The 72,089-nt window shown below is 50.0% G+C and overlaps 1 protein-coding gene across 1 annotated transcript; it reads left to right on the top strand.

The window, feature by feature from the left end:
- Positions 1-12,406: 12,406 nt before the first annotated feature.
- Positions 12,407-62,454, top strand: LOC119374788 (neurexin-2). The gene is made up of 22 exons (XM_037644972.2): positions 12,407-12,664; positions 31,300-31,380; positions 33,819-34,027; positions 36,783-36,902; positions 38,722-38,972; positions 39,906-40,049; positions 41,059-41,387; positions 42,336-42,485; positions 42,578-42,730; positions 43,327-43,618; positions 45,429-45,773; positions 46,729-46,955; positions 47,833-47,941; positions 49,867-50,048; positions 51,292-51,546; positions 53,461-53,785; positions 54,714-54,836; positions 55,769-55,944; positions 57,318-57,492; positions 57,992-58,248; positions 59,265-59,376; positions 61,199-62,454. The coding sequence occupies exons 2-22, from the start codon at positions 31,324-31,326 to the stop codon at positions 61,924-61,926; spliced, it is 4,719 nt and encodes a 1,572-aa protein (XP_037500900.1). The 5' UTR covers positions 12,407-12,664; positions 31,300-31,323; the 3' UTR covers positions 61,927-62,454.
- Positions 62,455-72,089: the final 9,635 nt, after the last annotated feature.

The raw sequence follows: 72,089 nt of genomic DNA, 5'->3' as shown, positions 1-72,089 counted from the left end.
AGTACACCGAGTGAAGGGCTCCCGTCACAAACCATGGAAGGCCTCATGAGGCGGGAGCTCACAGAAAAAGAGTATGGAAAGAGCAGCCGATGCGTTTTTGTCAACGATCTAGAGGCGGAAAGAGATGTTACCGGCATGCCAAAGCTCGAAGTTTCTACCGAAATGCTCTACGGCGCCACGCGCCCAGCGCTTTCCATTATCGATGAAGAAGAGAGTACTACAGATGTCGATGTCGACGGAGTTGTTCTGCGAAGAAGCGCTGTGCAGGCGCTTAAGGTTACTCCTTCCAAAGAGCTCTTCAGCTTCATCGAAGGCTCGAGCGCATTCGAAAATTCTAATCCCGCCACGTACAACAGTTCTAACCAACCTGGTCAACAGATAGGAAGCTTTTACGAGGAAAGACATTTAGACGTACAGAATTCGGTCGGCGCCTCATTCGAGCCACCGCGAGGCCAAGCAGGCTTAGTCCGCTTCGTAGATGATATTTCAGTGTCCCACTGGGTTCCAGACGCTGCTGAAAACCTTCCTTTCGAAGACTTACAGAGACACCGAGGACAAGTGCCACGACGTTCCCGTCTGGCCGCTCAATGATGGACTTTCGAACTGCCTATGAGACAGCACACAACTCCAGCGAAGCTCAGTCGCCATTGCCCGTGCTTGGTGTGTCGAGGCTTGGTGCCGTCAGTATTTCGTCCAGCAGCTCGTTGGAGACAAACGGTCTTCAGGTTAACCAAGAGGCCCAGTTCAGCGTGATGCCTGATACACCCGCAGAACGTGAAAGTGTTCTCGGAATCCCAGCTGCCAATATGATGTTACGAGACACTGGGGATGCTTTTGGCCCTGGCTTCGGAAGTAAGCAGTGCGCTCCTACGGCTGTAACGGGTAACCAAATGAATTTCAACGAAGAGGATCGCAATTTCCTTCCAGATCAACAATACCCATTCGGTTTACACAGCTCGATGACTGCAAGACGTACCGGAAGCGCCGAGCTGACCATGAGGCCACCTTACTTCGGGCAGTTTGGTCAACAGGCTGGTGCCGAGGACTGCCTTCCTTACGGCCGGTATTGTGAGCCTCCCGTGTACCGAGAACTCGGTGCATTTCAAGCTCCATTAAAACCCGTAAAGCCTTTGCTACGTGTGCCTTACCCGAGGACTCCGGTTGCACAAGCCATCGTCGCACCAGCAACTGGTGGGATTCCTTGGATGGCCCCGTTGGGTCGCGTCAGGTCGCCCGAATTCGCACGCGGACAGGTTCCGTACGCCAGAATGAGGCTCTCTACAGCGGGTGCGACAAGAAAGGGACGCCGCACGGACAGCGTCTATCCACAACAGGACGTTCCGTACGTAGGTGGGCCGAGAGCCACCATCTCGATGCAACAGGAAATCGGAATGGGCCAAGCTTACGGACCACGCTCGAGTCCACGTCCAAGGCGAAGCGTGTCTCCTGGTCGTCGGGCGGCGCGTGCGATGCTACAACGGTCTTACTCCCCACCAGTTCCACAAGGTCAGTATTGGGGGAACACGTACGCTCCCGGAATGGTTAACTCGTGGCACGGCGGCTGCTACGAGAATCCGGCGTTCGAGCCATTGGAGCCCATGCCATTCGCGAGCGCCGTGCCTGCGCCTCCTCCAACCATCGATGGACAAGGCTGGTGGACGCCAGATCAGGAGTACCGAGTTAAGAGGAAGAAGGCGGTGTTTCTCGTAGATAGCGTGAGCACGTTCGAGAGTCACGAGAACCTCAACGAATCGCGCGCAACCACAGTACGGTCTCCGGAAGTTCTCAAGAAGCCACCACCGGAGGAAAAGATCACGTCTTCAAAGACGGTGCAGACTGAGGAGCGCGATGGTAGTAGCCGCGCCGAGCCAACGACGTCCAACGCTGTTCGACCAAAGATCATTACACCGAGGGTGAAAACGCATGTGGACGTAGACGACAGCAACACCGAAACGAGAAACGCCAGCTACACGCGCGTAAGGACGCAGACTGAAACGGTTCAGCAAGCCTTGGCTCCGGGAGGCGGCGGACAACCGCCAGACTTCGTACGAAACGAGGAACCTTCTTTCTTTGGCAGTCCGCCTTCTCCGCATCCTGGCTACATTAATCAAAACTTTGTCTGTCCACCTTATATGACGAACTTCCGTCCGGACGTGGGAGCAACACCACCAGTGCCACTTCCCCTCGCCGCTCCTTTTCTGGGGCAACAAATGGCCCAGATGGCACCTCCGGCTGCTGCTCAGATGGCGTATTACGGACAGTTACCGGTAAACCCGTCTCCGCCGGTAGCTGCGCCGCCGGCTGCCCAACCAGCTGCTCCCGCGCGAAGTTCCTCAGATCGTGTCGCCTCTTGCCCTCTGTCTTCCTGCTTGAGAGGGGCTTTCTCTCGACCTGAGGAGAAGAGCTCTGAGGAGCAGTCTAAGGAGCGAGACCCTCACTGCTGTCGCCGCGAGCGAAGACGCAGGCGCGGTGGCCGTTCTCCACTTCCACCACCATCGGTGGGCAGCACCTTCACAGTGGGGTACATGATGAACTCTGACAACGAGCTCAGCCCCGTATTCATGCCCTTAAATGACAAGCAGCCTCCGGCGAGCGCTTCGTCACCGGGATCACCCATCGAGGAGGATCCCGTGGCGAAGTTGGAAAAGCGAGTTCAGGAGCAGATGGTAGAAATTGAGAAGGCTATTCAAGAACAAGACGCAAGGTGGGAAGAGAACGAGATCAAAAAGAGAAAGGAAAAGGAAAGAAAGGAGGAAAAGATGAAGGAAAAGAAGGCGCCGAAAGATAAGACGGACAGAAGGGCGAAACGCGGAGACCCAAGACTGCGCAAGATCTTCGTCGCGAAAGCGGAAGACGAGTCCAGTGCCGAAGAATACGAGAGCGAGCCTCAGAGTTGGTTCTCGTGGTCGCGAACGAGCAAGTCTAGAAAGGGTGTCCAGCTGAAGGTGCCGCGCGGAGCGCGCCCGGTTCGCTCCACGGACTCGCACACAGGAGGGAGCTCAGCTAGTTACGCTTCGGCTAAGGGGCAATCGTCAGAAGGAAGCGAGAAGATTGCGATCCCAGGAGTGTCCAGTAGCGAGGCCCCTTCGCCTTCCGGATTCGCGTGGGCCACGCACCGCAAGAAATCCGCGAAGAGTAGTTCACGAGGTAGTCCTGACAGTGCAGCCGGGCCTTCAGGCTTCACGTGGGCTACGCGACGGAAAAGACAGCTAGACCTAGTCCGCGCGGCAGTCCCGGTAGCGACACCAATCGCGCCGGCTTCACGTGGTCTACGCGCCAGAGGAAGTCTTCTAAATCCAGCAAGCGCGGCAGTCCCAGCCGCGAAGCTGTGCTTCATGAATTCTCGTTGGAGGCTTATCGAAGGAAATCTAGTCCGCGAGGCAGCCCCAGCAATGAAGCCGTGCCTCGTGAATTCTCGTTGGAGGCTCCTCGAACAAAGTCTAGTCCGCGCGGTAGTCCTAGCCGTGAAGCCGTGCGTCACGAATTCTCGTTGGAGGCTTATCAAAGGAAGTCTAGCCCGCGCGGCAGCCCCAGCCGAGAAGGCGTGCCTCGTGGATTCTCGTCGGAGAATTGTCGAAGGAAGTCTAGTCCGCGCGGAAGTCCTGTCAAGGAGCCCCTGTGTCGCAGTTTCTCGTCCGAGACGCATCGAAAGAAGTCTTCTCCCGAGCGTAGTCCGTGCGGCAGTCCCGAAAAGGAACCGACGCATCCTGCTCTCATGTGGGAGCTGCGCCGAAACAAGTCTGCCGAGTCTAGTCCGCGCGGAAGTCCCACCCGAAAGGTATATTACGCGGACGATGACAGCGGCACGAACGAAAGTCACAACCGCGGTGGGTCCCCACAACGGACAGCCGGAAAGGGTGCGCCCAGTCCACGTTCAAGTCCCAAATGCAGCGGCAGGTCGAGTCCCACGACAGACAAAAGACGACAGAGACGCCACTCTGAGGAGCGCAGCACACCGGAAGTTGTGGTGCGCAGCGGCGCCGAAACAGACACGGACAGAGACAGCCCTCTCTTGGCAAAGATACGGGTAGGTTTCCCGGAGGGAGCCCGCAGAACGCAGAGGCGTTGGTCTCGGACCGAGATGCACCGTTCCACTTCGTACGACACGGCTACGTCGTCCCTGGCTCCTTCGTCAACCACGGAGAAGCGCGCCCATTCCGCCGGACAGTTCCCCAGCGCGAAGTCTTCCAGAGCCCGGAAGAAACGGTCCCTCGAGACCGTCAGCGAAGACCCTCCGCCCTCGTGGTGGCAGTCAATGTGCAACATTTTTGGAGGGGCCGAACCCCAACCCTCTATCGAGAAAGCGGCTGGCGGAAAGAAAAGCTGCTGCACTTCCGTGTGCGACCTGTGCAGATCCTGGTGTGGCGATGAGCCCAAACCTCGCAAGAAGTCGTCACCTAGGAGGAGGTCGTCCGCCGGTTTTCCGTCTCCGCCAATGTTTCCACCGCCACCGGTTCCACCGGCCACCGCCGGTACTACCGCCACCTCCCGTGCAACCACTTTCGCGTTCCGGATACCCTCCGATGCCACCGAAGCCAGAATTCAGGCGGCATCAGCGTAGCACAGAAGACGTGGAAACCGAGAAAAACGAAACGGTGGAGACAAAGCCTTCCTCCGGAGGGAGCATACTGTCCAATATTTTCAACTGGTTTTCCTCACGGAGCGGTGAGAAGCAGGACGAAACTAAACTCAAGGAGACCGGGCACGACAGCCATGGCACCAGTTTTCAACAATGGATAGCGGAAAAAGAGCGCGCCCTCAAGCGAGATCAATACAAGCTCAGTTCCGGATCACTAGAACATGCCGGCGGCAAAAGATCGCGGGAACGTCTCAGTGCCGGACCACACAATCGCTCCCCTAAGCGATCGCGGGAGCGCCTCTCGTCGCAAGAAGCTTCGCCGGTTCCCCGTGAGCTGTACTTCGAGGAAGAAGGCGGCCCGCGGTGGGTAATCAAGTACTCTCCGTCTTTATCCGTCTCTCGTGGGCAACCAGCGATGGACGGACCTCGCCCGCACAGGTCCACCAGCTCACGGCAGAGGACGCCTCCGGTCATGGGAGCGCAGCGCCCGCCGGGAGGCGCGGAAACAGACTGTTCAGTTCAGTACTTGTACGGTCCCGGCGGTTCCAAACAAGGACCGCCCGCTCCGTCGGGCTCGCGGTCGCCGATGCGAATGCCCGCGCCACCTATGGCCATGGGGTTCCAAGGAATGTACGGGCAACAAGGTACGGGACAAGCGATGGCAACGGCAGGTTTCAGCGGGCTCTCACCCCATGGATTTGACAATACACCGGATTTCTCCATACGCATTACGCAAGGCCGTGAGCGGTCTTCGTCGTCGCGTGCCTCAATGCGCTTGAAAGGTCCTGGGAAAACAGACTCCTCCGGCAGGCTCTAAAGAAGCTGAGATGGAACCGTCGTTCACCTTACGGATCGTCGAACCACGTCCGAGAAGCCGCGGGAGTTCGATCCGGTCGCTGGAACACTCGGACAGCCCGGAGAAGAAGAAGAGCGAGGTGACCTTCAAGGATAAGGTCGAGACGAAGGACATCGTCTCACAGCCGACAGAGCCGCCAGCCGTGAAACCTGGGAAGACAGAACCTCCTCCACCTCCTCCGCCAGCACTCGAGATGGCGACAGCGCCGCCTGCAGTCGCACCGCGTGTTCTCAGGACGGAAGAGTCGTTCAAGCACGAATTCTTCGAGGAGATGGACGAACGCGGTAGGGCTGCGACCATGGCGCCAGTGGTCAGCCACGCCGGCGGAGGATCTACGGAGGCGGCCGCGCAGTCAGCCGCCAAGCAGATGGACGCCATCAACGCGCTCCTTGCTCACGACGCCGAACAGAACAAAGCACCCGAGACCTTGGCTATGACTTCGGCTGCGACTTCGGTCCCGAAGAAGCCCAGCCCCGCGAGTGCGCCGCACACCGAAGAGAGGAAAGCACTCCCATCCGGGATCTTCGAAGGAGAGGCTGGCGGAGATGCCGCCGAGTCATGCAGTCGCCGCCCCGACGCCCGCCCTGCTGACGTCAGCACTCCGACCCGGCGGGCAACAAGGCGCACAAGTCTCACAAGCCGTCCGAGTCTCCCAAGCACGGCGTCGCCGGCGGCAAGAAAGCGTCGCTGTCGCCTGGCGAACCGGCGCACACGAACTACGTGCTGGAGATGAAGAAGCAGCAGAAGCGCGAGCCTTACTGGAGCGACCCGCTGTCGTACAAGTGTCCCACGGTGCAGGAGGTGGCCGGCTACGCCATCATCACGGCCGTGCTCCTGCTTGGCCTCGTACTGCTCGTGTCGGTGCCCAGGTTACGCTCGCAAGGTATGCGTATTCGTATAGACGGCGCTAGTTTGTTCGCAACTCATCTCCATTCAACAACAACAAAAAAATATGGCCGAGGTTTAACTCTTCGAAACCTAGTTATCACGAGCGAAAAGTATGTCCGGCTTGGTTTTGCAAAGGCAATGCACACAGTGTTTCAAAAAGCCCAGTCATGTGGTACTGCAGCGGCGAGGCTCCGAGCGAGACCAGTGGCGACGCCTCTCCGCAGCGGATCACGTGGCATGACGTCACGCCTGCAACGCTTGGGCTCCGGACGCTCAATGTCATTACGACGCGATGAATGACCTTGGAAGACAGCGTAGCAGAGCTTTCGCTCTAAAAATAGCGTATGCCCATTACACCCTAAAAATAGCGTATGCCCAATACACCCTATGTCCATAATATCGCAGGACATTGTACGAAAACCTCTATGTTGCCGGGTAAACTCATAGAATCACACGAGTTCTCATGAGAGCTGCGCGAGCTTTTGCCTATTTAAACTAATAATTGCCCAGCTCACTCGCTTGACTAGCAAATATAAAATCATTGCAATTTATATCCTTCTTATATTTAAATGTAGTAAAAACATACACACTACTAGTACATAATGGATTAAATTAAAACTGAGCAGGACGCACATGTGTTAACTGCGTACTATACGTGTCGTTTACTGTCAGCTAGGTTTGCGCGCTAGTTACATCCTAAACGAAATTGTGAGAAGTAGTCGCATTTCGTCAATGCATTTAGCTGGTCTGGTTGGTACTGACTTGATGAATTCATAATATTGCGAACAAACACTACAGACTACACAGAACGAACGGTCGTCCTTTGTCGTTATGTGTATATAGTCTGTAGCGTGTGGTGGCTGGTATTATGGATTCATCAGGTCGCATTTCCCAGTGCCCAGATGCACGTTAATTCAACACCAGTCAGCACTGCCTTCTCTTTTTCTGTCACATAACTTATTCTCCCTCTCTCCTGTTTTATTATTTGTTTTTTTAAGACTAACGCTTGTGTTTCAAGTTGCTGAAAACGCGCTTCTTGATTTGTTTTGCAGCTATGAATTCCGAAGAGTGACGTTCCTCCGTGACTCCAATTATCTATATATCCGCTGTTACGCATACTCGTTCACCACTTCTTGCAATAAAGCATTCTTCCAGAACTTCCTCCACAACTTCTTCCAGAACTTCTTCCTCCTTATTAAAGAAGTACGCCGAGCGAAGCACCGCGTCGGTGCGTGTGGCACGTATAGTCTTTATATCGAGGAACTATTAAAGTCTGATTTTGCAGAATTTGCGGCTGATTTCTGTGACATAAACTGTGGTCGAGTACAAAATAACTATAATGAACTCGGGCAGAGACATGGTATTGCGCATGCATTACTTTATTACATTGTTATAACAGCCCGCATAAGAGTGAGCTAACACGACCCAATGCGGACATTAGTATGCGAGCAAACATAGTATAGCTCCACACATGCTGCTTATCTTTTCAAAGTTAATTAATATTGACGTGTAAATTTTGTCGTGATTATAGTTTGATATGATAGTGTGTACATCCAGCTTTGCATCACTAGATGACCCCTTTTCCCCCTAAATTTTAACACTGGAAGTGGCCTTTTTTTGATGCCGACTATAAAAGCAGTTTCTGAAACTCCAGTTTAAATTCCATAGGACGCCTTGTATTGAATGGGATTCTCGGTTCAAAGGTACCGAGTCCTCACAGACACCAAAATATCGCGACGACTAACGCCCACGATCATGATTAAACCGTTGTGGTAGCTGAAGTTGTGAACAGATACTTGGACACAGCAAATCGTGAATCCCGCGTAAAGATGACATCAACAAGCTCATAATCAACACTGGTACCCGACATGCACTTCTTCAAAACGTCGTCAATTAAGGAGAGAAACGGCACGGTGTGCGCTTTCTAGTAATGGGTAACCGACAACCGTGCTCATGCATACGCTACCACACTGCGCTTCAGCAACACGGGAGGCAGAGGTTCGTAGCTTGAGCCGCAAACGCGTGCGTCCCGCTGACCTCTGTCTCGCTCCGCCAAGGCACGACATTCGCCCGTCGAAATCGTGTCCTTTCTGCAACACGCATTGCAGCAGTTTTGTTGGTCGGTGCTCTCGCAATCGAAGCAGTCGGCGGCGGAGAAATCTCGTTGGTGCATGTGGAAGCTGCACTACGCCGATGAACCGGCGCACGCTAACACGAAGTGAAAGGCGAAGAACGTAACTGCGTCTAGGGTGCCTCGGCGACGCCAGCGCGGGCAGTGTCCCTCGCTGGTATCGAGACGCTTTAACTATGACCTCCGATATCGCGCGCACTCTTGGGGGAAAGCGCTAGTAAGCGTCGATCGTGACGCATTACTTTTTTTCACCTCTCACAGACGGCGGCACCGCGCCGCTCCGCCCCGCCTACCTACACCGCCAACAGAGAGCAGCGTGCAAGAGAGAATGTGTGAAAGATATAAGACGCGTTCGTGAAGCGTCCAGCCTCTGACAAGGTAGCTTAGTCGGTTGAGCGTCGGGCGCTTACCGTCGTGGCCCCAAGGTCGTGGGTTCAATTCCCAGCGGCGTATCTTTTTTCTTGGTTTTTTTCTTTCTCGCCCGTTGGCATCCATTTTATGAACGTCATATCCAGTAACGGAAGTGCTTGGTGGACCCGGCATAAAACACTTTCGTGTTTCTCTCTCTCGTTGATGATCTATCTCTCCGTCTCTCTTTCTGAATTTCTTTCTCCCTATTTCTCTTACTCATTCTTTCTGTGCTACACTTTACTCTCTCCCCTTTTCCATTCCTTCCTCCTCACCATCACATATCTCCTCCTCACGATCACTTCCCTTTCCCACCCCTTTGCTACACGGTACTATAGAAGGCTATGCTATGCGCTGCTAGCGTGCCTGGAAAGCCGAGTGCTTAGAACGCTCGCCATCGCGGAGCGAGGGTACGCGGGTTCGAATCCTGCCTGGTGAACGATATTTTTCGACAAGAATTTTTCTCTTTCTCTTTCTTTATATCTTTCTTTCCGTCTCCTTGTTTCTTTCTTTCTCTCCCTCTCTCTACTCGTTCTCAGGAAGCCGCACAGTGGCACATGCCCGTTAAGATGATAGTTTTCAGCTATCGACTCACAAGGAACGCTCTGCTAAAAAGCTTTGCCGTTACAAATCGAGCACCGGTAGCGTAGCTATAGTCGGGTACAACTTTAGAAAAAAGCGGCATTTGCACTTCAAAGGCGGATGCACACGCGCTTCCACCAATGGGCGCGCGCTCTAGACTGACGTCACGAGCCGGACGGCCGGTGACTCCGCTCAAGGAGAAGAAGCGGGACTATTTCTTTGCCGCGGAGGCAATCGGCTGCCGCGCTTCGGTCATATGGGCGGGGCCTCTCCTTTTTTCTAAAGTTGTACCCGACTATAGAAATTTTTTTTCGGGGGAGGGGGAGGGCGTTCAACCATACTTTATGTATGTTCGTGCGGGTTTCGTTCGTGAATGCCCATATCGCAATCGGTCAGCCAGTTTCGATAACGAAATGCCTAGCTCCAAGATTGGCTTAGTCTCTTAAGAAAGAATTCTAGCCCAAGGTGTTTTTGTGCCGGTATTCTCAAAAGAAAAAAGAAACAACGCTAAAAACATTCATAAGCGAATAATTCAGTCACTTAACCCTGGTGCTAGACACTGCTGCGAAATGGGCCGGCCGATTGCAGTAAAACCCTTACGACAGAGAAGTCTTGCAGGTTTTGAGGTTTTGGCACTGCAAGCAAGCAAGCTTACGCTTGCGTAGCCGACGGGGGGAGGGGGGGGGGGGCGTTCAATCCCCCTCCCTCTGAAAATTTTCAATTTTGCATGTGTATATGCATACAAGCACACATACAAATGCATGCGAGAGCGTAGAGCATAATAGAACCCCCCCCCCCTTCCTGGAAAAAATATTTCTGGCTACGCTACTGACCGCTTGATAGGGATTGCGTCTGCAGCGCATTAAAAGAAAAATCCTTCGTTTGTCGTGAGGTCGATACGGCCGCCACCAGTCGGAATACCTCGTCGAAGCTGTTCACTGAATGTAGAGCCCGCTATGCGGACCTACACAGCCTCACCCCTTCCAATAAGGAAAAAAAACAATAAGATAAACGTGCTCCACTCCTGTTGTTCTGGCTCACCTATTCGCGGTCCCCGTCTGTATAGCAGCGCCAGCTGCCCAAGCCGGCTATGCCGTAGTTCCTGCCCGATCACTTCGTGCGCGAGAGGCCACCAGGTGCAAGGCGACCTTCCAAAGGCAGACCGCGCCTCCCTTTCCTCTTCTCACGGGGACCGCACGCACGACGCTCTGCCCCTCATCAACACAGCCCCCTTCAGGCACGTTGATTCTATAAACTGGAATAGGTGCCTCGGCCATGCTGATGCCCGACGTTTCGATACGTGGACCTGTCTTTGCCAGAGGCGCCTCGTCATCCTTGGCATGTTATGATTTAAAAGGGTTAGTCGTTGACTGACGTCACGTGCAGCCGGCAGCAAAAGTTTACGGGACGTGGGTTACTCTGCGAATGCGAAATTCCTGCTCTGTTAGTGCATGACGCTTCTATAATCTTGTGACCCGCCACAGTCGTTTGGGGGTTGTGGTGCTCGGTTGCTGAACCGAAGGTCGCGGGTTCGATCGCGGCTGCGGCGATCGAACCCATTATTCATGGAGGCGAAATGCCAGAGACCCGTGCGCTTGGATTTAGGTGCACGTTAAAGAACCCCAGGTGGTCGAAATTTCCGGAGCCCTCCACTACGGCGGCCGTCATAATTGTATCGTGGTTTTGGGACGTTAAAACCCCAGCACTTATTTAATATTCCAATCTTGTGGCTAACTGCTTAGGTCATAAGAACTACTATAGTGGAACATTTAATAGACCCCTTGCATAATTGTGAAGCGAGCTTTCCTGCATGCAGTTAGTTTAACTAATGGCAGCTAGTCACATCTGCAAAACAGCTTGTTCAAGCGCAGTTTGCTTGCGCTCTGACGCGGAAAATGTAGACTCAGCTCTCTTGGTATAAATACGCATAATAGACAAGCTACAGTACGTACAACTACATGACCTCGTATCCACTAGAAGCACTACGGGTGCCGCTATTAGTCGGGCGAATATGCAGCGCAGGGAAGCGCGCTTGTGGATATGAAAATGGTCTATATGAGGCTAGTGTTACACACTTGTGTACTCTATTGGTTATTGCCAGTGATGGCAAACAAAAGCAGCAGGGATCGAGTTTAACACTGGCTATGTAAGGGTCACTTAACGTGCACCTAAACATAGGTACACAGCTGTCCTTAAATTTCGCCTCGATAGAAATGCAGCCGCCTGCGCAGAGAATCGAACCCGTCTCCTCGAGCTTAGCAGTGCAACGCGCCCACAGGCCGATTAGAGAGGTCAAGGACGCGTGATGCGCGCCAGCGACGTACAGCCTATACCACAAAAAATGCAGTCGGCAGCCACGTATACGCTGATTCGATAACTGTATAGCGTGTGGGTGTGAACATGCGAGGGAACCAGCGGTTACGCAATCTGACTGGGCTTGCAGTGGGAGTTGCATTGTCCGAAAGAAGAGAGGGCGTGTTGGAGAGGGTGGGTCCATCATTTCGTCCTTGAGCTGAAAGATTGCGCTGTACAAGTCAAACCTCCTAACCCACCGGCCGCATTCCTGCATTTAGCAACGCATTCTCGCGAATCTAGGATGATTGCATACGTCAACGGAGCACACCGCTAAACGCAATTAGCAAACCTTGCGCGCTGGTTAGTGTATAGCGCGTAGGTGCGCATTTGGGCGAAAGAGAACGAAACGGTTATGCAATCTGACTGGGCTCGCATTGGGGGTTTGCTTGCGGCGTCCGAAAGAAGGAGCGAATGCGAGTGAAAAGGTTGAGCTTAGAGTGAGAACGGAGGGGGGTTTAGGGGGGGGGAGAAGGGGGGGGGTCGCAGGTGGCTCCTCCGCGCGTATAGCGGCCGCACGCATCGATCGGGCGGCAGCGGCGCTGTGAACACTTTGCGTTACCCCGGAAACCGGGTGGCCCCGGGAAGAAGCCAGAGGGACGCACTTTTTACCACGGCTAGCCGGTCGTGAGTGTAAGCGGGCGGTGCGGTTATATTTTATTTTCACGGGCCCAAGGGGTCCCCGGCCGGCGGCGAAGGGAAGGCCTAAGACGGTCGGTGTCGGGGGTGTCCGGTGTGGTGCGTGGATTCTGGAGAAAACAGCCGTGTTGGTATAGTGGTGAATTTTGAAGCGGCGGCGGCCCACCATGCACCGACGGCGTCTCATCGACCAGCAGCCTGCGAGACGACGGTGACCTGCCATCTCGGTGTGAGTGCTTTTGGATGCGCGGCCTCTCTATGTATGTACACTCAGGGGGGGTTAGCAGCCCCCCCTCCCTTCTCCGGACGTCGTGTATACGGCGGGTGCAAGCGTTCGTTCTGTGCGTGGCTCCAAGCATGTACTGTACGCACGCAGGTTTTCCTGTACTTGCATCCTACGTTGGGCACCGAGATTTAGACTATGCAGACTCGCAGTATACTGTGATCGCGCGTGCAAAAACGACACGAAAAAGCATGGTACACATAAGCTTATAGGATGCGATCGGACTGTTCTGTGCCTTCCTGAAATTGGTCCTCCGCAAAACCGTATCCTGTCAGAGACGGTCTGTCCCAAAAATCTCGTCCGCGAGAAATCTCGATGCGCTCTGCTCGACGAGCTCAGAACATGTCCACTCCTTGCGCCATGCCGATGTGAGAACCCGACGGCCGGTGCGGTGGTATTTGCCGTGTGGCTTTCTTGAAGCGTTATTGCCTAAAACATTCAAAACAGTTTCAGGTGGGGCTAGTTAGTACGACATGCTTAAGGGTAATGATGGGCTGCAGAGGTGCACACAGGCGAATAAGCACAAGAACAAGGTACGTGTCCGTTTCGTGTTCTTGTGCTTGTTCGTCTGTGTGCACATCCGCAGGGCATCACAACCCTTAAGTATTCCTGAAACAATGCTAACTGCGCTGCACGTTCGGCGGTGTTGTGGTTCGGATTAACTATTACTCAGCGTATAGTCGGGGCATTATGGCGTCACGCGATTGGAAAAACCATGGCTTTCAACTTAGAGCGCCGCCCCAGATCACTTTTGCAAAACCACCGAGTCCGTATCGACACGCCACATGATATACGTTTCGCTAACACCACGGCTACAATAACGTTCTTTTCTTCGCTGTCCTTTCGTAGCAGTCCAAATCTGATTAGGATCCCTTCGTGCGAGCACCCACCACGCCCTTTTTTTCTCATGACGCATAGCGTGTTCATGTGTAGATCATACATGATCATTAAGATGATAATAAGCGTTGGGGGTTTACGTCCCAAAACCACGATACGATTACGAGAGACGTCGTAGTGGAGGGCTCCGCAAATTTCGACCGCCTGGGGTTTCTTTAACGTGAGCCTATATAGTCTAAGCACAATTAAGGGCCTCAACAGCATTTTGCCTCCGTGGAAATGAGGCCGGGATTCGATCCTGCGACCTTCATGACCAGTTAAGAGAGAGACAGAGAAAAACTAGACCATCGCAGCGATTCTCACTGACCGACTAACAATGGTCGGGTCCTCTCAGTCCTGGGGTTTCCGTTAGCCGATGTTTATAGTGCTCTCACTGCCCAGTCGAAACGACTCGCTTCCGGCAAGCTATATAGATACGGCTTGAGCGGGGTGGTCTCCCACTGTATCGTGGATCTGCTTCTTGCGAAGAGGAGCGCAGAAGCGGTTAAGAAGTAAACAGGAAAGGAAAGACGCTCATTCACAACTGATTTTATTATGAAGAAAAAAAACTTCCCACCACGAAAGTTTATGCGCAAGCGCAGTGACAATAAAATAATCTCCACTCTAAAAAGAACACATAAATATTGCCCCACAGCAGGGAAGTACGAAATCAAAACTAACGGAAAGATAGCTTGGCGGGGGTGCATTTACTCAATCAGCTAAATCGCTGAACTATATACCATACTATACCATACTATACTATACTATACTATACTATACTATACTATACTATACTATACTGTACTATACTATACTATACTATACTATACTATACTATACTATACTATACTATACTATATAACAAAATACTATATACTATAATCCAAAAAACGGCAGTAAGGGGAAGATGGAAGCTGCGATGAAAAAATCCGTAAACAGGGCGTGGGTGCTCGAGTCGACGTTGCGACAAGTGGACTTGTCTTCGTCAAGGCTGGAACTTGTCGAAACGTTGGCTCGAGCACCCACCCACTGTTTACGGATTTTTGCATTATATACATGACTATATACTATACTATACCATGCTATACTATACTATACCATACTACACTATACTAGAAAGGAACTTTCATTCCTTCACCAGCAAATGTACCGACGGAGCACTGATACACAAGTCTGCATCATTGTTGATCTGGCCCGCCTGGAGGATTTCTTCGCTCAGTTTGTGACCTCTGACTCCTCGAAACGCGCTGCAACCGCATTTTCTGCAGTGCGCGGGCAGGTGCGCACCGTCTCTTAGGGCCTTTAGCGAGGTAGAGTGCTCTCTTAGTCTGTCGTGAAGACATCGGCCCGATCGGCCGATACAAGCTTTCCCGCAAATTAGTGGAATCTTACGGGCCAACTACCTAATAGTTGATCTATTTGTTTGGTGTGGCGCTTTTAAGTCTGGGACTGTGTGCGCGGTACCACGTCGTATCAAGTGAATCTCCAGTCTGACCTCGCGCACAAACTGGTAACGCTCGTTTAGCGTTACGGGGACAGAAAGTGTGTTTGTATGGAGCTGTCGTAGTGGCGCCTCCGCTTTCGTTCTCGTCAGAGAAGCGCGAGGAGCGGGGAATTTTCTTGAGCATCAAAGATAATTTTCCTGTAAGTTATGCGTATCGAAGGGGGTAAAGGAGATCGGCTGGTTTCCCCCACGCGTTCGAGAGGGGGAAGGGGGGGTGGCTCGAACTATACAGCAAAACTTAGGAGCCCCCAAAGCTTCCCCTATCTGGAAAATGGGGAAAAGCAAAGCTTGGCTTTTGAGTGCCTGACCTAATATTTTTTTCTTTCTTTCCTTCTTTCTGTCTATCGCATTGCGCAATGTTCCCTCCTAACTTTTTGCTTCATCCATGCTGCGAACTGGACCCTCACCCAAGTTCTTAGCAGAGCAACACTTGTATATCTACAGGCAACAACGACGGTCATTCATGAAACAATGAAATGCAACAATGAAAGACAACGACGAAATGTGGCAACGTGAAATGACAAGCGACCTCGATAAAAGATCAGGCTGCCACAGCAGAAACGGCTGATCGCCGAGAAGCCCACGATCCAGAGAGCGTCGGTCTCTCGAAAACGGCGCAAATAGGCGCGTGAACGGCGCAGCTTAATTCGAGGGCCTATATCGTGTACACCCGCATTTCTGTACACTCACACACAGCCGGACTTTTCGCGAACTATGCCGCCGCCGCCGCCACCGAAATGTGTAACTCGCGGACGGTTCGCTTAAATCTCCACGTTTACGCGTTCCTTCGACAACTCGCGCGGAAATTCCACGTAGATCTTTTTTTCTAACATACTCCCCTTTTTGGCTGCGGAGTTTAACACACAATGCCGTCCTTGAAGGGACTTGGCATGCGCCCATTGCGGTTCGACCTTCCACTTGTGGTGACTGGTATTCCGTCCAGTTGCCCTGTGGGCGTCATGTTCTCGGCGTATTCCTCCATGCCTCGTATCCTGAAGCATTCTCAGCGCGGAGTTTCGGCGAAATGTACAAGCCATTAATAGATTCACTTCCTTTCCGGCTGAAATATTACGAAGCCTCCGATAGAAGTCGCATGCAGATGTCACAATGATCCTCAAGTAGCTCGATAAAAATAAGATAGAGTAATAGCTAGACGTAATATCTAAATTAAATCCACGGGTGTGGCGATCGCATTTCCGTAGGGTGTGCGGAATAACAAGAGGACGATGATGCTCGTTGAAACTTGGCTCCAAAGCAGACATGGTAAAGTCAGGTTCATCAAACGTTTATGTAACGCTTGTCTCAGATGCAGCTGCATACAGCTTTCCGATGTTATACGACGAAAAAGGAAAAGAAAAAGCCGGCTCCACGCCTGCGAAATCTGAGTAAATAGCGGAGCCACCCCTTGCTATGCTGTACTGTACATGGTTATGATATATGGTTCACCCTCTCACCTTCTCATTTCCCTCCTCCTCACCCTCACATCCCTTTCCCATCCCCTTGCTGAGATGTACCATACAAGACTATGCCACGCTTTAGCCTCTCCCTTCCTCCTTTCCTTCTCCTCGCCGTCGCTTCCCATCTCCACCCTCTACTATGCATGGATTTGGATGAAGGAAAGAAGGTGGCTTTTAAGGGCTCGTTTTTCATTGTTAGACACAATATTAATGGGGACTAACAGACGATGATGCCAAGGAAAGTATAGGGGGTGTTATTTGTAATAATTGGAATATAAATGTGAAGAATGCTGGAAGCTGCCTAGGACATACTCGCTTTCTGTAGTAGTAGTAGCGGCAGCAGCAGCAGCATAAATATTAGACGACCTTAATGTTCCATATAAATGTCGCTATTCCCTGGCGTTTGGCGCACTTTTGGTTCACATGAACTGCCGTAGCCAGACGGAGGGGGTTCGAGCTACCCCCTCCCCCCATTTTGAATTTTGTATGTGTTTATGTGCACGCACACATGGAAAAGCCCATACCTGCATACATAAATTGTGGATGAATTCCCGCCCAAAAAAAAAAAAAATGTTTCAAGCTACGCTCCTGTTAACTTGGGTAGATTTAGGTTAACTTTTGGTCGTCGACTTGCGTAGCCTTAGTGTACACACAATCCACTAGAACCGGCTTGTAACCGTCGTCCACTTTAGTGTGTCAACTGATGAGTGAGAGAAGTCTGTTCTGTAGCGGGCATGTGCCACCTTCATGGTCCACATGCACACGGAAACGGTCTGCTCGTTCAATGAGCTCACTCAATTAAGTTGCATTAATTATCCTGAAAGTTAATTTGCGCTCGTAGTTAGCTAACCTATGCTCCGATATCGTATCTATCCTGTATGACTCTTAACATGAACTGTTACTATCTTTTTCTGTGAGTTTTATAATTTTTTATTGGGGTTTCATAACGTTCGGACCAATGCTCAGTTTCTGGTTGGCTGGGGGCGGATTCCGGCGTGCTGCTTCAGAAACATAATGTCAATAAGTGCTAGTGCCATAAAAAAAGAAGAAGAAGAAGAAGAAACATGATACAGGGAGCGACAAAGTCAAGATTAAAAATTCCGGCAGATCTCATGCATTGTGGGAATCGATTCCATGTGAAGCAGCAGGCAGCGAAGAGCTACTGATGCCGCACTTTGAACCAAAACTTACGAGGTGGATCGACCTCTTTGTGCAATTTGAGGAGTTCTGTGCATACTGTGGGATTATAAACGGTAAGCTCATTGTCTGGCCGTAACGCCGGCACTCACGTTACAGCACAGACGTCACTTTTATCGAAAACGAAATGTAAGCGGCCTTCACTGGCGTATTCCCGTAGGGACGGGTACAGCTAGACTATAGATTGCTGAGTCACGGGAGCGACACACGCAAGTGTTTGTGCGCTACATTCGAATCGCCGACTGTAACAAACGGTACGTAAGCGAATCGTTTATAACTGGCAGATTTCGTCGGCGTCGTACGCGAAAGTAGTGTAACAACTGAAGCGTTGCACTGCTAAAGACGTGGATGAAAGTTCAGTTCCCGGCATGGAAGAAGGAAACTGTTAGGAGGGAACATTGCTAAGAAAGAAAGAAAGAAAGAAAGAAAGAAAGAAAGAAAGAAAGAAAGAAAGAAAGAAAGAAAGAAAGAAAAGTAGTGCGTCAGGCATGCAGACGCAAAGCCTTGCTTGCCCCATTTTTCTAATATATGGGGCAAGGACTCCTCAATTTTTTCTTGTTTTTTCTTTCTTTCTTTTTTTTTGCCATGTCGATTCAGTGGTTTTCGCGCAGCCCACGTCGAGTTTTAAGGAGAAAACCCGACTACGGAGAAAACACGATTGATCGTTCACAAAAATTTGCACTTTTTGCGCCTACTCACCGTGTCTCACACCCACGACGCATATGGCCAAGATTTGGGTGGTAGTAGAAAGTTGCATAAAAAAAAAGTTCGGAAGAATCAACGAGGCGTTCTTTATCTTGTTCCCCGTCACTGGCTCATACCCAACGACGGCCGAAGTTTGGCCCAGACGTAGGCGGTTTTACAAGTATGTTCGATAAGTTAGCATGTAGGCGGACGTAAATCCTTGGACGTTATTGCCCACTTGACCACGAAAGTTCTCATATACTCCTTGTGGAAAAAAAAAAATTAGCTTAGCTTGCGCTGGAGGCGCAATGCTAAAGCACGGCCGCTGGATGAAAAAGCGGTTTTTTCATCCAGCGGCCAGTGGCTAAAGAGGCAGTGGAGCCGGTGGGCAGCTTCGCACTGGCGGTTCCAAGCCTGAAGGAAGTGCGGTGCTCGGGCGGCCTTCTTTATTTCTCTCTAGTTTTTCCTTTCTTTCTCCCTCTCTTTCTTTTTCTCTATTCTCTCTTTTTTTCTGTATTTTTGTCTCTGTTTACCTATGTTTCTTTCTTTCACTTTGTCTCTCTTTTTATTTCTCTTTATTTTCTTTCTTTGTCTCACTCTCTCTCTCTCTCTCTCTATACCTCGCTTGCTTCATCTGTCTTTCTATCTCTTTTTCCCTCTCTATATCTGTCTTTCTCTTTACTTCTCTCTCTTTCTTTCTCTTTCTGAATTTCTTTTTTTTTCTATTTCTCTCTTTCTCATTATTCGTAGTGCTAGGCTTTACTCTCTCCCTTCCTCCTCACCCTCACATCTCTCCTCCTCGCCCACACTTCCCTTTCTTACTGCCTTGCTGTACAATGCGATACAAGGCTATGCTATGTTCTGTCAAGCGTGCCTGGATAGCCGAGTGGTTAAGACGCTCGCCTTCGTATCGTGGATACGCGAATTCGAATACCGCCGCCTCGCGAGTAATTTCTTTCGCCAAGAGTTTTTCTCGTTATTTCTTTCTCTCACTCTCTCGCTATACGCCGGCAGAAGCAGAAGATAGAGAAGAGGATGAAGAGAGCGCGCGCCGCTGCATGATGATGATATGTTTGGGTCACGGCAGACATTTTACGCCGAGCTAGAACGACTTCGCTGTTAAAACGCAGTTACTCGGCCTTTCTTCGCTGTCGTCAGCGTCATCGGCTGAGACTGCATCGCGACAAGGCACATGTTCCATCTAAAATGAACTGAAACGAGAGGAATATAATATAAAAAAAAGAGAACTCCCTGGAACTCGTGTTTCTTTTAACCCAAGCTAGAAGTTCAAAGGGAGATAGGACCTTGAAGCGATGAAAAATCCTTGAAACACGGGGTGTCACTAGAGCTAACCTTTAGACAAGCGGTCTTGTCTTCTTCAAGGCTTCAATGCTTTCAGTAGCAGCCTTGAAGAAGACAAATCCGCTTGTCAAGACGCTGGCTCAAACGACACACCGTGTTCCAAGGACTCTTCATCATTTCTGACCCAAGGTTGTATTATCGTCCTCCAGGCTATACTTAAGCACGACTTTGAACCGAAATAATTCTTGAGCATTAGTTAGTAAGCAGTTAGGAACACGGGCCATGTTGGAAGTGAAACAACGCATCTATTCGTAGAGCCGCTCATGACTTCCTGTCGTTTTAATTAGTAATGATGTCACTTGTGGCGCGCCACATCCATTGAAGCAGTCGGTTGCCTGTATTTAGATGGAATATGTGTAACATGAGTATGTCTGTCCAGGTATATACCTTGTATAGATTCGTGCAAATGGGAGGCCACTTAATGAATACAGGACAAGTGAGCATGATGGTTATGGTAGTGACTATTATTAATATGGCGATGATGATGCGCATTTGTAGCGTGGTACCTAGGTACGACGAAGCATAGGCCAAAAACTGGGTGCTCTTATGCCTAATTATTAATTTATTAATATCACCTTGAAAAAGTAGTTAATGTAATTGAGAAGTAAAGCCAGAGGAGTTGAAGACTGTATTAAAAAAAAGGAAACTAAGAGACGTTCATGGACTATCTAGAATAGGAGGAATTTAGCAAGATATTTAGGATAGGAGAAGTAGTGAAAGTGAAGTAGTGACGCGGTTGTGTATACATTTTGTTGCTTAAGAGGAAATCACACGCAGCGTTAAGCAAGTCCCGGTGTCTTAAGTCCGGTACCGAGGCCCCTAGACAGAGCAATATTACGGTGCTTAAATACGAGCCTATAGTTCACTAAGTTATGCTTGAAGAAGTTTTTTTTTCTACATTCTATTTCCTGCAGAATTGACATAGCAGTGGTACCACCAGAAAGGACCCGGATGTGCGTAAACATACGTTTAGCGCGGAAATACGGGAAACCGCAACCTCGTGATCATTCCCTCCCATCGTAATGACGGGCACTGCGTCTTTTTCCGTGGGGAATTCCGGCGATGTTCGAATTCTGCCAAGAGCGTTGTACGCGTTGCTGATGATTCGTTCGGTATTGGAAGAACAGAAATGACTTCCCCCCATCTAGGACTCGCTCGCTCTCACTTCATAGTCGGTCATTTCGTTTGAAATGTCAGCCGCAGCGACACGGTACGCCCGGAATGACCTAACAAGGTTTTCGCTGGAAATTGCGCGTCACCGCCTTCTTCCGCGGTAGCGACGGACTTCATGGTCAGGGGTTTTAATAAACGTCGAGGCGTTTAGCGTTCCGCACAGTCTTCATCATTTTGCTCTGCGTCCTGTGCCGGAACTCGCGGACCCGTCTTATACGCCATTGAATTGTTTGTGACAAACAGTGCCAGCGAAAACAATATATTGCGTTAGAGTAGAAGCGAGTTTGTAAGGATTCATACTTCTATACGTGTGCGCTTCACGATGTTTGCGCCTGCCCCGTCTACTCCTTTCGTCTATCGTCCAAAATTCTTCCCTTGAACTACTCTCGTGGATATGGGCAGTGGTAACAAAGCGTCGTAAGACCCGTCGCGGTGGTCTCGTGGTTGTGGCGCTTGACTGTTGACCCTCACTGGATCGAATCGGCGGCCGCCCTTCGATGGAGGCGAAAATGCTAGATGCCCGTGTGCTTAGATTTAGGTGCACGTTACAAGACCCCAGGCGGATCGAAATTTCCGGAGCCCTCTGCTATACGGCGTCTCTCACAATCATATCGTGGTTTTGGCTCCGAACTTTTGGGACGTATATAAAATCCCAACAATTAATAAAACGTCGTAAGAGATCGGATACGCGGCGACAAAGAAGATGGCTCGGTCAGTTTTGTATATCTGACATGTCGACTCGGAATGTCCGTGGTTGTTGCGGCGTTACCGCAGTGGAACAAACGGACGCTAGAGTAGGGCGCAGGCGCGTGTGTGCGAGACCGGTCACGCGCGCCGATCGACCGGGCACATGGGTGACCATCAATCCTCGTTTCCTTTTTCACCGCTGCCCGTAAACACGTCGCTGAAGAAAGTCGAGCAATGGCAGGGCAAGTGGCTGTCTCCTCTGTGACTTTTATTTATTTTTTTTACTCAGAAAGAGACCTTTCCTTAAGGCATATTTATTGGTGAGTAGATATACACACAACAGTAAAAGTTTACGGGACGTTCGCTCCACAACAAATCCGAGTTTCTGCTCTATTAGTGCGTAATCCTTCTAGTCTAACTGGTGACTGTGTGGGTTGCAATACAAACTATAGGCTGGAACATTTATCTGGAGGTTATGTTCCCATACAAAGCGAGAATAAAGCTTTCTCGAACGTATCACGTCCCGCAAACTTTTGCTGTCGGGTGTACATTATACGCATGCGTGCTGTAACGCCTGTGTTGTATACGACCTGAGAGAGGAGTTAGGAGGAAGGATTAACTGAAAGTCCCAGTCCACTGTGACTTTTAGATAATCCTCCCCCTCCCCTCTCCTTCCTAAAAACAAGCAGGCTCAGATTTCGCAAAGTACATATGCGTCATCGCGTGATTTCTATTCGCTGTCCGTCTCTTCGGATGTTAAAAACTGCATCCGGTTGCAAACAGGCCGAGTGCTCGTAAAGAAAGGTCAGGGAATGCCACAAGGGTCATCATCTGTTTGGCCAGTGAGCAAAGTGCACACCGCTATGTTTAATCAACCTCTCGCTAGAGCTGACTTTCTCAGATAAAACGTCCCTTGTCTGGTAATCAACAACACCTGCACAGATGCAACACATCCGCCGGAACACATGCACAAAGGAAGAAAGGGGGGGGGGGGGGTATTGTCTTGATTTCTCCCGCGATCTCTTTCACGAGAAGTTCTTGATAAAAATATGTCGTGTTATTCGTGTGTTTCAATCAAAATGTTTTTACTGAATTGCTACCACTGATGATAAAGAGTGCTTGACAGCGCACTGATATCTCCTAGCCGAAGGTGCGAAATCTATAGGCGCATCGTAGAGCACCGATTACGTGAGATATTGGCGTTCAAGAGCACTGACACCATGATAGAAAAAAGCTAATTATACGCTAACAAAGTCATGAGTCGACTGACTCAGACTCAGACTCAGATCGAGCCGTGAGTATTAGTCCGAGTGAGTTCGCTTGAGGAAAAATTTTGATAAGTCTCAGTCCGAGGGAGCCCTAAGCGCAAAATATATTTGTGGAGAGACTGTGAGTGAGCTCTACTTTTTTTTTCTGACCTATGCCGAAACGCGATTCTATGTACCTCACTCTTGGAGTGGTAAGCAGCGCCATAACTGGCCCTTGCGGCTGAAATTGCACCGGCCCTCAACCGCAGGCGTCACGCTCTTAGAAGTTATTACTGTGGCGGCAAGCATCGAACGCAGCCGGATTGCGCAATCGAGTGGTCGAACTATAACGCTCGCCAATTTACGAATCCCCTTCCCGGATAGCATCCTCAAGAAAGGCTTACTTATGTAAGACAGCACAAAAGAAAGCTTTCACAACGTCTGCTGAACTGGTTTCATGGCCCGAGGGGGGATTGAGCGCGTCTGCAGGTGGCAGCAACAATAAATGACTTTGTCATCCCTCCCCTAAACACCCCCCCAACACACACACACACACCACACACACACACACACACACACACACCACACACACACACACACACACACACACACCACACACACACACACACACACACACACACACACACACACACACACACACACACACACACACACACACACACACACACACACACACACACACACACACACACAATTTTTGTCAAGCGCTTTGCTCTTGTTTCCCCAATCTATACGAGTGTAGGACCATTACAGAGGCCCGAAGTTACGTAAGAAGAAATTACAGTGTCATCGATTCCTTTAAAAAATGAGAAAGGAGTCACTAACGGACTGTGGGAACCTCAACCTGTCCGCGATAAGGGGAAAAAAAAGAAAGACAATCGCCGGAGGGATTGTCGCTTGTGTCGCAATTCGGGGGCCATTGTGCGTGTAGAGGTCGCCTCTGCAGAAGGGAGAAATGACAATGCTCTTCGGCAAATCACTCGGGGGAGTGTGGGTAAAAGAAATATGTTCTACACTCAATCATACCTGTGTCCCAACAGGCTTTCTTAACCTCGGGAGCCTCCCCCGACCCCGCCCCCGCGTTTATTTTATTCTTCTTCTTGATCTGACGTCATAATATTCTCTTTCCTTCCGGACGCGCTTTACTAATTGCCGGTGTGTCGTACAAAAAAAAGGTGGCACGACGAATCGCGCGGCTTGTGGTGCACGAAATGCGCAACCATTTCGTCCTTGCGGCATTCGCGTGACTGAAAAAAAAAGAAAAAGAAAAAAAAGGTCAGCTGCGCACCAGTGGTGTAGCGGAGCTGGTGGCGTTGGCTTCCTCCTTTCTCTCCTCCTCGCCCTCACTTCCCTTCCCCACCCCTTGCTATACTATACTATACTATACTATACTATGCATGGATATGTTTCCTCTCTTTTTCCTGTCTCTTTTTTCGGACTATTTATTCCTGCCTCTTTATCTCTCTGTCTTTTATTGCGATAGCAATTATATGGACAGTCTCGGCTGGTTTTTGCCGCCGCCGTCATGCACCGTATATGTATAAGTATGTATATATATTACATAAGTCCCAAAGAAAAATAATTCAAAAAAATGCTTCCGAAGCGCGGAATCTGACCAGTGACCTATCGCTCCGCAGCGCGTGGCGCTAACCACTACGCCACAAAACGCAGGTCGTTCAGGTAGCTAACGGCAAGCGTTATATATACACCCTTTATCGCTGGCAGGACTTGGAGACGGCAGGCGCTTATAAACGTTTCTTCATTACCAGCGAGATGGCGCGAGGAGCGCAACGGGCGCATTTAAAAGTCGTTGGTCAGCTCGCTCGCTCGCTCGCTTCTAATATTTACTCAGAGAGGACCTTGCCCTTCAGCTGTCTGCTCGCGCGGTAGTTGCTGCCGGGGGGCAGATGTTTCTGCAACGTAGCAGCGCGTCCATCACGGGCCGCTTTTCTTGCTATCGCATTGATTGCTTCGCAATTGCGGCGAAACGGTGACTTCTTTATATGTTTCTCTCTTTGTTCTCTTTCTTTCTCTCTATTCCTCTCTTTCTCTTTATTTTGCATCTCTTTCTTTCTATCTCTCTATCTGTACTCGTTATCTCGTCCATCAGTGCTGTTGCATCCCACGCCGGACAAACCGGCGCACGTGTCCTGGGAGCGAAGCAGGAAGATGAAGAGGACGAAGAGAGTGCGCGTGGCGGTTCGTGATGACGATCGTTTTGTCAGGTTACGCCACGCGGCATAACGAAAAGCTTAAACTCCGCTGTTAAAAAAAAAAAAAGAAATGGCGAAGCTTGCACTAAGCCGCGCAAGGCTTCAAAGAGCGAAAGTGGACGATTCTGAAGACTAATCCGGTTGCTTCTAGGTTGTTTCTTGGCCTTAGATGTAGGTGATGCAGGTTGTTTCTATAGGTTGCTTCTAGGTCGTTGCTAGGCTTTAGCTAGGTGACGTTAGGTTGTACATTCTAAAAAGACAGGGCGTGCAAACACGGACACAAGCAAGAAGTCAGGACACCACAAACGCCGTGTCCGTGTTTGCACGCCCTGTGTTTTTAGAATGAATACTTACTTACCAACTATAGCTCAGCTCTCTCTTATTCTAAGCTAGGTTGTTTCTATACACTGATTCTCGGCGCAGAGAGGTTCGAGTTAAACCACAGATAGTCACAGACACGGCAGGGATGTCCAGAACTGTAGGGACAGAACCTCGCGCTGAAAATCAAGCGTTCGCACCTCTCATAGATCTACGGGCACGTCGTCGTTGGCGTAGGCCTTCCATTGCTTCGGGTTCTTCTCGCAGCCGCCGATGCCTTTCCCGTTCCCTATAATATTCTCTCCTTGTACGCACTCGGGATCTTCGGCTCGCCGCCGTCTCTTCGCGGCCATTTGTTGAGCTAACTGTTGCTTTCTCCATTTTTATTGGACCAGTAGTCAGTAGTGGTATTTAACCAATTTCGGTGGCACATAGCCGTTTACGATGATGATAATTTTTTGGTTCGTCGGACAAACAAGAAATGATTTTCTAAACAACCTCGATGTTAATATAAAAAAAGCCGTGTTCGCGTGATATAGAGTGAACGTTAAAATAGCCACAGCGGATGGCTTCTTAGGTCAGGTGTCTCAAACACGCCGCCCGGCCCGCGCATGACTGTCTTCAATCGTCCCACATTTTTTTTTTTTTAATTTTCTTAATAAGTACGTTTATATGAACTTATGAACATATGTACAAATGAACGTACAGTAGCGCTCAATATGACTTGCAACACGGGAGCGCGTGGCCTCATGAGTTGAAAGATTGCCCATGACTTCAACTTGTTCTCATTTCCCTAAATAAATAATATTTTCTTATTTGGGATCATCCCCAAATGAGAGAACAGCGTTTAGTTATGGATATAATGGCTACTGGAAGCCATCAACAGCCTTTTAACTCGCGAGGCCACGCGGTCCCGTGTCGCAAGTCATATTGAGCGCGACTGTACGTGTGGGTGGCTCATATGAGCACACTGGTCTCAAGCATTTCCTTTCGCTAGGCACCTCGTGCCGTCACCATTTGTTAAAGCATAACAGTGGAACAAAAGACTGTATATTTCAGAATCGGCGTCCAGATTTCGGTCATTATGGAGCACAGTATCGATATGTTTCTCGAAACACGAAGTCAAATCGCCTTCTGAAATGACCCATATATGGGATATGGGGAAGGCCTCTCTTTTATTTTTCCCAAATTGCAGTGTTACATGTGACTTTTTGTTCAAATCCCTTTCAGAAATGACCCATATATAAGATATGGGAAAGACCTTCTTTCAAATGGGGAACGTTAGGTGACATTGTGTTCGAAACTCCTCCCGCAACCTTGTTCACTGCCCCGGCTCTTGCGGGTCATGGCTGTCACCCGCTAGCTGAGTGTAGCTTGAGACCCCTGTATTAAGCATCCCTTCGAGTTCTTCTTTTTAATCGTTCAGACGGGCGCGATGCTCTTGCCTCGACGGAGCGCAAGCCGCAGAGCGAAAAACGAGGCCACCGGGACTCGGAAGCATGCGCCGCTTCATCCCGAAGGATCTGTCGCCCGAGGGCGCGCGTGCACGTCACAGGGGAGGGAGGGGGCGGCCGCAGACTGGGCGCGATCGAAGCGTTGCAAAATGGACGCCGTCTCGCTGCTGTGTATAGTCTCGCTTTTTTCCGCACCGGGGCGGCGGCGGCGCCTTCGCTACTGCTACTCCGACGTCGGGGGCAACGTGCGCGAGACGTCGCGTGTGCTCCTTACACAGTACGCGACGTTAGGGGGGTGAGGGGTGGCAGACGAGCGGGAAGGGGGGGGGGGGGCGAGCAATCGATTCGTCAATAAAGTGGCCAATCAATCATTCAGCGTGGTGGCCCGCGGAGTGCATATACCCGGGCAATCCTCATGCTTCCTATTCTCTCGCGTTCGTTTCGCCACGCATACGGCACCGAGAGTAATGGTAAAGCCATACCTTGATTCGGTGCCGCATGAGGTTCTAGTTTTGTGAGGAAAGAAGGGAGCAAAAAAATTCGGATCCAAGCGCACGTGTCGGAATCGATCTGAAGCGAAGCTTTCGTGAAGTTGTTAACTAGGCGCTGTATCTATACTAACACGTTTCGTAAGCTATATTTTGGCAGTTTCATGCGATATTCGTATAATTAAAAAGGATAATGTATAGATTCCACACGTAATTCCGTAAGGTATGTAAAATTTTAATTATGTATAGTATGAAAAACATACGAAATTTTTGTAACCCATACAAAATATTGCCATAGGAATAAAACTAAATTCTAGAGAGAGATAGGGAGAGAGAGAGAGAGATTCTTTGATTAGGGCTGTCGAGATTTGCTTGGCCAGATTGGCACGATGAAGAATTATGTCGCATGCACAGTGCTCGAGAGATACAAATGATACACAAAACGAATCACGACACAACGACAAAAAGACTAAACTCTTTCTGTGTGGCTAGTGCCTCTAAGAAAATCAAATGTTAAGAACAATTAAGAAAGTCTAAACGCGATACGCACAGTCGCCTTCACAGACAACCTAACCAACCTGTAACCTGATGTGTTATTCGTGTGTATGAACCGGATATGGGTCGCAGCTTCAACGCTATAAAATGTGTACATTTCTACGGAATACCCGATTACAAGCTTTTATCGAAATGCGGGTAATGCGCGCCCTCTGAGACGTCGAAGCAGTGGGCGTCACAATGACGAAGGCGGTGTGCTCGAAGTTTCGTAAACGAGCTTCAGAATATAAAGAAGATGCGTCGGTATGTCGACTATGACGTTCACTAGGTTCACGTTATTAGGCGTGTCGCTTTATACCTGTGAAATACACACAAACACACACACACGACTTTGCAAAACATGCGTGCTCGTCTGCCTGTGTCATCAACGACTCCCGATTATATAGCTAGGCCTAAATTTCAAAATCGTACGCCCGCCTCTGCCGTGGTGAAGACTATACCGACATATTCCGCAAAAAGGTTTGCGAAACGCTCCGTTTTTTTCCTCAGTCCTCGTCGCTTCAATTACGGAGAAAGCAATCGCGAGAAAACCGTGCGGGCCGCGCGCGTGCCTACGTGAGCCAGACGCTCGCTTACCGGATTCTAACTAAGGCCATTTTCGTCGTCTGTCCGCAGTCATTCGCGATTCCGCTCTTAGCTAAACCTAACTCGACGCGAGCGCCCTCCCCCACGGCCGCACCATCCTCGAGTTTCCCAGGAGGCTTTTCTGTCACGTACGTAACACTCGCAGTTTCGTCAAGGCCTCTAGAGTTTTGCAATTCGCGAGGAGAATGTAATCCCCTCTTTGTTTCTTTTATCTCTCGTAGTAACGACGTTTGTGTGCCGGTCTCTTCTCGCACTCTCTCTTTCTCCGCAAAACCACGACCGAAAGAAGCCTCGTCGCCCACTAATAGAGATTATGTCGCTTACGTAGCAATAAAGTTGAGAGTACACAAGAGACCGCCGCTTCTTCCTCTTCTTTTTTTCCCCCCGTCTTCATCTTCTTCTTTACGACAAACGCAGCGGGATAACTGAGCTTCCTGCCGCGCTCGACGCGTCAATTTGCGAGGGAGCCGGCGACCCGACCCTCTAGCACCCTGGAGAAATCAGCGTGGAATGTCAAACGGCAACAAGACGCCGGCGCTGTCTAGCGTCGGTGTTTCCATTTTGGATTCGCTGACGGAATATATGTACACGTAGCGTAGGAAGCATTAACATCTCGTCTGGCTTTCTGTTTTCGCCGTCTGTCCGCTGCGTTTCTTTACGTATGTATGTCTCTCTCATCAAGTATGATCTCGGAGCTGCATCGCAAATGTAATTCGCCGAAAGACTCGGAATAAGAAGTGCCGAGAGCAGCGGAAAATAAAAAGAAAGTTCTTAGGGAGCCCGCGGGGGAGAATACTCCGGGTAGACACTTATGTGGAAGATTGACGCAACGCCCACACTGCGATCCGCTCCGCAACGCCTACGCTCCGCTCCGCAACGCCCAACGCCCACACCCGACTCCGTGACCTGCGACTTTTTGTTGGGCTTTGCCGCACGCGTGCTATGCTTGCAGTGAAGCACGCTTTACAGCGCACCGGAGGCATTTTATCGCTGGAATTCGAACTAAAAGTAACCATCATATAACTCAACTAATGAAATGGACAGACAATTAAGCCAAGGAAAACATAGGGGACCCACCGACGGATCCCACCGAGAGAAAGGGTGATTTATTGTGTACTTTAATTTCTTCCCATTTAAATGAGAATCATTACAATACAGTTAATAAACCACAAATAATGTTCCCTATGCTTTCCTTGGCTTAATTGTCTGCCGGTTTGATTAGTCGTGTATGATACAGAAAAAAGAGCCCTTCGGTTTATTCCCATATTTTCGTGCCATCATATTACTTGCGTGTCGAGTAAAACAACTACGCAAAATAACTTTAATGCGTGTTTCTTAAAATAAGTACCGGTAAGATGTGAGATGTGTGTGGGTTCCGGAGTTCTCTATCATATGGTTTTAAATGTACATGACCTTACCACGAAGACTTATTTGTTTTTGTTTTGTCGACAACTTCATCAGTGTGCTGCCAACACTTCGTAATGAAAAAAAAAAGGAAGGCAGTGAATTAACTGAAGCGTGCGGTATTGCACCACAAGTCAGAGGCGTTCGCACAAGCCCGTCGTCATTTCCCCCCTCCCTTCTCTCTCTCTCATCTTTCAATTTCCCTTTCCCAATGCCCCAGTGTAGGGTAGTCAACCGGAAGCTTTTATGGTTAACCTCCCTGACTTCTGCCTTTGTTTCTTTCCTACCGTCCTTCGTTATGAATCAACGCCTCGAAGAACACTCAAGCCGCGTGAAGTCAACCCACAGCAGAAACTTCTTCGTCACTGCATCTGTTCTTACGGTCGATAATACTGTAGCTTAAGAAATCAGATATTCAGAAAGACCCATTCTCCTTTTCGGAATAACGTGTTATATATTTTCCTTCGTTATAATCCAAACAACATTCAGTAGTAAGGCGACGCTGTTTCGGTTCTGCAGACTCGCTGTTTTAGTGTGATTACGTTTCGCTTCCTCACCGTTTCTAGGTACGGCGCGCTGTCAATAAGCAGTGCATGACATGCGAAATTACACGCCACAGGGAGTTCGCCAACCAAAACTGACGCCTCGCGAAAACGCTAGATTCCGCGAAACGCGGTAAGTTCAGGAACGAGTCTATACAGCGAAGCCATGCTCGGATCCAAGTGTTGGGAGGACGTCCGCGTGTCCTAGGATACATGGGTAACATCTGTAAACACATTTCCCACGTTCTAGTGTCATTGTAGTGATGCGCGCGCTGCCTGGATAAAAAGGGTAGTGGAAAAGAAGAAAAAAAAAAGAAAGTTCTTGTGGAGTCCGTGGGAGAGAATACCGTGGGTACACACTTCAACAGAAGACCGCCGCAATGCCCACACTGGGCTAGACTCTGAAACGCCTACTCTCCGCTCCGAAACGCCTACACCCCGCTACAAAGCGCCCACACCCGACTCCGTGACCTGCCACGTTTAGTTAAGCCCTGCCACATGTACACTATGCTTGCAGTGAAGCACGCTCTACAGCAGAACACAGGCTTTTCTATTGCACGAAGAAAAGAAATAATCATATTACTTACGCGTCGAGTGAATCAACTACCCAATAGAACTTGAATGCGCGTATTGAAAGAAGGAATGACGTCCGCATATCTGAGGACGCATAGGCAACATCTCTAACTACATTTCTCACGTTCTAGTGGATTCCCGTGGCGCGGTTGCTTCAGTGTGATTCTGATCAATCTGCATGTTGTACGAGTGTTATCATTTTCATATCGTCGCCTAATAAAGCACTATCATCACCTTGCAGCTAGTGCGGCCGTAGAACGGAGCGATGCTGTTGCAGCTGCTGTTGGTGGCCACTGCGGTGCTGCCCCTCGTCCTGAGCCAGGTGAGTTTGTATATTATACTGTCAGCCTGCTTGCTGTAGGACCTGGCCGACATACATTCGATACGCACTGACTTCATTACTGCACAGAGATGCGTTTTCTAAGATAACTAAAGGCAGCTCATTTAAGACGGGACACACATACACAGCGCTTTGTATGTCTGTTCATGCGTCATTCACTTTGTCCCGTCTTGGATGCGCTATACCTTTGGATGCTATGAATCACCAACAAGCCCGCCGCGCAGTCTAAGACAACGTTTTTTCGGGGCCTCTTACGCCCACATTGTTTGACAAGGTACGTTGAATACTATTTACGCTTTTCAAATACCGCGTTCAGCTATGACGGACCCGTTCGACTATCACGGAGCTAGTACAGAACCACAAACCACGTGAGCTGCAGAAAGCTTGCCATGCCTCATATGCCGGAGTAGGTGCAAAACCACGTTAGTTGCAGGAAGCTCTCGAGGGTGGGGACGGGGGGGGGGGCCTTCGAGTGGTCTCAGGCCAACGCATAAGAGAAAATGCGAATCTTTTGTTGTTGTTTTTCGCAAATCTCAAAAAATGAGCAAGCTGACCAGATTTGCATAGGCTAACATCTTCGAAATAACATCCCTCGTGTTGTTTAAATCGATTCTTTGCCACGCGATGTTATTTCAAGGTTGCGAAATTTCGTTGGACAGCAGCGATCTTAAGCCTTCTTTGTTTTTCAATACCGGCAGAGACGACAAGGAAGGCTTCAACATGGAGACAGCCGCATCGAAGTCTTGAACAGTGCACGCTGACTATATCTTGTCGTCCGTATATAAAAAAGAAAAAAAAATGACGACTGATGCAACAGTGAGGAACGCGAAATGAAGCCGTTCCTATAATCCCGGACTTGCTATTTTATTCAGTGCCTACCTCGCTATTGCGCTATTTATTTTGCCTGCCTTATTCAAAGCGTCTCCTTCCTTAACAACACCGGGAGTCCTGTTTAGGCGGTCGAGAATCACCAGCCGCGAGTTGAGCGCAAGTTTCGAAAAAGAAACAAACGCGACTAGTAAATTTTTCGAGGGTGTGTTAACCAAGTGCGTTACTACAATGATTAAAAAATGAAGCAGGATGAGGCATAGGACTTCAGCGCCTGCAAAGACTTCATCTTTTTTTTTTTTGCGCATTGAGACTTATATTCTCACACTCATATCGGAAGCATCTCTGAAGGCCTTCCGGTACACTGGATAGATGTCTCGATGTTAGTACTATGACTAGGGACGCTGCGTGCGTGAGTGTGCAATTAGTAAACGCATATTATAGGCCCAACGGACCTGTACCCCCTTCACCTTAATTACGGTATTACGCAAAACATTCGACTTTGTGTGTATGTGTTTCCTCCCCTTCTCTCTCTCTCTCTCTTTCTTTACACTTTCATACTCCCCCATCCCATCCCTTTCTTCAGTGTAAGGTAGCATACCACTTTTAATTGCTTTAACGCGCGACACAAGTGTACTGCGACAAAGCTGACTATAGAAAAAAAATTAACGAAGAGAATTAAGCTACTCGCGTGAGACTTGCGAACGCATAGCTGGTTATTTGCGTTTCTTTGGCGAACACGCGATGGTGCTACTGATACACAATGTTGTGATGTAGCGTGACATCACGCAGCCCGGACTAGAGCTCGAACCAAATGCAGCCCACTGAGAGGGCTCCGGCAGTCGGGAAGCGACGTCGCGACGTGCAGAACAACACAACAGACGTTCAGTGCATCGTTACGCGTGTGCCGTGGGCTCTAGAACCTTTGGCGAGCTCTCATATTGAATCGACAAGAAGGAAGCAGATAATGGAGCAAAGGCCAAGCAAACGCTCTATAATGGTTTCGGGAGTAAGTTTGTAGCAAGAGGAGCAGACAACTGCCTGTTGAGCTGGCTCACATATGCGGCACTAGTGCGAGCAGTACACGTTCCAGTAGGCGTCAGCGCACTCCAGTAAGAACTCAACGCTGAGCGTAGACAACTGGGCTAGTTGGTTTTGAATATGATTATCATGGATGCATCTTCCAAAAAAAAAAAAAAACGCATGGCAGAGTTGCCAGCGTTCGTAGTGCCCGTTTCTACTCTGCCCATGTGTTTGTTGTGCGATGGAAGATCTATAAAAATGTTATATGGATATGTTATAAAACGCATCGCAGAACAATATGCACCGCAGAACCATATGTATCGCAGAACTACATGCATCGCATAACTACCGTATTTATTCGAATCTAAGCCGATGTATTTTTTTCGAAAAAACATGTGCGAAAGTGGGGGTCGGCTTAGGTTCGAGTACAATGATTAAGTTTTTGTTTTTTTGTTTTCTGGCCTTGTGAATATCGGGGGTCGGCTTAGAATCGCGGCCGGCCTAGATTCGAGTAAATATGGTGTATGCATAGCAGAGTTAATCGATTCTCCCCTCCTTTTCATTCTCAGGACTCGTCCCTGGCTGCGCTGGGCCCTTCGGCCGTGGTGCTGGAGGGCTCGAGCAGCTCGTACGCGCAGCTTCGACGCTGGCAGGCCGGCCCGCAGGCCACGCTCAGCCTCGACTTCCAGACGCAGGAGCCCAGTGGGCTGCTGCTCTACGCTGACGACGGCGGACACGGAGACTTCGTCGAACTCAAGCTCGTCGAGGGAACGCTCAGGCAAGTCGACGACGCCACGTCTGGCGACCTTTGAATTGACACGTCGTAACCTTGCAACGCCGTAGAGTATAGTATTCGTATGCACTTGTGCGCACGAAATACCGTATTTTCCCGCGTATAACCACGACAGTATTATAAAATGCCATTGTTTTTATGCCAGGTTGGTAGCTTCACGGTAGTGCTTGCGGCAATGCAAGGAGGGTGACTTAACGCGCAATACGCGAGGTCTTTTTTTTGTTGCGATAGCAATTATATGGACAGTCTCGGCTGGATTTTGCCGTCGCCGTCGCCGCCGTCATGCACCGTATATGTATAAGTATGTATATATCTATAAAGTCCCCACAGAAAAATAACTCAGAAAAATGCTTCCGAAGCGCGGAATCGAACCAGGGACCTCTTGCTCCGCAGCGAGCGGCGCTATTCACTACGCCACGAAACGCAGATCCTCCGCGTAGCTAACGGCGAGCGTTATATACACACCATTTAGCGCTGGACGGACTCGGAGACAGCAGGCGATAATAAGCGTTTCTTCAATACCAGCGAGGTGGCGCTAGGAGCCCGACGGGCGCATTTAAAAGTCGTCGGCGAGCTCGCTCGCTTCTTCTTATATTTGCGCATGGGAGAAGCTTGCCCTTCCGCTGTCTGCTCGCGCGGTTTTCTCGTGGCGAGGGGTAGAGGAATGTTTCACGCTTCCACCGTGATGTCCGCGCTCATGTTACGGCGCGTACGACAGTCACTCGCGCTCAAGGGACGCCGCTAAACGAACACACAGAAGATGAGCGCGAACTATCAAGTGTCACAGCTCGACACTTGAAGCACGCTAGTTTCCTTCGCTGCTTCGGCCGCCTTCGGCCGCCTTGCAACAGAAGCGCTGTTCAAACTGAGAGTATCCATTGGCGAGCCTCACTTCGTATAGCATTAGTTCCTTGCTATCACATTCATTGCTTCGCCCTTGCGGCGAAACTGTGACTTTTTATTTTTAAGTTCTCCCGCGGATTACATTGGAGTTGCGTGTTATATACAGGCGCGGCTTATACGCAACCAAATGCCGTACGTGCCTAGCTAATTCACTCAACATGAGTGTTTGATTTTTTTTCTTTTTTTTTCTTTTTAGTGTGAACATTCCACTGGAGGTAAACTGGGGTTTTAGAAGCAGTTTGGGGCTTTGCTTCAAGTACTATTTTCAGGGCTGAAATTGAGAGGGAAAAAAAGGCACTAGCGAAGCAAAGTACAAAACATAACAGCTATCATATAAACCTGATCAAGGCAAAATACAAAACTACAAGGGTAATGAATTTCGAAATAAATCTCTTTTTAAGCAATTACGTGTATAATTAAGTACATTACTGCGAGCGGGACACCCTTAGCGGGACACACGTGCGCGACCTTCGGTCAATCCATCGGCCAGCTAATGTATACAGTTACTGGAGCCTGGAGAGACCATCGGTCACCTCTAGCGCCATTGTCCCTGATTTGACAAACATATCGGCAGACTTTCCGGCATACCTTGAGCAGACTCGACGATCGACATTTTACGGGAAAAAAAAACGTGGACCGCCTCATAGCTCATATCAGCCCAGAAAGCCGCACGAGCCCTTTTGCAATACTTGCAACACTTGAATAATGACACAAGCGCTCATCCGTAGCTATGCTGCACTATGCGTTTCGATTGTGAACAATCTACGGAATGAGGATAGAAAATTGGGCGACTTGGATTACGTTCATGGTTCAACAGCGCAAAAGAGGAGAGCAGACGACGCGAGAGTTTAAAGACAGTGTCGTCTGCTCTCCTGTTTCGCCCGTGTCCTTCTCGCTGTTGAACCACGAATAACCATACTCATGCTTTATCTCTATATTGTTTACCCCTTCGTTCCCCTTTCCACGTGTAGGGTAGCTGTTGCATAGTAGCTCCGATCCCCGAACAGGAAGAGTCAAATGCAAGCTTCAGAAGAACGTTTATTCATCGTAGAATAGGACTTTTATAGCCAGGAAGGGAGAGGAGGGTGTGGGCACTTCTTGGTGCCCATGTGCGACTAGCTGTGTCGTGAAGTGATAAGCGGCGACAGCGGCCACATAGGTTCCGTTGCTACAGTAGCGAAATGGACAAAGAAACCAAATAACATTTAATGACAAATTTTAGCCGCGAAAGAGCACATACACAGATCAAAGAAACACACAACGACAGGACGAGCGGCACTTCCAACTGAATTAGATTGAGCGCAAACCCAGAAATAAATATACAACATACACACATGCGCAGTCTCAACACAACCTTAGGCTATCCAGCTATCGAACAATCTCTTTTCTGATACGTGCGACGTCACCGACGTATCACTGATACACATTTCTCCTTTCTCTTTTATGTAATAGGCTTCCATCAACTCACGCGCAATTTGATACTTGCATCTGCCTATAATCTTGATCTCTTTAAAACGTGGTTGACACTTGCAGGTTTTGCAATGCGTAGGCAAATGTGCCAAGCCGTCCTTTATTAAATTTAGTTCATGCTCCCTGGCTCGTTCATTAATGCAGCGCCCAGTCTGCCCGATGTAGGAGTTGGCACAAGAAAGGGGAATTTCATACACCACGCCTTTGGCACATTTCCCATATGTCGTGCCATGTTTCTTGCCGCATCCATTAGGCAAGTACCAACTAGGCCAAGAAAGAGTCTTGTTAAAAGAGTTAACACTCCTGCCTATTATTCATTGTCCAAGTCTCTCGTTGTGAGTGACCAGTGTGTACGCTCTGAACGCAGGCTGCGGCTGAGCCTTGGCTACGGCAGCGGACGGTCGGTGTCGGAAGAGCCCTTCCTCCTCAGCGCGGGCCGAAACCTGCACGACGGAGCATGGCATCGTGCTGAGCTGGTGCGCAACGGGTACGGAAACTTGTCCGCACGCCGCCCCGTTCGCTAGCGCACCCCTGTGTGTCTTCTCAAACCATGTGTACATAAAGAGTAGAAATAAAAAAAAAACAAAGAACTATGGATAATTATACTGGCGTAGTACGATTTGACAAGCGTTGTTAAGGTGAAAGCATTACATGGCTAATCGTTCGAAAAAAAAAAGAAGAAAAAAAGACCTCCGGCGTCGTCGTCAACACGAATGGTACCAAAATTCTCGTGACGTTGAATACAGGTGCACAGATGCCAAATGATTAGGAGAACAAGTTAAAGTGGACTCAAAGTAAACTTAATATAAAATCCACGTACATTAAAGTGCATTAGGAGTGACCGCAGCGGTGGCGAAACGCTTGGGCGTCAGCTTCTGCTACGGGAGGTACCGTACGAACCCGGTACGTACCGGGTTCGATCTCCAATGCCGGCCGTCCACCCAGCGGTTTCCAATGGGTACAGGCGGGCTTCGTGGTGGCGCTACAATGCCGCAGTGGGCGAGGCTTAAGATGCTTGGAGGATTCCCAACACGCTGCACGGGACCAGTGGCCAGTGGGGAATTAAGAGTGATTCAACGTATCGAAATTGGCTATCACATTACTTTACAATCAATTATCGCGTATACGCATGTTATGAACATGACACTCAGTTGTCTCAAAAGGAACATTACATAAAGCACACCGGCTTGTATACCATAAGATATTACCGTTCTTCGCGTGCTTCGCCAGCCACACAGGTAGGTTAGGCATCATTGGCTTAACAAAAGCAGCCTTACAGGGCATGTGAACGTCAAAAGCTGGCAATAATAATATTAATTGTTGGGGGTTTACGTCTCAAAACCACGATATAATTATGAGAGACGCCGTAGTGGAGGGCTCCGGATATTTTGACCACCTGTGGTTCTTTAACGTGCACCTAAATCTAAGTACACGGTCCTCAAGCATTTCGCCTCCATCGAAATGCGGCCTCCGCGACCAGGATTCGATCCCGCGGCCTTCGGGTCAGCAGTCGAGCACCATAACATCTGGACCACTGCGGCGGGTCTGGAAAAGTTGATAATCCCTTTGTCTAACGCTAAAGAGATAACACTTATTAAGTTAAGACTCATTAAGTTATTTAGACGTTCTCACGTTATGACGTCATGATGCCGTCGCTAATTACGTCACGCGACATTAAAGGGACACTAAAGAGCAAAACGATTTTTCTCATATTAGCAAAGTACTCCTTCACGATACCAAAAACACCACGCTTGCTGCGAGAAGACGCTTAGAATACGCGCAAAAACTAAATATGGGTGGCGACGCCACCTTGAAGTTCCCACACCATTCGCCGTGACGTCACATGTTTCGACGGCGCCTACTAGGGACTACGTAGTTCCTAATTGGTAAAAATGAAGTGCATTGTCCTCTGAGGGGGGCCAAAGACTTAACATACCAAGTTTGGCGTAATTTTGTTGAGCCAATGGCGCCAAAATACGATAAGTACACTTTGAAATCCGTGACGTCACGCGGGAAGATTTCGGCGCCAAATTTAAAGATGAAACTTTGATTTCCTCCTCTATTAATAAAACTTATGATGGCAAAATTAACGACGTTAGAGTTCTCAGAGCACAATTTATCGATCGAAACCGATTAACTGTTTCTCTTTAGTGTCCCTTTAATTAAGCTGTTAGCATTATTTGATGCAGGTTATGTGCTGGTTGACACGAATCATTACCGGAGACCCGTGCGCAAGTGTCATCTGTGTGATATAGGGTTTTCGGTGGCCCAGAAGACACGCCCTATATGGCTCGCTAATTACGCAGGGCCGAGACGCGGCTACGCGTGGACGACCAGAGCGACGGCGGCGTGGTGCAGGGTGCCGGCGACCTGCACATGGGCAACGAGTCGAGCAACAGTTTCGTGTACGTGGGCGGCGTGCCTTCGTGGTACGGAGCCAAGCTGGCCGCCCTCTCGTTGCCCACCGTGTTCTTCGAGCCGAGGCTGCGCGGTGCGGTGCGCAACGTGGTCTACGCCTCCGAGCACGGACGGCCGCCAAAGAGGCAGGAGCCCATCGGTGAGGCCATAGAGCTTAGTACTACAATAATACTAGAGATAACTATAGGAACTGTAGACGCATGTAGACTGTCAATACGAAAGCGGGTGAATTGTTGGATGAGCTCGTTTCCGTGTCTATGTGTAACCTTGAGGACAAGAAGAGAGCAGAGTGGGTCAGGGAAGATGGCGCGTTAAGGACATCTTAGTCGAAATCGAGAGGAAGAAATGGACAGGGCACGTAGAGCGAATGCAAGATAACCGCTGGTCATTATAGAGTAACAGACTGCATTCCAAGAGAAGGCAAACTCGCGAGAGGAAGATAGAATGTGATGTAGGCAGATGATATTAAGAACTTGGCGGGGATAGCGTGTCCGCAGAAAGCACGGGACCGGTTTGACTGGCGAAATATAGGAGAGGCCTTTGCCCTGGAGTGGGCGCAGTCAGGCTGATGATGATGACGATGATGATTCTTCGTTAGACACAACCTAATGAACTGAGCAGACAATGAAGCCAAGCAAAACGTAGGGGACATTATCTTTAGTCCTCAACTGTAGTGCAGCAATCAGGGCATAAACGGAGATGAATTAAAGTGGGCGAAAAAAAACACCTTCGCCGTCGGTGAGGCCCGAACCCGAAACCTTCGAATTACGCGTCCGATGCAGCCGCCGTTTCAGCTATGACGGCGGGTGTTCCCCCGTCCAATTTATTTACGAATTGTCTATGAATATCTCTCTAATGGTCGTGATGTTAATTAGCCAAGTGTGACTTCCTAACGAACCCAAGGCATGCGACACAGAACTATAGCTGTTGCTTTGAGACGAAGGCGCTTGCGCTTTTCACGCTAAACTCCCCGTAATACTGGGCATTGCGACATATTGGTTGAAGAGACATGCTATATAGCCAACCTTAAACTATCTATTAGAAAAGAAGGCGGGGCGCCGTTTGCACGCAGGTTTCAAGGGAGTACGGCTGCGCAGCGACGAGCCCTGCGAACAGCGCGACCCGTGTCAACACGGTGGAAGCTGCATCAGCACAGATACGGGCGCCGTGTGCGACTGTCGGGGCCTGGACTACGACGGGTCCTTCTGCGACCAAGGTGAGTGAGTAGGCGTTAAAGCCTAGCAAAACAAGAACTCGCAAGGTCTTCTATGCGTTCGCCTAAGCCTTCGAGTCATCTTAGGCGAATTCAGTCATTACGGCACATGGAAGCGCGCACCAGGTGAGAGGACGAACAAGAAAACAAAAGGACAACACAAGCGCTGATTGTCCTTTTGTTTTCGTGTTTGTCGTTTCACACGCTGTGCACTGCCATATGCCGTAAGGAAACAGAAACTAGCCGAAGAACCAGTTCCTAAAAGCTATACAGTTTAACCTCGTTATAACGAACCCTAACACAGCGAATTATCGGTTATAGCGAACTAAACACGAACTTTGCTTGGTCAAGCTTCATTTCAGTGACTTTTTTTTTTCCTTTTTATAAAGAAACCGAAAACATTTTATAAAGAAACCAAGAGCCCCGAGATATCGGCTGTAACGAAGAAATGTTTGGTTCGTGCGAGGCTCAGGACTCGAAAGTTAGCATAAAAAGCAATATAAATATTGAAAGACAATTCACAAGCACAACAGAAGGCCTGTTTTGTGAAAGGAACTTTGTTGTGTTGTAACTTCACCTTCTGCTGTTCCGGTCGATTATTAAGTTTAAAATCCTACAAGAAGGCAGGCAAGGATTGCCTCGTTTATAGTGGGTATGAATCCTGGAACACTACGTTTTCGTACCTAAGATTTTTTGCGCGAGCCCGATTGACGACTTCTTGAGCCGAATTTGATCTGCATTGTTACAGCGAATATCAGATATAACGAACCAACTTATGGTCGCGGTGCTACTCCCTTATCTTATCTAAACTGTTACAGCGAATATCGGATATATCGAACTAACTTATGGTCGCGTTGCTACTCCGTTATTAAGGCCTTGCTAATTAAGACTTGGCTACATAGCACCATGCTAATTAAGCCCTTGCTAATCAAGATCATGCTAACTAAGGCCTAATAACAAGGTTGAACTGTACTTGCACTGCAACGCGAGGCGCTACCGTCGTGTTTTGCAGAAAAGCAGCCCTCGGAGGCCACGTTTCGGGGACACGAGTTCCTGTCGCTGGACTCGAGTCGCGCCCCCGTGATCAGCGGCTCGGACCAGGTGACGCTGCTGTTCAAGACGCGCCAGTCGAGCGCCCTGCTGTGGCACAGCGGCCGAGGCGGGGACTTCATGCAACTGTCGCTGCGCGACGGGGGACTCCTGCTCTCGGTCGTGCTGGGCGCCGGAGCGCTTGAGAAGAGCGTGCGGCCCGCCAGGGTGCGCTTCGATGACAACCAGTGGCACCGCGTGGTGGTACATCGCAAAGTGCGCCACATGACCAAGACCACCAGCTTCTACCACGTAAGAAGGCATTTCTTTCTTTCTTTCTTTCTTTCTTTCTTTCTTTCTTTCTTTCTTTCTTTCTTTCTTTCTTTCTTTCTTTCTTTCTTTCTTTCTTCTATCTATCTATCTATCTATCTATCTATCTATCTATCTATCTATCTATCTATCTATCTATCTATCTATCTATCTATCTATCTATCTATCTATCTATCTATCTATCTATCTATCAAGCATACAAGGCAGCGCTGAACATTAACACATGGCCTCATAACCGTTTGCATTCTGTCTCGCTCATTCTGTTGTCTTTGCTCTAGAAAAAGAGCACAGCATTGGCCACATAAAACATCAATTCTGCGGAAGTCACAACGCATAGGAAGGTGAACGAAAAAAACGTGCCATCAACCTTGCGGGGTCTACCGTAGAATAGATTTCTCATAATTAGTGTCTCAGTGCTTCGAGCTATCGGTTGATTCGGTCTCGAGTCAAGAGAAACTGGTGCCAAAGTACCTAAGACGACGCAAGGGAGAGCGACAGGACAAGCGCATATCCTGTCGCTTGTCCTTCGACCTTCTATGTCTTTATCGCGTTCTTTCTCGCCGATTTCCTTCAGCATGAATTAGCGTTTCGCCCAACAGTCCATCCTCTCGGTTAGGTCAGATCATATACGGAGCGGCTGGCCCAGAAAAGCGTTCTTCCTGAATCCGTTTCCCGGGTCATGCAGGACAATGTTTTCTTTAATTACGAAAATTTCTTTCTGTGAAAATGATATGGGATCTCCTTTGTAGCTACACGATTTACGTGGATGAATATTAACCATTTGAACATGGACCGCTGGGTGTAGCATAACTCACTAGAATGGCTCGCATATGGGCTATCTGATAATCTTGCATATGGTCAAATCATAAAATGGTATAGTATAAGTCGTCGCACAGTTGCAATGTTACATAGCTTCACTGGGTCGCGCAGCTGTCCATCACGGCCGACGGTGTGTACACCGAGAGGGGTTCGACGGCGGGTGCCTTCTCCTTCCTGGCGAGCAGCGCCCTCTACGTGGGCGGTTCTGACGTCCCACTACCGGGACCAAAGAGGCCCAACTTCGTCGGATGCCTCCGAAAGGTTCGCGTCGTTTTATTTCTCTCTTCCCACCCCACGCCCAAGCTCTAGAAGCAGGCGAAAGCGATAACCGCGCATGTGCACCACCCACGCAGGTCGAGCTGGTGGCCGACAGCTTGCAGCTGGACCTGGTCGACCTGGCACGCTCGGGCAACCGGCTGGTCCAGGCACGAGGCAACATACACTTCGTGTGCCAGGAGGTGGACGCCGCCGACCCGGTCACCTTCACCACGAGGGACTCGTTCCTGGTGAGCGAAGGGACACGGCTGCTTTTGAAATCGGGTTGCGCGTGAAACGGGTCGGCGGTCCACTCTGGTATTTGAAGCCTTTCACCAGTCTACAAGAAACATGCATATATTTTAGGCGTTTCCACAAGCCAGTGTTTTCTTCAATGCTGCAACTGTTGCAGCCTTGAAGAAGACCACTTGTGAACACATTGGCTTCAGCGATACTTCGTGTTCAAGAACGTTTCATCATATGATGACATTGGGTGCGTTCCCATACTCACCGTAGACGTCTAAATAGACATCTAAGCGGACAGCGGCCATCTTAAGTCCCATTCCAATTTGCCCGTAGCAATCGATGCAGTCGATTAAGAACGAAATTTATAGCGCGAAGCAACGCCTTGCCGATTAAGAACGTCAAGGACATTTAGCCCGCGTCTCTCACGCTGCGGCTTTTTATGTCTTGCAACAAGCCCGGTCCCCGATTGTACAACTTAAAGCATTGCCAACTTTACAAGAGGCTTTCGCCTTCAAGCGTTACAGAGTGTGTGAGATGCTGGCGAACTATTTTGTGTGCTGCGGCCGCGGTTGTCGGTACCAAGTCCCGAGACGCTGCGCAGGCTCTGCCCGGCTGGGAGGAGCCGCGCACGGCGGGCGCCCTGTCGGTGCGACTTCGCACCGTGGAACCGGACGGACTGTTGCTGTACGCCAGCGGCGCACAGGGGGACCTCATCGCCCTGGAGCTGCTCGAGGGCCGCCTGCACTTTGTACTCGACCTCGGGTCGGGACCCGTCAAGGTGCGCACCGAGCGTCGCCTGGACGACGGCCACTGGCACCAGCTGCAAGTGGCGCGCACGGGCCGCGCGGGTACGCTCACTGTGGACGAGACCGTCTCCGAATTCGTCGCACCAGGTACGCTGTAAGCCGTTTCACACCCTTAAGGGTGATTTGATTATAAAACACCCTTCACACGCTCTTATTTTCTGCCATTTTTAAAAGGTGTAATGTTGACGTAAATGCCGTTTGCACACCCTTATTTTAAGGTGAATTAAGGGCGTATGCTTGCATACAACACCCGAATAAGTGGTAGGGAGTAGGGACTATTAAATGTCATACTTATGGGTCATTCCACGCAATGTCCCAGCCGTCACGAAGCACGCATGCGTGCTTCGTGAAGTACTGTATACAATATGCATTGTACACTCTGCTTCGTTCTGTGTCAAACCGCAATATGTATAATCTTAAGTCTATCGACAGTTTATGGGAGCTGATGAGCTAACACTTCTTTTATCGACTGTCATCGATAACATTTCTGTGTGATCTCTGTAGACGTATGAATCTACCTTTTTTGTTGTTATTGTCTGTAGACTGGCTCGTGAAGAGTCTTTTGCACTTCTAACCTTTCACTTTTGGTAAACCGTTCCCGACAGACAATTTCATCTTGCTTACCTTAACAGTCACTGTTGAGGACATCATTTACGAGAAAACGTATTGAATATGTACTTTTTGTATTGTTACGAGAAATGTGCGGCAAGGACGCACCTTCTTCCTTCAAAGGTTCATCTAATGCCGCGTAATATATGAGCCACTTTGTCGTGAAACCGCGCGAAACACAGAAAGGGAAGTCCCTCATTCTTTCTCTCTCTCTCTAGCTCTTCAAATCCCAGTTCCCCATCTCAGCACAGAGTAGCAAGCCGGACACTATAGCTTTTGGTTATAACAACCTCTGTTATTACGCGTTCTCGATCTCTCCCTCGTCTTTGTGACCCCTATTTCACCACAGCAGTGTTGGGTAGCAAAGCAGTGATTCGCACCAGGTTAACCTCCCTGATTTTTTCTGCTCCCTCATGTTTCCGATCAATATTTACCCACTTCAGTGCAGTGTAGCGAACCGGTCACCTACATCCGGCAAAAGCATTCCTTGCTTGTTGGACTTCCAGTGCACCCAGTGCTTGATGCGCCCCCAGCTTGCCAGAATCGCCCTTCTAATTTCGAAAGGCTCGTTCACACATGCGACAAGCACCGGTCGCGCGACCAAGTTAGTCGCCAAGCGACAGTAGCCGCTTTGATCGCTTTCGCTTGCTGCTCGACTTTTCAGTCGCGCGAGTGCCATCGCAACCGCCGTCTGGACCAATCAGATGCGCGGGAGCAGGCCGCCAGCTTAGTATTTTACGGGGCAATTGCAATGCGAACGGACGTTAATTCTGTGCTGCGACAGGTATAACTCGCACGCAGGTGTGAACAGGGGTGAGTTGCTTCTTGGTCTCCAGTCGCAAATGGTCGCGCGACCGGTGCTATAGTCGTACATGTGAACGAGCCTTAAAACGCTATCGTGATAGGCGCGCTAGAGATCTATGAATGCTTTGTTATCAGCAAAAGGGGCAGGCAGTGTTTAGGCGTGTGGTCTCTGGAACTACTAGAGAAGGAAGTCCGCCACCTGGCGTCACTTACTTGGTGGAAATATCACCTAATCGTGCTCATGCTTGGTTTTATATATATTTTTTTGGTATGTGTATGTATATACTTGGTTTCTGCCAATGAATAATCAGATGGCAGTCGGCGCCCATCGTTTTCTCTTTTATTCGTCCCGTGTTTGCGCTGCTAATTCATTCTTTGAGACATTACCAACCATGCAGCGCGCCTTTCGCCACTTGTTCAGTTCGGCGCTCCTTGATTTTGCTCTCCGTCTCTCAACTGTATTCACGCGTGTCGTTCTGCGCAGGCAACTCCAAGCAGCTGGACGTGGAAGGTCCGCTCTTCGTGGGCGGCGTCGGCACCACGGCACGCGACGACACGCCGCTGCCACCGGCCCTCTGGTCGGGCTCCCTGAGGCTCGGCTTCGTGGGCTGCCTGCGAGACCTTGTGGTGGGAGGCGCCGCCGTCGACCTGGCCTCGTACGCGCAGCGCCAGGACTCCGGCGCCGTGCGAGCCTCGTGTCACCGGTCCGCGGGCCCTCCGCCCTGTGCCTCCCAACCGTGCCTGCACGGCGGCCGCTGCGTTGAGGGATGGAATCGGTTCGTCTGCGACTGCGACCACACGCCATTCACGGGACCCGTCTGCGCCAAGGGTGAGGAACTGCCCTTCCCTATATTATAAAGGCTCTAGCTTGGGGTTGTTCTCGTGACGTACGAGTGGGCGTGTAGGTCAAAATTTATTCCTGGGTCGAGGAATGGCGAGGAAATCACCACTTCAGCAGGCTCATGTTGTTAGCTGTTCGAGATTTAAAAAAAAAAGACCTGTATCTTGAAACATGTGTCCCGGCCACCGTGGTCCCGACGTATAGGCATAAATAGAGTTTCACTGCCGGGGCCCCAAAGCCTCTTGCGTACGCATGCTCTTGCATTCCTTTGTACTCACAGCCGTACCAATGGAGAATACAAAGGAGCGCAAGGGCCTACGTACGCAAGTTGCTTTGGGGCCCCGGCACTAAAACTTTCTAATAGGTGGAAAGCCGCCCCAAGGCAGCTTTCGTACATAAGCCCTTGCGTTCTAGTGTACTCTCCTTGGGTGCGGCTGTCGAACATAAGAAAGCAGGGAGAATACAAAACAGCGCAAGAGCTTGGGGACCCAACGGCTAGGGGTCCCCGACACTAAAGCTCTCTAATGAGTGGGTAGCTGCACCTAGCTTTACCTTGTTTTATGGATATACCATTGTCGCCACAAAGGGAGGAGAGAGAAAATAAGAATAGAAGAAAGGCAGGGAGGTTAACCAGGGCTGAGCCCCGTAGGCTACCCTGCACTTGGGGAAGGGGGGGAGGGGAGGGGGAAGGAAAGTTATAGAGGAGGAGAGAAACGTCACTTTTGCAGCCGACGCAACAGTTCCGCGTTTGATATAACACACTTTGAATCAGCCTGGTATCCTTCAGAAAACGCAGCAGCGCTTTCGTTGCCTATAGGAGCTCGTTTTACGTGGCATCTCGTTCGCAAGCTCTGAGCTGCCGCATACGCAATGGCAAGCACGGTGGTTCTGTCTATATATCCCGAACTGCTCATATGCCCTCGTTTTCTTTCGCTCGCCGCAGAGGCCACCAGCGTGCGCTTCAACGGCGAGCAGTACGCCCGCGTGCAGCTGTCTCGACCGCTTCGGTCGGAGGCCGAGCGCCTGCGGCTTCGCTTCCGCTCGGCCCGGGGTCAGGGCCTGCTGCTGGCTGCGGCCGCCGACGCGCACGCCACCCTGCACACGGCCCTGGTGCTGGCGCTGGAGAACGCGAGGCTCAAGGTCGCCTACAACCTCGGCGACGGAAACAAGGTGACTCCGTTATCCACGCAATCGGCGTCACATATATGCCCAAACAGATTTTCATCAAAAGTAGAAAGATTTTTGGTATACTCTAGCGCGATGTACGCTTGTACATTTGTTCGAAAACAAGTTTTAAGGAATAAAAGTGAAAGTTAAATGCCTGGTAATGGTGATTAGTATGTTAATTACTTTAACTCTTTGTCTATGCTACAGCCAAGTACAACATTCGAAGGCTGCGGCATTTCCACTCCAATGTAGACGCAAGCCTGCACCGATGAGCGCGCGTCATAAGCAGTACGGTTGATCACTTTGTCGCCGGAGAACATCGCCGAGTACATGAGCGTGACTATGTCGTTAGTCACGGAGGCTAACGGCTGCCGCGCTTCCGTCATCTGAGCGAAGCCTCTCCTGCGTTAAAAGTTGTTTTCCGCTAGACTTAAAAATAACGAATAACGAAGAATATATGGGCATTAATGGCCAGCAAGTGCACAGTTGGTTATAAGAAACGTCCAATGGTGGAAGCGCGGCCACGGATTAGTTCTCGCAACCAAGGTCTTTTGACTTGCACACAGTGCACGGTACACACCTGTGTATGCTGTCGCGGCAGGTAGTCGAACCCGTACTTCGTACTCAACAGCGCGCCGCGTAATGCGTAACCATGGCGGCGAGTCAGATGGTGACTCGGTCCGGGATATCATGAAAGCTTGTTGTAGGCCATTGTATCATAAGTGAAATCGCAATATTAAGGCATCTAAATGACCAGAGATCTTTGCGTGTGAGTTAACGGATGCAAGAAAATAAACTTTGCGAGAAGTGGAAAGGCGGGATTCGACGTGCAATAAAACCGTGACCGCCACTATAAGGAGCGCGCTGTGCGCGTTCGCAGATATTCTACGTGGGTCAGGCGCTGGACGACGACCGCTGGCACAGCGTCCAGCTGGACCGCAGGGGGCATCGCGTCCAGCTCAAGCTGGATTCGGACACCACCACCGGAGGTTTGTGATACACGCCAACTGACTCCCTAACACCGATGTACCGCCATGTTGTTTCTCCTCGCTTCTTGATCATATAGTTACACCCCATTTACTGTATACCCTACACCTCGAATGTAAACCCATTTAAAATTCAGTGCCAATTTGTTTGCTGCTAGTTTTGTTTGGCGTCACTAATGTCACATTTTTCCTGCTGTTCGCGTGATCAAACGTGAAGCTTGACCTCTAACCTGCCCTAAATGGACACTAAAGAGAAAAACGATCCTTTTGGTATTAGTAAATTACCCTTTCCCAATACCAAAAAGCGCAACTCTTGCCACTAGAAGACGCTTGGTAAGCGATAAAACACGCGAAAAAGAAATGTAGGTGGCGACGCCACCTTGGAGTTCTCGCACTAACTCGCTCTGACGTCGTAGGTTTCGAAGCCGTCTACTGGGGCCTATACGTAGTTCTTAACCGACAAAAATGCAGGACATTGTCCTCTGGTGGGGCCAGAGACATAACGCCCCGAGCTTCAGAAAATTCTGCCGAGCCTGTGAGGACAAAATACGAAAACACACTTTCTTACGTTAAGTCGAACAGTCACGCTTAAAACCGTGAAAACGACCCGCCTGTCCGCGTAATCCTACTGATGGCTTGGGTAGAGTTTCTTACAAAAACCGCTAGAGGGAATTCGGACGCTGCGTTCGCTGAGTTAGGTATACAAAGGAAACGATGGCCAGTTCGTGCATTTGTCTCTGCACAGTTTTTGAGCTTTCTGCTTCACAGATATAGGTTCGTACGACGTTATCTACGCTTCGTGTTGAGCGGTTGCAGCAAAGATTAGACGCACAGCAAATAAACGTGAGGAAGAAATTGCCGAAGCGTTGACAGTTGAGCTTGTTGGCACATCATTTCGCTGTTAGTACGGAGAAGCGCTAGGCGACGGGACAAGAATACACAAACGTAGGCGCGGACTAACAACAAGTTTAGTGTGTTCCTATCCCGTCGCGTAGCGCTTCTCCGTATTGAAAGGAAAAAAAAAATTGGGGAGGGGCGAAGCATGTAGGGAAGGGTGTATCAGCTCTACTAACGTGGAGCCTGCATGTGGAGGGGCGAAGCATGCAGTGTGCGCCGGTGTTTCCCACAGCAAAATCACTGATAATTGGGCAATGAGAGGCGGAAGAAAGATTAGACACTGCAGAGACCCACAGTCCGCTTTTAGTTAACGCGCACGCTGCGAATCTTTATTGTTTAACTACGCGCAAGAGAAATCTCCCACCGGCTCTACATTGCAGGTCAAGATCCAGTGCCTATATATATACGGGGTGGCCGGTGAACGGTTGTACAGCGCGAGCAGACGCTGCCATTTTCTCAGGCGCCCTTTTTTCATACAGAGGCCCGTCCTCGCTCGCTTCGGAGCCGCAGTAGCCAACTATGTGACGTCGGACAGCGGGCAGCAGACTATTGGCCAATAGGCGGCATAAATCAAGAGCGGCGTTTAATTGGGTCAGATGCGCTTCTTGCGAAGGGGCGCCGCCATGTGCCGGCGCTGCGCTCCATAGTCTGCTAAATTTCCCAGCGAGCCACACTCGCGCGCAAGATTCACTAGGGGAGAAAGCGATCGTGTTTCATCACGCGCGCTCAAGGTCATGACGAGCGCTGACGTCACTTCCTTCCCCCGTGTCATTCCTCCCAAGCGCCTGAAGCGCGCGGTAAATCTCTGTAACACCACTCCTTCCTGACGTAATCGAGAAATTTTTGCGGCAATCGATTTGTGAGGCTATACTGAGGAGCTCGTATACCGAGGTCGTTCGATGATTACTTGGCAAAGTTGTTCATGACCCCTTGAATGTTTGCTGCAACCACTCAACAACAAGAAGACCAACTGCCCTATAGATGTAAGCCATTCTAATACCTGTACTTCAAAAATCTTCGTCCACTCGCAGAGATCCGCGGCGAGCACGCTGCCCTCGAGGTGCGGACGGTGCACGTGGGCGGAGTGACGCGCGAGGGGCCGCACTTCCCGGCTCGAGATTTGCCGGGATTCGTGGGCCACATGCAACAGCTGCAACTCAACGGGCAGCCCCTGTTCGAAATGGCCCGACAAGGACACATACCGAGTCTGCAGGTACCTCTATCTGGCATCTTGAATCATTGACAGTACTCTACGAGGTCCGAAGATCTTGTTTCGGCATCACGCGCAAGCGATTTCCGATGCTACAAAAGCGTTGCTACACTTATTAAGGTGCACCGGCCTGTATGGCAGCTTATGAATGAACGCTTAGACGTGTATGTATGCGGGTGTCCGTGAAAATTGTTGACCTGTCTGATCGCGTTCGGCAGGACTTGATATAGTTGTTTTCAATTCACTCAATTCCCCACACATCGCCCTCCCCCCCCCCCTCCTTTCCCTTCCATCGGTGCAGGATAGCCGACCGGAATCAGCACGGTTAACCTCTCCCTGCATTTATCAGAGACGTTAACCCTTATCACTTCCTTCTCTTTCTTTACAAAGCGTGTGACTCACAAACACACCAAAGTTTCTCAATATATGCCCGGTGAAAGTGAATAGCAGCTATCGAAACGACTCGCCGGTAGCGCTTTCCCGCTACCGCGCTGCGCCTCTCGCGTAGCTCATGCCGAGAGCTCGAGGCGCGAGCCAGGTAGAACGCAATCACGACCTCGGTCGGACTGGACGCCGCCGGCTCCGCTTCGGCTATCGCATCCTAATAAAACTCACACCTTAAGGTCTGACCACACGTACGCGTTGCGTCGCGTCAGCGCGTGGCGTGCAGACGCGGCGCCGCGCCCTCTCCCTATGGAGGGAGAGGGCGCGGCGCCGAGTCTACGCGCTTCAACGCGTACGTGTGGTCAGGCCTCTATGCATAAGCCGCAGTCGACTCGAAGGCGAAAGCCATTGTCTTTATCTTCTAAATCGATGTATTGAACCTCCGGCACCCCTCTACGGAAACTTTCTGCGATTAACGGCGTTTTGCAATGCCTCCAGGATCGGAGGCATTGTCAGCTTTCTGCACCTCACATTGTTTTGCACTGCCTCCGGGATTGGCCCAACTTTGATCAGCAATGATGTCATGTGATGATGTTAAAATTTTGGCGATATGTGACGTCATCAAGTGATGATTTTTTACATCACTCATGTTGACGCCGCCGACGGGGGACGCCGGTCAATTTTCACGTTTGATGAGTTATCTAAGGCATTCGCCTTACAAGTGGCGAGGAACGGCGCGGCCAAGTCCGCCGCCCTCACGTTACTCACTCGCTACAGTAATATTCGCTCGATAATCGTGCGAACTGGAGTTTAGTCACGAAAACACCCTTCGAACACCGTTTTTCACATCGCTTCTCCTCAGATGACAGCCCAGCTGGGACCCCAGGGCGAGCCCTCGCAGCTGCATCAGCCAGTGACCTTCCGGTCTCGGCTGGCGTTCGTGGGTCTTCCGCAGCTGAAGGCCTACTCGTCCATGCACCTGCACTTCCAGTTCAAGACCCTCGAGCCCTCCGGCCTGCTTCTCTACAACGCCGGCAAGGGACAGGACTTCGTGGCCGTCGAGCTGGTTGACGGCCACTTGCACTACCAGTTCAACCTCGGAGACGGACCACGCAAGGTGTGTGTCCAGTTTTCACGTTCGTCTTAAGTGCGTAGCCTTTTAGGGTTTCGGCTTGTCGTCCGTGTATCTCATGTGGCGTGATCAGGCTCACAATCAAGTGGTCAATACAGGCCTAAGACTAGGCTAGCAATGCTCAAAACCGGGTTAAAATAAACGAAGAAGGTCTAAAATAATATAATTAACAGAAATAACCAAGAAGTAATCGCAATAATTAACCTAAAATCGCTAAAAACTCCTCGGGAACGTGCGGCTGACACCCGCGCCGTGAAAGAGAGACTCTACGGCGTTACATCCGAAGGGGGACACAAGCTGACGGAACTCGCCGCAGACGACACGTATCTCAACTGCCGCAACAAGCAGGAAGTCGATAAAGCGCAGCGAAAAATAGCGCGCATGTCGCACACCGAGTTTGCGAATCTCCCTAACAAGGTTCTAGTCGTGCCGAGGAAACCGTACATGCTTACCTCAAACATTGACGTCATCGCCGTTTTGGTAAACGGAGCAGCGGGAACTCTACGAACGGGAATCGCTGGGTTCCCGTACTACGCAAATCCTCAGGTTTCACGGTAGTCGAGCTGCATCTAGTTGAGGATTTAGAACTACACCAAATCGCTATGCAAGTATTTTTTGTTTGTTGGTCACCCACAGTCCAAGCACGTTACACAAAGTGTTAGATGTGCGTTACGCCTGCAACTTCCGTTTATGAAATGCAGTCAATACGAAACATAGACTGTCTTCCAAGGTGGGGGAGCGCTGTGCCAGTTGGTGTAATATATTGTAGAAGTATAAGCAGAAAAACATAAGGGGCTGTATTCACAATACTTCTCTTTCGTAAGTGCAATTTTTCCATTGGCCAGCCGGCTTCACTAATGATATGTCCCGCATCGTGATTGGCTGAAATATTCTCGTACGAAAATTTTTAGCCTAAAACGTGTTTGTCAATACGGGTCCAAGAACCTAAAGCAAATGACAGGACAGACGGATGAGCATTTGGCATGCCATTCCCTTTCCGTTCCTGATATTTTCCCTCGCATAGTTTTACAATACAGGATGGTCTTCAATTTTCGTCACGAGAGTCAAGGTTTCCGGGGGTGCACTTCGCAATAAATGGACCACCTACATAAGCAAGCGCCAGTAGATACAGGAAGCATCGAGGAAACTGTGCCAAATTGGCTCCAGGATTTAGTCCGAGGGCGCGCCTAGCTAAACGCGAGAAAAAATTTAATACGTTATCTGTAATAATGAGCAGCTGTGCAGTTCACAATAAAACGCTTACGAGTGTAAAAAGCACGCCCGCATGCTCGCGCGCTATCGCACTCAAAAATATACAAAAAAGACCTACTACCCTCCCCCCCCCCCTTCCTGTACACTAGCGGGTCGGGCCTTTATTGAGCGATTGTGCGTGAGTGTGACCTTGAGTTCCTTTTCCGAAGTAATGCGCTATCCGCGCCTCTTTGCTCCAGCTGCGATCGCTACCTGTAAAGCGGGCTTCACCAGTTTACAACTCCATATAGCGGTGAAGCAGAATAACCGTAAAGGTCGCCTCACCATTTTACCCATTCGTCGAATGGCGAAGCAGTGTACCTGTAAAACATGCCTCCCTATTTGGCAACCTCGTCTAATGGCAAAGAAGTGTAATTCTAAATAAATGCTTTACAAACTTATCTGATGGCAGAGCGATGCAATCGTAATTGTGATGCAGGATACCTGCGAAGCGTGCTTCACCACTTGACAAGCTCGCAGTACGTCTGTAAAGCGTGCTTCGTCGTTCGATAGTGTCGCATAATGGCGAAGCAGCGCAATTGTAGAGCGTGCTTCACCTGTTCACAACCTCGTGCGGCGGCGAAGCAGTAGCACTCGTTTTCGTGCGGGGAAATGAAAAAGAGAAAATCGTTAAAACCGACGGCGCAGGTGCGGTCTAACACGGCACGCCCTCTGAACGACAACCGGTGGCACGCGGTGACGCTGGGCCGCAGCTCTCTGCGCCAGCACAGCCTGGTGGTGGACGACCGCGTGGCCACGGTGAGCAGCCCGGGCGCCAACGTGCACCTGGACCTGGAGGGGCTACTCTACCTGGGAGGAGTGCGCCGGGGCGGCTACTCGGCGCTGCCTAAGACTCTGGCGTCGCGCACGGGCTTTCTTGGCTGCCTTGCTTCGCTCGACCTGAATGGCGAGGCCCTGCACCCCCTGGACGACGCGCTGCTTCCGAGCCCGCTCGTCTCCCGAGGATGCCACGGTGAGCGCTGTCGTCGCATTCTAACATGACTATTTTGCGCAGATGAACGGCAGGCGCGCCACAGTTTAGGGGGCGGAGCTTGTGTATGTTTCTAGGTTGTAAGCGACTATAGAATGTCTTCTATTAAACTGTGGTCCCACGGAACCATAAAGCACTCTGTCGGACGTTCAGACATCACAGACGCTTGAACTTACGCTAGCGAATCCATTCCTAATTTCTTCATCTCTTTACCGTCGTGTTAGTCTTAATCGGAAGGCTGAAGCAGGCCACCTATTTTGTTCCCTTGCTTTTGCCCCTCCATTTCTCGTCAGATCTTTTTCTGACGAGTCCAAGTGCTTGACATGCTGCTTCCCAATAAGAATAGCTGGAGAGGAGGAACAGACGGCTCTTCTCTCCCCGCCTCAGCTTTTGCCAAACGATCAACCCGCTTCTGCCTGATTATTTCTATAGCTAGAACGAATTTGACACTTACTGCTTGAGGTGACAGGACAGGATTCGTGTCAAATGATTTTAAGGGCTACGCGTGTGCCAATCATTACATCTAAAAAAGAAGGTCCTTTGAATAAATTTTGTACACGGCGACAGGCCCGTTATTATGTCATTTTGTTCGCATTCCTTTAATTATATTGCTGTTCACAACACCTTAGGTCTTTTGCACCTTGCACTTGGCTGTTGTAGAAACCATAAATAAAAAATACCGCACGTTTTGTAAAAGCGTCGAGTTTGCGCGGTGCCGGTCTGTTTTGGCAGCTTGCTCTCGGTTGTTGTCGTTGAAACCATAGAAAAAAATACCGCAGGTATTGTAACAGCGTCGAGTTTGCGCAGTGCCGGTCTGTTTTTTGTTGGCGAAGGTGTAGGCCATAACCTTGCACTCGCATATCGTGACTGCGCGTCTGAGACTGCGTCCTTGCATTTTTTTTATGCGCAGCCACATGGGCCCCGTGCGGCGACACGGCGTGCAGCAACGGAGGCGTGTGCACGCCCGGCTGGAACGAGCAGCAGTCGTGCGACTGTGACGCAACTTCCTTCAGTGGACCCACGTGTTCGGACGGTGAGCATGCAGGAGAATAAAAATGCAGCAAAAACTCCCTACTGGGGAGTTCTCAGACAGCGAGCAAGCATTAGTTAGAATCCCGCTGTTAACCAACGTACACAACACCAGCCAACATTGTCCAGAACTAGCGGACTTTAGCAATCATTCGGTCTACATCTGCCAACACTAGCCTGTATGGTACGGTTACTTGTTGCGGCAACTGTAGCGGCCGACGTGTTTTCCTCGCCGACTGAGTTGTACGGTCACTTGCTGCGGCAAATCTAATGTCATGCTTTCTTTCTTCGCCAACTGTATGGTATAGTTACTTGTTGCGCCGACTGTTACCTGACGCGGCAATTGTAAACTGTCATGCTTTCTTTTCCGTAGTAATATCGTACACACCTATACAAAGACCCCGTGTATTCCTATGGACCGTGAATCGTCACAGTATTGTCGCACGCGCTTCTTTTTCTATTTTTATGTAACCATCCCGTTACACGTGTAACCTCTGCCTTGCGCAGGTTGCGCGGGAATGTCAGGGAACGTTCCCCTATTGTTATTATAATCTTCCGATAAGATTGCGCGTACAACGCGAGCAATATTCGAAGTTAATTCTAGAGCTAACGCGAGCACCAGCGTCAACGCTGGAAGGTTCGATAAGGGATGTATTGAAAGCCGACGCACTTCACCGACGACTATGTGTGCCGATATCGTTGCACTTTGAGTGTCATTCTTTTTCTGGGCACAAGTTCACCAATAAAGGGTTTCATCTTAGCCGGCTGCGATTTACCGTCACAACCACTAACAATATACGTACTAACGCACAGTTTTCCGAGGGAAACAGCCCGAGAATGCTTTCGCATCAAAACGTGCAACCACCATGGCGGCGGTATGTCGAAGTGCTCCTTTACACGTCAACCTCACACCACTGCGCCATGTTTTCCTCGCAGAGAGCATCGCGTACAAGTTCGGTCCCCGACCTGGCCTGGTACGCTTCACGCCGAGCGGAGGACCGCGAGCGGCGTCTCGCGCCGACCTCCTCGCCCTGGCGTTCCTGAGCACGGCCGACGACGCCGTGCTGGTGCACGTGTCCGGACCCGATCAGCACTTCCTTCTACTGCACATCGTGAGTGTCGATGGCCTGCAGAGCACCTACATCTAACGGGTAGTTTTCACGTGGTGCTACGGACGCAGGTATCCCCTGTTCATGAAACGCACTGCTTTAATACCCTTTCAGGACAGAGTTATTTTATACTTATTTCTGTGTAACGCTTGCTGCACGCTTGTATTGAGTGTTTTGTTCGCTATGTGTGCTAATTACGCATATTTTTGTCATAATTACCACGAAAGAGAGAGGGAAAAAAAAAAGCTTTTCACTGCGCTAGTACTCGCACATGGCGACCACGATAGCCCCTCAAAGCTCCATTGCAGCGTCTCGAAGGAGATGCTAGTTCCCGGAAATGGCCGCCGGGATGACGTCGATAAAAACTACCTATAGTGGAACTCGGGAAGCTTGCGATGTGTCTCTAATTGAAATTTCAAAGGCAAATTACGGTGTGATCGACTGTGCGGTGTATGTATAGTTGTGCTATACCAAGGTGGCACACACAGACACGCAAGTGAACCCGAAATTGGCATAAGCAATGCGCCCTTTCGTGCCCTGCCTACGTGCCCATGCCGCTGCGTTGTGTCTACCTCGTGAGTGCGACGCACATAGTACAGTCATATCATGCCAGCTAGACCTCATCGAAGTAATTTTGATAGGACGCTATCATTCTTAAATCATCACCATTCAACAAATATACTGTCGTGCATAAGCCCAAAGATTTATCAGCTACCCGCCTTACGTGACAAATTCTTGAACGACTAACGACTCTGGCCCTGGTTATCTCGAGAAACAGCGACTCCGCCCGTACTTTGTAAAGCTGCTAGCTGATGGTATTATAGAATGTAATGTGAACACAGCTCGACCGGAGGTGGTCTGGGCACGGCACGGCACGAGCGCTGTGAGATGTTTCTGGTCCTCGACTGTCACGCTATGTCCCATTACAACATGCAACGCCGACTACATGCATGGTCCAGTTCTTGTGGTGCTGAAGCTTCTACGATGCTGGATTGTCCTTTCACGAGGTCCTCCTTACATATCCTTGTGATATAGGCGTCGGTGGCACCCATACAATCTTGACGAAAGGGACCCCCAGTTCACCAGCTCGACCTCATTCCTTTATTTCAAGATGTGATTCTGGCGCAAAGTGAACACAACGTAATGGAAAGAAGGACAGATAGCTCTTTCTGTTTACCTTGCTATCCGCTGAGTTTGCCTTGCTCCGGGAACGCATCTTATGCCATCTTCGACAAATTGAACCGGTGCGCACTGCGGTGATTGGATGCAACGGTGCATGCACCAGGACGCACCGGTGCGACTCGATGAAGATGCCAATAATCAAAACAACGAACCAACTATAGCCAGACATCTCACTTCGCTCAATTCCATTTCAGGAGGGCGGCAAGCTCCTGGTGACGTACAGTGCGGGCAACGCGGGAGACCTGACGGCCAGCGATCCCGGGCTGCGAGTGAACGACGGCCGCTACCACGTGGCCCGCGTGCGACGGGATGGCGCCAACGTCACGCTCACCGTCGACGACCGGATGGCGCACGCGAGAAGCATCAAAGGTGCGTCCCGAAACCGTTGATCAAGGCGTCCCCCACCGCCCACCTCTGGCCACGTCGATCTACGACCCCTGCACAATAGAAGAGACAAGAGCGCTCGTCCTATCTTCTGTGTTGTCTCTGCCTCGCACTCTTAAATACGTTATATGAGCTCTCTATAACATATTTCTTCCTCCACGCGTTCGCATCAGCCGCCATCTTGTTTGGACAGCCATGTAGCTTAAATCGGTTCCGGTATTAGCGAAGCTTTCTCTTTTGCCGGCTTCTACAAATGTGGAATAAGACTATAAATTGCAGCTCTCTACGCCGCAACGGTACCACATCATGGGCAGTCGTTTCATGGCCCTTTCAGAAAATTGCCCCTCCAGAACAAGCATTTCAAACATTCATCATCGAGTTGAGACTTGGCCATGAACCCGATCAAATGTTTAGCTCTGTAATCAGACATGGATCTGTACGCGGTGAGTGTAGTGCAACACAGCCTCTCAATTGGTGCCAGCAGGTCGTGCCCCGGGCGTACTGTCCCGCTACTGGTCGGTGGAGGCCGGCGGCTTCCGCAGCAGTCACCAGCAGGGTGGCGCCGACAGCGACGCCGTGCAGCGTCCCTTCGAGGGCGTCATGGCGGGCCTGGTCTTCGACGGCGTGCGCCTGCTGGACCTGGCCGCCGAGAACGAGCCCCGGGTTCGAATCCAGGGGGACGTCCAGTTACTCCTCTCCATCCCGTACGAGCCGCCTAAAGGGTCGCCACGCATGCAGCAGGTGGGTCGCCTTGATCACTTCGAGCAATCAGGATATGCTTGCCTCGTGACCTGGAAGCTAACTACGTTGCCTGCACAATGAACCGTAGCCTTAATTTTGTTACATCGTAATAGGCAGTTTTAGAATAGGGAATGCAAAGCTCTGCGTAAGCGTTTCTCGCCATTGCGCATGCGTCATGCGGTGACCTCTTGGGTACCCACGTTAGATGGCGTACCGTACCCGCGAACGCTAACCCTGCGTGCGCTATTCTAAAACTGTCTAATTCAGTGCGTGATGCGTCCCGCAAGGAGCCTCTCTTGCCTCCACAATGTCGAAATCAAGTCCCACATATAAGTCGAAATCAAGAAGAAGAAATAGACATGGGCTGGGCATGTAGCGCGAAGGCAAGGTAACAGCTGCTCTTTGAGAGTAAGAAACTGGATTCCGGGAAGGAAGCAAGCGCGCGAGGGGAAGCCAGAAAGTTAGGTAGGCAGATGAGATTAAGAAGTTTGCGAGTATAACTTGGCAGCAGCAAGAAGCACAGAACAGTGTTATTTGCAGAAACATGGGAGAGGCCTTTGCCCTGCAGTGGGCGTAGTCAGGGTGATGATGATAGAACACATGCAGAAAATAAAGTCGCTTTCCTGCAGGGAACAATACATATATGGTAAAATGTATAGTGCTTAGAAACGAGCCGCAACCTATTACAGGACCAACTCAGACCTTCCTTCACCTAAATGACCTCGTGAAAGGCGTTCTAAACACGGCCAAATGTCCCGTTTACTCTGGATACTCCAAGGAGAGCCGCATACTCTGTTATTGAATCCATTAATTCAATTATAACGATTCAAATCACGCTGCTTAAACGGTTGCATTCTTTTGATTGCCATGTACAGCTACAAGATGGCAACATCAAGCCCGCTTGAAGACACTTGTGTGTTGGCACACGGTGCACTCACACGGTGCCCACCGCTTGTTCTATTTGTGCTTTACGGAAGGCATATGTTGACGTCGACGGTTTTGTGTGCGTGTCGCAGCAACCGCGAGCCTCTCCCGGATCCTACGAAGGCGACGACCTGGTGTTCTCGGAAGGCTCCGGCTGCTTCGACAGCGACGACGACGATTGCGGAGCGGATGGCTTTGGCTCCGGTAAGACTTCAACTGTCAACTGGCTATGTTCATTGCGTCCACAGGCTAGCATTTGTAAAAGTATGGGCGGGCAAACAGCAGGAACGGAATAGGAATTGAAAGGACAGACGCTGTCATGTCAATTCCTTTCCGTTCCTGCTGTTTGTCGGCTCGTACACTCTAAGAAAAAAAGGTTTCGCCTTTGCTACACATGTCACTCTCCCATGTATAACTCCCTTTAGAGAGGCACGCTGACTCTCTTTAGGAGAGTCGTGGGATGTGTGACTCTCTTTTGAAAAGAGGTACGCTGACTGTTTCGGAGAGTCGTGCGTCCCACGACTCTCCTAAAGAGAGTCAACGTGACTCTCTAAAGAGAGTTATACATAGGGGAGTCACATGTGTAGCAAAGAAGAGTCAAATGACACCTTTTTTCTTAAAGTGTAGATTTGCAATATGTTGCACTAAGTTGCCCAGCAGACCACCATCTTGAAGGGACTCTTAAAGCGAAACACTGAATCGGTTTAGATTGATAACCTATACTCTGAAAACTCTAGTGTCATCAATTTTACCACCACAGATTTATTAATAGATGAGAAACTCAACGTTAAAGGTCTCACTTTTAAATATCCCAAAGAAATATCCGATGGTGACGGCGCGGAAATTTCAGTGTTTTTTTTTCGTATTTTGGTCACATTGCCTCAATGAAATGTCCTGAAACTTGGTATGGTAAGTCTCTCGCTCCCCTAAAAGACAATGTACTTCATTTTTACCGATTAGAAACTGCGCAGGCCCTAGCAGACGCCGTCAAAATCTATGACGTCACGACAGGCTGGTGTGGAAATCTCAAGGGGGCGTCGCCACCAGCATTTCTTTTCTGCGCGTTTTTCATGCTCACTAAGAGTCTTCTAGCAGTACGCGTGGTGCTTTTGGTATCGTGAAAGAGTAATTTACTAATACATCGTTTCTCTCTTTAGTGTCCCTTTAAGCACTAGCAGTCTGCCTATCAAATCTAGACACTGCATGGCAGCCGTTAACAATGCGGGTGTGAGTCCAAGCGCACAGTGATGTGATGCCGATGACTTCCTACTGCAATATGGTCAATTCCACCGCATATATGGTCAAATATAAAGCCTCTAAGCCAATTATATTTTAAGCCATTCAGAGAGGCGGTACCAGTCCCAATAAAATCTGACAAATTGGGAGAACTCAACATTGTGCAAAAAAATGTAAACCGGCCAGCCGTGCTTTAAAGCTACAATCTGTCCTCAAAGTTAGACTGAGGTCAGCGCCTGTCCAGTCGTTTTCTCCTCTCTATTTCTCGGCTTACGCGCGCTGCTCATGACCATTCACGTGCTCGTACTAGTGTGACGTCTAGCTTTCCACTTTCGTGAGCGACAGTGGGCTCGCGCGCATTTTTGTCGACTACGCCATGTCTCCCAAGGTCATTGATCCCGTTGCAATGATATTGAGCCGCGGAGCGCAAGCGTGGCAGTCGTGACGTCACGCCACGCGACCCGTTGCGGAGAGGCGTCGCAGGTGCTCTCGCTCGCAGCCTCGGCGCCACGTAGCGAGGCGAAGGTATATATTAGTGAAACACTGCGTGCATAGTCTTTAAAACCATGCCAAACATACCTTTCGCTCGTGATAACTAGGGGCCGCATTCACAAAACTTCTCGTTCGTAAGTCCGTTTTCCCATTGGTCAGCCGGCTACGCTGACTTGTCCCGCATCGTGATTGGCTGAAATTTTCTCGTAAGAAAATTTGTAGCGTAAGGCTTTTTCTGTGAATACGAGCCTAGGTTTACAAGAGTAAAATGTCAGCCAATCTTTTTTCTTTCTTTCAGGAGACGACCTCATCACTGCCGTGTACGTGCAGCCGACCGCCAGGCCAGCACCCTCGCCGCCACCGGTGGTCGTCACTCACGGCGATTGCGACGACGAGGACTGCCTCGACGGCAGCTCCGGATCGGCGCCCGATGGTGACGAAGACGACGACAGCGGCGACGGGGCGTCGCCCACGCCGCCAGACCAGGGCTTCTCGAGCAGCTCGACGACTCCGAGCACGACGGCCGCTTCCGCGCCCACGGCGACGCCCTCGACGTCCACCACTACACGACGTCGCCAGCACGAGTGGAGCATCGTGCGCACCTTCACGGTGACGCGCGCCCCATGGCAACCTCGCAGCACTCAGGGCGCACCTCCAGCTGTCATCAGCGTGCCCATCCCGGAGCTGACCGTGCCCGACCAGGAGAGGGCGCGACCGGCGCCCAAGCTCAAGAGCTCGGCGGACAGCACAGCCTTGGTGATCGGCGTCATCGCCGGCATCCTCATCAGCATCGTGATCGTGGCGCTACTCGTGTACCAGTTCCGAAGCCGGCCTGCGGGTGCCTACAAGGTCGAGCAGGCCGGGGCGGCCGCGGTCGCGACCGGAGGCGCCTCGAAGGGAGCCGGGGCGCAGCAGGGCGAGGCCTACCAACCCGTGGCCACGGCGCAGCAACTCAATGGCGCCGTCCAGCCCAAGGCCGGAAATGGCGCCAAGAGAAAGAAGGACCTGCGAGAGTGGTACGTCTGAACCACCAAGACCTCAAGAGGACCTCCACAGGCCCCACCCCCCAACAAGCGACGAGAGTATACGTCTTTCAAAAAAACACCGGGGCAGGGCCGCCCCGCGGCCCCGCCCACATCTCCCCAAACTTCTTCTAAGTGTCGCGTGGCTACAAGAAGCTTTGGCCCCGCCCTGCAGCCAAGGAGAAGAAACTCCAGCGCTCGTGACGTCATCGCGGTGACGTCACCGCTACCGCAGCAGGCCCCCCGCCATTGCCGTACAAAATAGACTCGCGCAGCAGGAGGATCGCATATCAGTTTGGACAATGTCCTCCATTTTGGTTCTGCCCCGCGCAAGAAGAGGCCTCGGTGCACGTCTTCGACTATACTTCCTTTGTTGCTGTTTTTTATGTGTGTGTGTTTGTTTTTATTTCCTCGGTGACGAAAGGTGCGGACCGACCTCCCGTGCTTTGTGATGACCTCACTATAGGTGGACAAAGTGTTAATCGTGCCGCGATCGAGGCAGCAGCGAGCGACACCAGCAATAATTCTATAGAGGACCGACGACGACAGTGCCGTTAATAAAACTTGGACTTTGCGTGCGTGCGTTGGCTTCAATTTGTGAGCTCAGGCACGAGCTCCCTTCTGGGAAGCTAGTTATCATACACATAGGTCAGCAAGTTCACTCATGAGGTGACTCGCTCAGACTCAGATAGGGACGTGAGTCTGAGTGAGTCTGGGTGAGCAATATTTTGGTGAGTTTGAGTCCGAGTGAGTCCGCTTGAGAAAAAGTTAAGTGAGTGTGAGTCCGAGTGAGTCCGATTGAAGGAATTATTCGTGAGACTGAGTCCGAGTGAGCCCTAAGCGTAAAATATTTTTCTTGACTGAGCCTGAGTAAGCGCCAGCTTTTATTGCCGACCTATGGTCCTATCTACTCATCTTCGGCAGTGCTATAAGCCTTATATCGGCTTACGTTTATACTAAAGTCAGTCCACATATGACAACGCACTGGCGTTCATGCTCCACCTCGATTTTTATTTATCAGAGGCGTGAAAAAAAAGGGGGGGGGGGTACCATGACCTCCCCCGCAACCTCTCTCACGGGAAGTTCTTGATAAAAATATCTCGTGTGAGTCGCGTATTTCACAAAAATTGTCCTTACAGGATTGAAGCCACTGATAACTCGTATTTGAAGGCACAAGATCAAAAAGCGTATCGTAGAGCACCGATTATGTCAGATATTGGCGTTAAAGAGCATTGACACCGCGATCGAAAAAGCTAATTTTACGGTAACGGACTCATCAGTCGGCTGATTCAGACTCAGGTCAAAACATGAGTCTGAGTGAGTCCGGCTGAATAATATGTTGGTGAGTTTGAGTCCGAGTGAGTCCGCTTAAGAAAAAGTTTAGTGAGTCTGAGTCCAGTTGAGGAAAATTTTGGTGAGTCTGAGACCGAGTGAGCCCTCAAAGCAAAATGTATTTCTTGAGTGAGTCTGAGTGAGCTCAATATTTTTTGCTGGCCTATGATCATACAGCGCCGAGCATTTATAGGAGCTGTTTATTGGTCTTATACTATTTTGGTTGGAACCGACGACGTCAACAAAATTAGATAACTTGGTCTTAATAAGAGATGCCACAAATAACGCCACTGTTGTTCAGTAAAACATTTTATAAAGCAAAGCCTTGCTCAGTAAAGCCTTTGATATAGCAAGGACTTATTCAGTGAGGCCTTCGATATAGCAAAGCCTTGTTCAGTAAAGCCTTTCATAAAGCAAAGCCTTGTGCAGCAAAGCCGTAAGCATAACGGCAAGTCACGTGAACGTCGCGTTGCTGCTTGTAAGTTAGCAGAAGCGATATATAGACCTGAAAGCAAGAAGAGTACGAAAGGGCGACCATACGAGCAACACATAAGTTAATTTACGCATGCAAAGCGAGACTGTCAAAACATCAATAATAATGTGCTTGTAAGACATAATATGCTTCGCGCTACAACGTGCACAGCTATATGGATGCGTGGGACGCGCGTAAATTCTTATTCATACGAAACTGTTTACCGCTAGAAGACAGACTGACGGACGACGGCGCCATATAACGCAGATGGTATTTTAAATGCGAATGCATTTCTTAGTCGAGGCATGTCAGGCGTCTGTCGGTGTCCGCGCGCCGGCAGGTGTTATCTCTCCGCTCTCACTCCCTCTCCCATAGCAACAGCTGCGGGCGCGCGCGCTTATCCTCGCCCCTAGCAACCGGAGCAGGTGGTGCGGGCGGAGTAGCGGAGAGTGAGTGGAGAGGAGCGCGCTCTGGCTTGTGAGGGCGCTCGCATCGCGGGAGCTCCTAGGGAGCTCGGCGGAGCTCCCGCATGTGTGGAGAGAGGGTAGGTGCAGTGCTTCGCCGCTCCTTCTCTCACCGTTCGCTCTCTCTCCTCCCTGCGCCCCACTCTCCCGTCCGCTCGCTCGCACGTATATATAAATGGAGTGAAGCGATTACTACGCCGTGTACTCTCGGCGCAAGAAATGCATTCGCATTTCCCTTCCCTTCGGGGAGGTGGGGGAATTTTTTTTCCTATTAGAGAGTTTTAGTGCCGGGGCCCCCATAGCGCTTACGTGCTCAAGCCGTTACGCTCCTTTGTACTCGTTTTGGTTGCGGCTGTCGAAAAGAAGCAAGCGGGGAGATGTACACAAGACACAAGAACGCGCAGACCCAACAGCTGGGGGTCCCCCGCACTAAAACTCTCTGTTAGAGAGTTTTAGAGCCGGAAGCCCCAAGTGGCTTGCGTACGGACGCCCTCGCGTCCGCACCCGAGGAGTATACAAAGGAACGCAGATGCTTGTGTACGTAAGCCTCTCTGGGACCCCGGCACTAAAAATATATTAGCAAGTTTAAGTAGTGCGTCTGCAGCGTCCGTAATGACATCAAGTACGTAAGAACACACTAGGTTTGGCATAGAGGCTGCCCCTCTATTGCGTCGTCAGTGTGCTGCGTTCTGGCCGTAAAGGCCTCAGTGGGAAAGGGTTGGAAAGAGTGGGGAGGACCTCGCTGACCCCCTCCCCTAATGGAGAACTCTGCGAAAGCCTGTGGTTCCGACGTCTAAACTTTAACTCTGGGCCTCCAGTACACGACCTCGATGCTTTAAACCCAGTGGTTTTTAGGCGCACATGTCTCATCAGGTGGGACATACACAGAACGCTTTAAGGGAAATTCCTGCGTGTACGGAAATGCGTTCAGACGCTCCGTGCGTTTTCCGCAAAGCTGACTGTTCTGCCGTTGACCTTGTCTCGAGGTGCAACGCTTGTGTACCAACCAAGGAGGTTTGTAGCAACCACCACTGTCGATGCTGTTGATCACGCTTGTTCGACCCTGGCCTCCGCGATCAGATCCGGCGCGCTGCCGGAGCGGATCGCGCAGGCCACGGTTCTACCCCACCAGTGTCCCATCCCCCGATGTAACGCTAACGCGCTGTTCTTTCGCGTTTACCGCTAAATTGACAACGACATTTCTTCTTCATACTTTTGTAACGGGCGAATCGAATCAAGAATATACAAAACAAGAACTATGAGAAGAAAAGAAAAGAAGGCAGTTTCGCACTAGGGGAGCCAAGCCTGAAGAAAGTGCGGAGTTGGGCAGCCTTCTTTGTTTCTCATCGGTTTTCTCTCTTTTTCCTCCTCTCTTTTTCCGTTTTTCTGTCTTTTTTTCTCGATTTATTTCTATTTTTCTTCCTATTTTTAACTTTCTTTCTCTCTATTTCTATTTCTCGCTTGCTTCCTCTTTTTTCTTATTTTTTGTACGAGTTTTCGCCTGCGTTACGCCAAGCGACGACAGCATACGACGGCCCGGGCGCCTAAAGCCCATCCAGCGGAAAACTCATGGAGGGACTTTACGGGCGCCTAGAGTGCTCCGCACTTGATATCATCATCAAGGCGCTCGAAGAACAAGCGGAACAAGACTTCTCCTAAGCGCGAGCGAGCGCTCAACATGGTATAGATGGTTATGCTATACGTGCATGGTTTTGCCAGCGTTACGCCATATGAGACGGTGACAGCATACGACGGCATACGACAGCCCGGGTCCCTAAAGTGCTCCGCACTTAAAAGAATATTTCATTGAAATCCCCGCCGTGAAAACCGTGGGACAGCGAATCTGTAAGCGCGAGTGATTGGCTAGCGAGATCACGTGGTGTCGTAAATCCGCCGCCATAGAGATTTGAAATACGCGCGCTTAGACACTTCAAAATCATCATCATCATTTTGAGCAACATCATGGTCATCATTTAGCATCGTCATCAACATTATTTCGCTTTATATACTTTTTTATTCACTGTCCCCTCTGGTCCCACGACTGCGCGACGCCTACTACTACTCTAAGTACGACGACAATGGCACAAGGCAAAGACGGCTTCACTGTTATAATAATAATAATAATAATAATAATAATAATAATAATAATAATAATAATAATAATAATAATAATAATAATAATAATATAACTGGTGTTTAACGTCCCAAAGTCACGATACGATTATAAGGGACGGCGCAGTGGAGGGCTTCGGAAATTTCAACCAGCTGGTGTTCTTTAACGTGCACCGACGTCGCACAGCACACGGGTTTCTAGCATTTCGCCTCCATCCAAATGCGACCGTCGCGGCCCGGATCGAACCCGCGACCTTCGGCTCTCGCTGTAAAACTGGGTATAAGTTCGCACGAATGACTAAGCATATAGTAATGCTTAGCGCCACCTTGACACCAGTGATAACTGCAGCAGACTTTTCGAGAGTCGTTGCAATCGTTGCTATTTGGAGGAACGTTGCTATCTATAGGCACCGTGCATACGTTAGGAGCCGCCACAGTCGCGCGCGGCCTCCAGCGCCACAGCGGCCACGGCAGCAAACTTGACGGGATATGGGAGCAGACGACGCAAGCGGCAGCAAGCCTCTGCGCCGTGTTCTGCTGCTTCGCTCGACGCGTTTTCGTTTCCGTTCGCTTTCAAAAGACGTTAAATTGTTAGCAGCTGCCACAGACCCTTGATGTTAGAGGGTATGCTTCTTTTCGCCAGACCTGCACCCTCAGGGGAACGCGGCAGCATAAAATGCATGAGCAAGGGAAGACGACACGGAGGCTACGGGCTCGTTGAGCGAAACCGCGCCGCTTCCTTCACTAAACGATCACAGCTTGTCACCCTCAGGCTAACGTAGCAGCGGACTTGGCGGCTGCTTGAAAGAGACGACAACACCGGCGATTGCATTGCGTACACTGCGCCGATTTCAACCAGTGCAGCCGAGCGGTCGTCACAGCGGCTGTTAGCTAGCCATGACACTGCAAAGCGTGTCAATTATTGTTACATTTGGGTTCAGAGAGCTACGTGCTATATATGGTTTCTTCCGAGGAGCTAATCTAAATAAGGGCAGAGAGCTTCTCGATCTAAGCGAGGCTGGCAAGGCATGTTCACGGCTTCGTGGAAGAGACGTTGCACGGCGGATCGTCAGTCACGGGGAAGTGCGCACCAGAGATGCGAATGAACGCGCCGGGAAGATCCGTGAAAATCGAGGTATGTCGCTTAAGTTTGCTTTTTCTTAGTTACAGGTCATGTAATGTTTTCTTACCACTTAAAGCAGGGACATCCGTGCGGCCAACTGGGTGTGCCGTGCCGGAGTCGCAGGAAAGTATAAAACCGCCGCGGCAGTTCCATTGTGCCTGAATAAAATTACTTGCGCATCGAAGACAATCAAACCACGATAATGGGGCTTTCCTTTAATTAAAAACGTCTACCCGAAACACTCAACTGCGGCAATCACAAAAAAAGAGAAAAAAAGTGAGCGAGTTTTTTTTTTTTCTTCTCTCCTTTTGTCAGCTTCATTACAAATAATCTGGAGGAACTTCTGACTCTACAGTTAGGGCAAAGAGCATCGACGTCGAGCAAGTGCTGATGTTTTTCGGCAGCACTGAGTGCACTTTTTCTGACGTGCTCCGGGCAGAGGCCAGCGACGCGGCATCGCAGTCCCACCTCATGCTCCTTCCTGCCTCTACTCAAACGCTGAGCTTGTTTGTTTTGAAACGGATTATTTGCTCCTTTTTATGTAGGCTCTCGGGCAACCAGCTGAGTATATACAAGCAGTATGTCGAAGTGCCACATCAGGAAGTGGCCGAACTGTCAGCACGCATGTTATTAAACAGAAATGCTTCGGCAAATGAGCGTTTCTGCATAATTACTGCGACAAAGGTGTGAAGTAATACCTTTTGACACTTCGTCTTGGCAATGAGTCTGCTCTGCGATGTACATTTAGTGCACTTATTTAGGCCGGCACATTCTTTTCTTTTTTGTATCTCCAAGACGCACAGGGTAATTGAGATGCTAGGCAAACGTTCAGATTGCGTATGGTATCTGAATGGAAACCAGTAAAATCGCGTACCTGGAGAATTTCTGTAGGTGTTACTGCACCCAACAACGCAGCAATTATTCTTACAGTTTAGCATAACCGACACAAAACGAACAGCCCGCGAGAAGGCCGCGCGCCGTCATCGCGGAACCGTTGAGCGAGCAGGGCGAGCGGTTGAGAGTATCCCGTCAAGACTGCGCTTGTTGCCGCTAGGGGTGCCTTCATTGGCGGCGGAGTTACGTCGGCACGGAGCCTCGCGCCAGGCTGGCATAGATAGCGAAGTACTGACAAGCACTGACAACAATAGCAATGTTTAACAACAGCACATGACTATACCGGGTGAATCGCAACGCCTGCAGCATTTCACGCCGTGTGCGCGACGGAGCACAGAGAAAACGGACAGGCGTTGTGCTGGCGACGCGACGATCAAGCGGGCTATGAAATGACAATTAACGGGAACAGTATAAGCATATCCCTCAATATAAATGTATATAACAGTTGCATCTTACCGGTACTTATTCACTGGGTATAAACCTATAGGCTTATGGAAACGGTTCGACTGAAATTGAGGACGACGCAGCGAGCCATGGAAGGGAACATGATAGGTGAAATGTTAAGGGATAAGAAGAGAGCATAGTGGGTCAGGGAACAAACGTGTGTTAATCGAAATCAAGAAGAAATGGCCATAGGCAGATCATGTATAGCCAGAAACCAAGATATCCACTGGTCATTTCGAGCAACAAACTGGATTCCAACAGAGCTTAGAGAAGGCAAGCGGGGGGGGGGGGGGGGAGCGAGAAAGTTAGGTGGTTAGATTAGATTAAGAAGTAAGAAGTTTGCGGGGAGAGCGCGGCCGCAGCAAGCACGGAACTGGGCCCTTGACCTGTATTGGGCGTATAGACATGATGGTGACACGGTGATGCCTCTGGTAGAAGGGGGAAAGGGTGTTCCACGGCCGTGAACGATGGCGCTTTTTGAACCCTCCCAGGGTTATATACCGGTGTCACACGGTCACTTTAAATCGTGTCACTTTAAACCTTTATATTTCACAAGCTGCAGAAGCGTGTATGGCGTGTCTTTTCTTCGTGGGGCGTCCTGTGTGTTTGCGCTGTATCTTTAACCTCAGGAATACGTACCAACTATAGGCCCAAATGAAGCTTTATTGGAGAAGCGTGCCAGTGCACCGTGCGACACCGACAATAGCTCTTTATCACGTAAATACAGAAGAAAGTGGGGGGGGGGGGGTAAATTTAAACCAGTCCTTCCTATGGCGTATATACGTGTATATAAGACGTTTGTGTGTACACCTCAAACGTGACTGCAGTGCACGTGAATACAACAGACAGACAGAACAACGAAGACGAGCACTCGCCTTCATCGGTCCGTCTTTCTGTTGTCTTTAGAAGCGCTGCAGTCACATTTGAAATGGAATACCAACTATCCTGTTCCCAGGCATTGTGTGCACACGTCGGCCCGAAGATCCCGCTGTCCCTTAGCCATATATTTTTCATTACCCGTTCTCTTTTTCTGCTACGCACTGCGTTCTCCCAGAAAAAGGAAAAGGGGAATTGAGTTAGTGACCAAACGTCGGCAAAATAAAGCTGTTCTTCACTTTTCGTTTATATTTTTTGTTTCTTTGTTTGTTTGAGGAGCCATTCGTAAGCGTAAACGATTAGCGGAATATTGGCATCCGGAGTTGACACGAGCCAGCTGGGAAGTTAGGCGTTGCCAGAAGGGAGTGCAATCTAGGGGGAAAAAAAGGGGGGGTGGGGTGGAAGGCGGTGAGGACGCCACACACGATTGCAACGAACCGCGTAACCTCTTTCCCAGCGAATGCTGCTGACCACGACAGAACCATCTTCGCTGCCGGGAAAAGTCGAGAAAAACAAAACAAAAGCAAACACTTCCCTCTCTCACAAAGGGAGTGCCCCGTCAAGCCGCTCCACCGCCGGGCTTTCCTTTGATGAAGCGGTTCTTCTCGACGGAAGAAAAAAGGTGTCACTACAGATAGCAGCAAAGAACTTCGCTCTTCTTCAAACGCGTACACTCCTGTACCGTCACCAACGTTGTGATAATCTTAACGACTGCCATGTTGAACGTACAGGGTGAAAGTTGCCGATTGGTGGAGCAACAACAACAACAACCCCTGCGGGAATAGAATGCACTCCAGCGGGAGCTCGGCTCAGCGCCATGCGTGTTCCGGTTCAAAAGGACAGATAAATGGGAGGTGGGGTGAAGTGAGCGTAGTTGTGGAGGAAAAGACGTTACCTATTGCAACTTCAGTAGTAAAGGTGCTTCTCGTTGAAGCGTGTGAAAACAGGAAGGCAATACATGCGCAGTGTTTGTCATTTGAGGACAACGGGGCCCTGGTCAGCGCCTGTAGGGAGGGGTAAGTGGGAATGAAAGGAGGAGAAAAGCCGCTGGCAGTAAAGTGGTGTGACAGTGGCGCCAGGACACGCCGCCTGGCGAGTAGAAGCAGCAAAATCGGGCCCGGAAACACATTTTTGGGGGGTCACGCATGTTTACAACAACCCAGCTAGAGTAGATTGTGGCAGCACCCAGGGAGCCTTTCATTAGAAAGGTATATTCTGCGAACGTCTCACTTTCTTGACTCTGGCGATCGATGCGGGCGGCACTGAGGCGGAAAGTGGGAACGCGCAAAAACGTGGTGACAATCGGAGCCCGCGCCTGTCGTCAAGCGCTGTGGTCCCTTGCAGGAAAGCGATGACTGTCGCCGGTTGGTATTGACACGATCTTGCACACGGCAGCGCAAAACGCAGACAGAAAACACGTGCCCCCGTTTTTTTTTTCCTCTCGACTTCCGCGTGCATTTCAGCGGTGCGATGTGCGTGATTCTTCTGCTGTTTTCGAAAAAACTGTTGTGCGGAGATACACCGAGATCCCTGATAGCCTTACCAGACACTGCCGCAAAACACGACCTGACCAAGTTCACTGTAAAATTCACTTACGACTTGCCACGTAATCTCATTATTATTATTATTATTATTATTATTATTATTCACACCTAGATCTCCACACCTATTTCTCAGAGAGGACAGGTTGACGTAATCTACTGTGACCTGAGCAAGGCTTTTGACGTAGTCAGCCACACACTGATTATGGTTAAACTTGCGAACTTTGACGTTGACTTGTCGATTGTGAATCTCTTGCACAGCTATCTGCTCAATAGATCTTGTTATGTTGCCGTAAATGGCCAAACCTCTTCTTTGTATAAAGTGACTAGTGGGGTCCCTCAAGGGTCGGTATTAGGCCCACTCCTATTTTTAATTTACGTTAATGATGTTTCTTCTGCCATTCGTAATTCTTCTTTCCTCTTGTATGCCGATGACATCAAGATATTTAAGGAAATTCATTCAGTTAATGACTGTCGCTTGGTATACGGTCAGATTTGTGTTCGTTTTCCAAAGGGTGCAACGGCAATAACCTTTCTCTGAATACCTCTAAGATAAAAATTCATGTCTATCACTCGCAAAACATCTAGCGTGTCATTTCAATACTCTGTCAATTATGCGTCGTTATGCAAGGTTTATGAAATCAGTGATCTTGGTGTTGTTGTTGATAGCACGTTAAACTTTTCTGCTCACGTTAAGCGTGCTGCTATGCGGGGCCTTCGTTCTCTCGGATGTGTTTGTAGAATATCTCGATAATTCAGGTCTCCCATGGCCCTACACAAATTGTACACGGCAATATGTCTTCCGCAACTTGAGTATGCGTCCGTGATATGGAATGGCATTGCTCAATCCAGCGGTAACACCAGTGAACGAGTCCAGAAAAAATTCCTCAGCATATATAACCATCGCTT

Source organism: Rhipicephalus sanguineus, chromosome 11 (assembly GCF_013339695.2).
Source record: "Rhipicephalus sanguineus isolate Rsan-2018 chromosome 11, BIME_Rsan_1.4, whole genome shotgun sequence".
NCBI lineage: Eukaryota > Metazoa > Arthropoda > Arachnida > Ixodida > Ixodidae > Rhipicephalus > Rhipicephalus sanguineus.
Note: the sequence above shows the minus strand (reverse complement) of the source record. Positions and strands in the feature narration are given on the sequence as shown.

Coding starts and splice junctions, on each gene's coding strand:
- LOC119374788 (XM_037644972.2), top strand. CDS start 31,324: ATGCTGTTGCAGCTGCTGTTGGTGGCCACTGCGGTGCTGCCCCTCGTC. Junction 38,973..39,905: donor AAAGAGGCAGGAGCCCATCG/GTGAGGCCATAG, acceptor GTTTGCACGCAG/GTTTCAAGGGAGTACGGCTG. Junction 40,050..41,058: donor CGGGTCCTTCTGCGACCAAG/GTGAGTGAGTAG, acceptor CGTGTTTTGCAG/AAAAGCAGCCCTCGGAGGCC.